This window comes from Pogoniulus pusillus, chromosome 7, assembly GCF_015220805.1.
Source record: "Pogoniulus pusillus isolate bPogPus1 chromosome 7, bPogPus1.pri, whole genome shotgun sequence".
NCBI lineage: Eukaryota > Metazoa > Chordata > Aves > Piciformes > Lybiidae > Pogoniulus > Pogoniulus pusillus.
In genome coordinates this window covers 2,305,722-2,375,987 of record NC_087270.1, presented here as the reverse complement: position 1 = coordinate 2,375,987, position 70,266 = coordinate 2,305,722, and the positions used below count along the sequence as shown (strand labels likewise).

General features: G+C 49.1%; 2 protein-coding genes across 2 annotated transcripts; both read right to left on the bottom strand.

The window, feature by feature from the left end:
- Window positions 1-15,185: 15,185 nt before the first annotated feature.
- Window positions 15,186-28,991, bottom strand: GZF1 (GDNF inducible zinc finger protein 1). Its single transcript, XM_064145729.1, has 7 exons — window positions 28,887-28,991; window positions 23,644-25,037; window positions 22,047-22,141; window positions 20,602-20,769; window positions 18,937-19,094; window positions 15,951-17,247; window positions 15,186-15,911 (listed from the first exon to the last, which is right to left on the bottom strand). Exons 2-6 carry the CDS (start codon window positions 25,014-25,016, stop codon window positions 16,891-16,893), a joined length of 2,151 nt encoding a protein of 716 aa, XP_064001799.1. The 5' UTR covers window positions 25,017-25,037; window positions 28,887-28,991; the 3' UTR covers window positions 15,186-15,911; window positions 15,951-16,890.
- A 1,707-nt stretch (window positions 28,992-30,698) lies between these two features.
- Window positions 30,699-50,260, bottom strand: LOC135176609 (GDNF-inducible zinc finger protein 1-like). The gene is made up of 7 exons (XM_064145728.1): window positions 50,202-50,260; window positions 41,223-42,533; window positions 39,404-40,312; window positions 36,859-36,953; window positions 35,994-36,161; window positions 33,077-33,234; window positions 30,699-31,100 (listed from the first exon to the last, which is right to left on the bottom strand). Exons 2-7 carry the CDS (start codon window positions 42,530-42,532, stop codon window positions 30,918-30,920), a joined length of 2,823 nt encoding a protein of 940 aa, XP_064001798.1. The 5' UTR covers window position 42,533; window positions 50,202-50,260; the 3' UTR covers window positions 30,699-30,917.
- Between the last annotated feature and the right edge of the window lie 20,006 nt (window positions 50,261-70,266).

The window sequence follows — 70,266 nt, the reverse complement described above, 5'->3', positions numbered from 1 at the left end:
TATCCATCCATAAGCATCTGGAATACTGTCTGTAGTTCTGGGCCACTCAGTTCAAGAAGGGCCTCAGGGAACTGCTTGAAGGAGTCCAGCACAGGGTCACAAAGATGCTGCAGGCAGTCAAACATCTCCCTGTGAGGCCAGGCTGAGGGAGCTGGGGCTTGGAGCTTGGAGCAGTATCACAGTATCACAGTATCATCAGGGTTGGAAGAGACCTCACAGATCATCAAGTCCAACCCTTTACCACAGAGCTCAAGGCCAGACCATGGCACCAAGTGCCACGTCCAGTCCTGCCTTGAACAGCTCCAGGGACGGCGACTCCACCACCTCCCCGGGCAGCCCATTCCAGTGTCCAATGACTCTCTCAGGGAAGAACTTTCTCCTCACCTCCAGCCTAAATCTCCCCTGGTGCAGCCTGAGGCTGTGTCCTCTCGTTCTGGTGCTGGCCACCTGAGAGAAGAGAGCAACCTCCCCCTGGCCACAACCTCCCCTCAGGTAGTTGCAGACAGCAATAAGGTCTGCCCTGAGCCTCCTCTTCTCCAGGCTAACCAATCCCAGCTCCCTCAGCCTCTCCTCGTAGGGCTGTGCTCAAGGCCTCTCCCCAGCCTCGTTGCCCTTCTCTGGACACGCTCAAGCATCTCAATGTCCCTCCTAAACTGGGGGGCCCAGAACTGAACACAGCACTCAAGGTGAGGTCTAACCAGTGCAGAGTACAGGGGCAGAATGACCTCCCTGCTCCTGCTGGCCACACCATTCCTGATGCAGGCCAGGATGCCACTGGCTCTCTTGGCCACCTGGGCACACTGCTGGCTCATGTTCAGGTGGGTATCAATCAGTACCCCCAGATCCCTCTCTGTCTGGCTGCTTGAGGGCTGCCTTCATTGCTGTGCTAAAGATGTGCAGGGCAGTGTGGGGAGGACAGAGCCAGGCTCTGCTCAGGGATGTCCAGTGACAGGACAAGGGGCAGTGGGGGCAAGCTGGAGGAGAGGAGGAGCCACAGGAACAGAAGGGTGGCAGAGCCCTGGAACAGGCTGCCCAGAGAGGTTGCGGAGACTTCTCTGGAGCCTTTCAAAACCCACCCGGACACATTCCTGTGTGACCTGCCATAGGAGCTCCTGCTCTGGCAGCAGGGTTGGACTAGCTGAGCTTTGAAGGTCACTTCCATCCCCTCACATTCTGCGATGCAAAAACCTTGGCAGGAAGAGGACGCAGCAGCTTCTCTTTTGCTAAACACATCACATCTGCGAGTCCCCCTTCTGCAGTGCATGGTAATTCAATTCCAGATGCTAATCACTTCCACGCAGGCTAAATCTGACATTCCTACAACCACTCCATTATAATATTTGTATCAAAAATCAAGCAGCTCCAGGAATCACTAATAGAATTTCACCCCCAGGAAAAAAAACAAGAAAGGCACATTATTCATTTATCAGCTATATTTAAGTCCAACTTCATGCTCAGATCCATGAATCCATCAGCATATTTATGTTTCTTTTTCTCAGCTCAGACAGTGTCTAACTGCTGCTATTACATGAGGCTGACAGACGGTGCCATCTCCTAAGTTACTGAACATACTAATATGGGAGCTTTCCTGTTGGGGGGTAGTGAAATTACCCATCATTAAGAGTTGAATAATTTATAAACATAATGCACTCTGATTGTATATTTCTTATTTTAATTAGCTGGAGTCATCATTTAACTTATTTCATTACAGCTAGAAACATGCTCACAGTATTGATTACATCATTTCCCTCTGAGGAAATAACTGGGGTCTTCATCAACCAAAAAGAAACCCAGCCCTGTGCTATTCATGAGCCCAGCATCAAAAATCAGGGACTTAACCCATTATGACTTAACCTGTTAGGAGTTCTAAGAGTGACCAAACCCACTGTGATTTGATCCATTATGAGTTCTGATAGTGACTAAGTCCATTATGACTTAACCTGTTAGGAGTTCTAATAGTGACCAAACCCACTGTGATTTGATCCATTATGAGTTCTGATAGTGACTAAGTCCATTATGACTTAACCTGTTAGGAGTTCTAAGAGTGACCAAACCCACTGTGATTTGATCCATTATGAGTTCTGATAGTGACTAAGTCCATTATGACTTAACCTGTTAGGAGTTCTAATAGTGACCAAACCCACTGTGATTTGATCCATTATGAGTTCTGATAGTGACTAAGTCCATTATGACTTAACCTGTTAGGAGTTCTAAGAGTGACCAAACCCACTGTGATTTGATCCATTATGAGTTCTGATAGTGACTAAGTCCATTATGACTTAACCTGTTAGGAGTTCTAATAGTGACTAAACCCACTGTGATTTGATCCATTATGAGTTCTGATAGTGACTAAGTCCATTATGACTTAACCTGTTAGGAGTTCTAATAGTGGCTAAACCCACTGTGATTTGATCCATTATGAGTTCTGATAGTGACTAAGTCCATTATGACTTAACCTGTTAGGAGTTCTAATAGTGACTAAACCCACTGTGATTTGATCCATTATGAGTTCTGATAGTGACTAAGTCCATTATGACTTAACCTGTTAGGAGTTCTAATAGTGACTAAACCCACTGTGATTTGATCCATTATGAGTTCTGATAATGACTAAATCCATTATGACTTAAATCCATTATGACTGAACCTGTTAGGAGTTCTAATAGTGACCAAACCCACTGTGATTTGATCCATTATGAGTTCTGATAGTGACTAAATCCATCATGACTTAACCTGTTAGGAGTTCTAATAGTGACTAAACCCACTGTGATTTGATCCATTATGAGTTCTGATAGTGACTAAATCCATTATGACTTAAATCCATTATGACTTAACCTGTTAGGAGTTCTAAGAGTGACTAAACCCACTGTGATTTGATCCATTATGAGTTCTGATAGTGATTAAATCCATCATGACTTGACCAATTATGAGTTCTAAGAGTGACTAAACCCATAATGAGTTCTAATACTGACTAAACCCATTATGACTTAAACCATTATGAGTTCCAATAGTGACTAAACCCATTAGGAGTTCTAATACTGACTAAACCCATTATGATTTAACCCATCATGAGTCCTAATAGTGAACAAACCCATTAGGAGTTCTAATAGTGACTAAACCCATTATGACTTAAACCATTATGAGTTCCAATAGTGAATAAACCCATTAAGATTTAACCCATCATGAGTTCTGATAGTGACTAAACCCATTAGGAATTCTAACAGTGACTAAGAGCCATAGTGAGCACTAATAGTGCCTTAAGCCACTGTGAGTTCTGATAGTGAATAAACCCATTATGAATTAAGCCATTGTGAATTCTAAGAGTGAAAAAACTCATTAGGAGTTCTTAATAGTGGCTAAACTCCTTATGATTTAACCCATAGTGAGCACCAATAGTGACTTAAGCCATTATGAGTTCTAATAGTGAATAAACCCATTACAAATTAAGCCATTGTGAGTTCTGAGAGTGAACAAACCCATTATGACTTAACCCATTTTGAGTTCTAGTAGTGACTTAACCAATTATGACTTCTAATAGAATCATAGAATCAACCAGGTTGGGAGAGACCTCCAAGATCATCCAGTCCAACCTATCATCATGATTTAACCATTGTGAGTTCTAACAATGACTTGACCCATTCTGATTTAACCCATTATGAGTTCTAATAGTGACTAAAGCCATTATTCTGTAACCCATTTTAAGTTCTCATAGTGACCAAACCCATTATGATTCAACCCATTTTGAGTTCTAAGAGTGCCTTAATCTGTTATGAGTTCTAATAGTGACTTAACCCATTATGATTTAACCCATTATAAGCGCCAATAGTGACTAAAACCATTGTGAGTTCTAATAGTGACTAAACCCATTACAGTTTAACCCACAGTGAGCACTAATAATGACTTAAACTGTTCAGTTCTAATAGTGACTAAATCCACTGTCACTTAACCCATTTTGATTTCTAATAGTAAATAAACCCATCATAAATTAAGCCATTGTGAGTTCTAAGAGTGAACAAACCCATTATGACTTAACCCATTTTGGGTTCTAATAGGGACTAAACCCATCATGATTTAACCCATTTTGAGTTCTAATAGGGACTAAACCCATCATGATTTAACCCATTTTGGGTTCTAATAGGGACTAAACCCATCATGATTTAACCCATTTTGAGTTCTAATAGGGACTAAACCCACCATGATTTAACCCATTTTGAGTTCTAATAGGGACTAAACCCATCATGATTTAACTCATTTTGAGTTCTAATAGGGACTAAACCCATCATGATTTAACCCATTTTGAGTTCTAATAGGGACTAAACCCATCATGATTTAACCCATTTTGGGTTCTAATAGGGACTAAACCCATCATGATTTAACCCATTTTGGGTTCTAATAGGGACTAAACCCATCATGACTTAACCCATTTTGAGTTCTAATAGGGACTAAACCCATCATGACTTAACCCATTTTGAGTTCTAATAGGGACTAAACCCATCATGATTTAACCCATTTTGAGTTCCAATAGTGACAATCTGCCATGAATTCTAATAGTGACTTTAACCCATTATGATTTTACCCACAGACTTCATAGAATCACAGGATCAGTCAGGGTGGGAAGGGATCACAAGGATCAGACAGTTCCAACCCCCCTGCCATGCCCAGGGACACCCTACCCTAAAGCAGGCTGCACACAGCCTCAGCCAGCCTGGCCTTAAACACCTCCAGCCATGGGGCCTCAACCACCTCCCTGGGCAACCCATTCCAGCCTCTCACCACTCTCCTGCTCAACAACTTCCTCCTCACCTCCAGCCTCACTCTCCCCACCTCCAGCTTTGCTCCATTCCCTCCACTCCTGGCACTCCCTGACAGCCTCAAAAGTCCCTCCCCAGCTGGCCCTGGAGGCTCTCCCTCATCCATCTTTCCCATGGACTGCTTTCCCACTTACTATGAGCACCATACAATGAGGGGAGACCTCATTGCCCTCTACAGCTCCCTGAAAGGAGGTTGGAGTGAGGTGGGGCTTGGTCTCTTCTCCCTGGCACCAGGTGATAGGCTGAAAGGAAATGGCCTGGAATTGTGCCAGGGGAGACAGAGGTTGGAAATTCAGAAACATTTCCTTTCCTGCAAGAGTGCTCAGGGATTGGTACAGGCTGCTCAGGGAGGTGGTGGAGTCACCAGTCCTGGAGGTGTTTAAGAAACATGTGAACATGGCACTTCAGGACAAGGCTTAATGGCCATGGTGGTCGTAAGTTGATGGCTGGACTGGATGACCTTTGAGGTCTTTCCCAATTGAAACAATTCTGTGATTCTATACAAGAAGAAAAAAGCCAAATTTGATGTTTGCCATTCAGTCTGGATGGAAATTCCCAAAGGGATGCTGCTTTAGGATGTATCTTACCACCCAAGTGAATCCTATGGCATCTAGACTATTGTTGACCTCTGGCACTTGAGAGTAGGGAGAGGGGAAGAGAGAGGGAGGAAGAAAGAGGGGAAGAGAGGGGGGAAGAAAGAGGGGAAGAGAGAGGAAAAAGAGAGGGGAAGACAGGGAAAGAGAGAGGGGAAGAGAGAGGGGAAGAGAGAGGGGGGAAAAAAGAGGGGAAGAGGGGGGAAAAAAGAGGGGAAGAGAGAGGAAAAAGAGAGGGGAAGACAGGGAAAGAGAGGGGAAGAGAGAGGGGGAGAGAGAGGGGGGAAGAAAGAGAGGAAGAGAGAGGGGGGAAGAAAGAGGGGAAGAGAGAGGAAAAAGAGAGGGGAAGACAGGGAAAGAGAGAGGGGAAGACATAGAAAGAGAGAAGGGAAGAGAGAGGGAAAGAGAGGGGGGAAGAGAGAGGGGAAGAGAGGAGGGAAGAGAGAGGGGAAGAGAGGAGGGAAGAGGGGGGAAGAGAGGGGAAGAGAGAGGACGAAAGAGAGTGGAAGAGATGGAAAGAGAGAGAAGAGGGAAAGAGAGAGGGAAAGAGGGAAAGAGAGGGGGGAAGGGAGAGGGAAAGAGAAGGGGGAAGAGAGGGGAGAAGATCAGGGGAGAGAAGGGGGAGAGAGACTGGAAGAGAGAGGAAAAGAGAGGGAGGAAGGGAGAGGATATGAGAGAGGGGAAGAGAGAGAGAAAGAGAAGGGTAAAGTGAGGGGGAAGAGGGGGGGAATAGAGTGGGAGAAGAGAAGGAGGAAGAGAGAAGGAAGAAAGGGGGGAGGGAGAGTGGATGAGAGAGGGGGAGAGAGAGATAAAGAGAAGGGGAAAGAGGGGAAAGAGAGGGGAAAGAGAGGGGGAAGAGAAGGGGGGAAAAAAGAAGGAAGAGATAGAGGAAGAGAGGGGAGGAAGAGAGAGAAACAAAAATGCATGCATTAGTGGAAGGAAGTTTTATAAGACCAAACCAACTAGAAAAATACCTTTTCCTGCATCAAACCTACATGGAGCCTTTCATGCTCATTAGTTGATTTAAATGAGCAATCAGAAGTTAGGCACTGTCAGTTAATTAGCTGTTAAAACTAATAATTTGAGGAACTGTGGGTGAAGGAGAAAAATTAAAGTGGAGTTGGGGGAAAAAATGAATAAAAAAAGGAAGAGAGAGAGGTTAAAAGGCCAAAGTGACATTTTGCCCAAGGGAATTTAAGTAGATCTGAAAACAGAGTAAAAACTTCTTGATGCTTTCCTTTACTTCATACCATGACCAAAACTCAACACGAAAACAGCAATAGTGAAGGCCTTTGGATAATGCACAACTGCAGCCTTCAAGGAGGTCTGCAAGAGAGCCACAGAGGGACTTTTGACAAGGGCTGCCTAGGGATGTGGTTGAGGTCCCAGCCATGGAGACACTCAAGATCAGACTCAGCCTGGCTCTGAGCAGTCTGATGTAATTCATAGAATCATAGAATCACAGAATCAGTCAGAGTTGGAAGGGACTACAAGGATCAGCCAGTTCCAACTCCCCTGCCATGAGCATGGACACCCTACCCTGGATCAGGCTGGCCATAGCCTCATCCAGCCTGGCCTCAAACACCTCCAGGGATGAGGTATCCACCACCTCCCTGGGCAACCCATTCCAGCCTCTCACCACTCTCATGCTTAACAACTTCCTCCTCACCTCCAGCCACACTCTCCCCACCTCCAGCTTTGCTCCATTCCCCCCACTCCTGCCACTCCCTGACAGCCTAAACAGCCCCTCCCCAGCTTTTTTGTAACCCCCTTCACATCCTGGAAAGCCACAAGAAGGTCACCTGGGAGCCTCCTCTGCTCCAGCCTGCACAGCCCCAACTCTTTCACTCTGTGCTCACAGCAGAGCTGCTGCAGCCCTCTCAGCATCCTCCTGACCCTGCTCTGGACACACTCCAGCATCCAGCATCTCCACATCCCTCTTGTCCCAGGGACTCCAGCACTGGATGCAGAACTGCATGAGAGGGAGAAGATTGAACCTTGAGGAGGGCAGATTAAGACTGAAGATTAGGAAGAAATTCTTTCCAGTGAGGGTGGTGAGACACTGGTTGCCCAGGGAGGTCATGGATGCCTTCTCCCTGGAGGTATTCAAGGCCAGGCTGGATGTGGCCTTCAGCAACCTGAGTTGGTGGAAGGTGTCCAGGGCAGGGTTGTTGGAACTAGATGACCTTTAAGGTTCTTTCCAACACAAATCATTCCATAAGTCTGTGAATCCACCCAACACTTCAGCTAGGCTTTCCTAAAGTGATCACTTCAGCCTAGTCACCAATGCCCAGCAGCTACACCTCACTGGAACTGTTATTCACAGTGAGTTTTAAAACATGGAAACAGTCACTGACCATGAATCAGAACCAGCAGTGCTTCAAATGGGGAGCAAGACATGACAATGTGTACCTTATTGTGACCTTTTGGTACCTTAGGGGCACCTTAAGAAGTTGTATCCAGCCCAAAACAGCTCTAGGAGGAGCATTCACATATTTCATGGGAAAATCTAAATGGAAAAGGGTCTTAGAAGTGTTATTGCAGATCTGACACCACAGTCTTCAAAAGACAGATCTCTTCCCTGGGACTCAAGTCCTGACATGGGCCATGAGGATGAGGAGAGGACTGGAGGTGCTCTGTTGTGAGGAGAGACTGAGGGAGTTGAGGCTGTTCAGTCTGGAGAGGAGAAGGCTCTCAGGTGACCTTCTGGTGGCCTTCCAGGATCTGAAGGAAACCTACACAAAAAGCTGGGGAGGGACTTTTTAGGCTGTTAGGTAGTGACAGGACTGGAGGGAATGAAACCAAGCTAGAAATGGGGAGATTCAGGCTGGATGTTAGGAAGTTGCTCAGCATGAGGGTGGAGAGAGCCTGAAATGGATTGCCCAGGGAGGTGGTGGAAGCCTCATCCCTGGAGGTGTTTAAGGCCAGGCTGGCTGAGGCTGTGTGCAGCCTGCTCTAGGGTAGGGTGTCCCTGGGCATGGCAGGGGGGTTGGAACTGGCTGCTCCTTGTGGTCCCTTCCAACCCTGCCTGATTCTATGATTCTATAATTCTATGATTCTCCTTCAGAAGTTCAGTTAGATCCACAGAGAGAGACTTTCCAGCAGAACCAAAAGCTGCCTCTTGCATTGCAGGGTTTTTTTGAGAGGAGAAACCATAGAGAGGAACATATTTTAATCACCTCTTTAGCTCGTAGAGTGGCAAAATATAACTGCCTGTGGGAGTGAGGACACTGTGGCAAGGAAAACTCTCTCCAGGAACAGGTATTCCTTATTTTTTTTTTAACTTAGGGGAGAAAAAGAAGGGAAAAAAAAAAAAAAGAAAAGAAAAAGCCTGGGGCACAGTGTGTCAAGTTTCAGCCAAGAGCAAATATTTATGTCTGCATGCCACTTTAAAACAACATCTTGAAGTAATATGGGTTGGGTTTGGAAGAGGTTTGGAGCCATCTAGCGGAGGGATCAATAAAAGCAGGCAGAGCCTGGAGCTCAGGGCCATGAGACAGGCAAAAAACAGCTGGCCAAAAAAAGTACAAGAGAGAACTCATTCTTCATTTGTAGCACTTCTGGGTTGTGTCCCTCGGATTCGTGGGTTCCTAGAATGGTTTGGAAGGTGCCTTAGGTTGGAATATGATCTTAGTTCATCAGGTGCCTTAGGTTGGAATATGAGCCAGCAGTGTGCCCAGGTGGCCAAGAGAGCCAGTGGCATCCTGGCCTGCATCAGCAATGGTGTGGCCAGCAGGAGCAGGGAGGTCATTCTGCCCCTGTACTCTGCACTGCTCAGACCACACCTTGAGTGCTGTGTCCAGTTCTGGGCCCCCCAGTTTAGGAGGGACATTGAGATGCTTGAGCGTGTCCAGAGAAGGGCGACGAGGCTGGGGAGAGGCCTTGAGCACAGCCCTACGAGGAGAGGCTGAGGGAGCTGGGATTGGTTAGCCTGGAGAAGAGGAGGCTCAGGGGAGACCTTATTGCTGTCTACAACTACCTGAGGGGAGGTTGTGGCCAGGAGGAGGTTGCTCTCTTCTCTCAGGTGGGCAGCACCAGAACGAGAGGACACAGCCTCAGGCTGTGCCAGGGGAGATTTAGGCTGGAGGTGAGGAGAAAGTTCTTCCCTGAGAGAGTCATTGGACACTGGAATGGGCTGCCCGGGGAGGTGGTGGAGTCGCCGTCCCTGGAGCTGTTCAAGGCAGGACTGGACGTGGCACTTGGTGCCATGGTCTGGCCTTGAGCTCGGTGGTAAAGGGTTGGACTTGATGATCTGTGAGGTCTCTTCCAACCTTGGTGATACTGTGGTACTGTGGTAGTTCCAACAGGCAAAGATCATCTAATTCCAACATCCCTGCTGTGGACACACATTCCACTAGCCCAGGTTGCTCAAAGCCTCATGCAGCCTGGCTTTGAACACAGTCAGGGAGATGTCAGGGCCAGAGGAGCATCCCTCTTCTAGGAGATGGCTTGGCAAAGTTAAAGCATTTAGCTGGCTGAATCCAAGGGGATTTTGCCAATGGGAGCCCTGTGCCATCAAGGACATCTCAGCAGAGCACTGATGATGTCTGAGCCTGGTTGCCACGCAGATTTGCCCCTTTGCTTCCTAGTTTCACAGTATCAGAGTATCATCAGGGTTGGAAGAGACCTCACAGATCATCAAGTCCAACCCTTTACCACAGAGTTTCATGATGGAAGGAGCTGCTACCACCTGTCTTGTTACCCTGCTTCACTCCTGGTTCACCTCATAGATCAGCTGGTCCTTGCTGTGCCCTCACAGCTGATGGGGTCAGGACAGGTTGCAGGTGAGCAGCATAACTTCTCCGTGGCTGTGAGCTTGCAGCTTGTTTATGTCACAGAAAGGAACTGTAAAGGAAAAATAGTATTTATGGGCTGTAAGTCCTCAGCCAACCTAGACTTGAACACCTCCAGGGCAACCTGTTCCAGTGTCTCACCACCTTCATAGTAATTTCTTTCTAATCTCCAGCCTAAATCTGCCTTCTTCAAGCTTCACTCCATTCCCTCTCATCCTATCACTACAAGCACTCATGAAAAGTCCCTCCCCAGCTTTCTGGTAGGCTCTCTTCAGGTACTGGCAGGCTGCTTTAAGGTCTCCCTGGAGCCTTCTCTTCTCCAGGCTGAAGAGCCCCAAATCTCTCAGCCTGTCCCCATAAGAATCATAGATTCATAGAATCAAGCAGGTTGGAAGAGACCTCCAAGCTCATCCAGCCCAACCTAGCACCCAGCCCCATCCAATCAACCAGACCATGGCACTAAGTGCCTCATCCAGGCTTTTCTTGAACACCTCCAGGCACAGTGCCTCCACCATCTCCCTGGGCAGCCCATTCCAATGCCAATCACTCTCTCTGACAACAACTTCCTAACAACATCCAGCCTAGACCTCCTGTGGCACAGCTTGAGGCTGTGTCCCCTTGTTCTGTTGCTGGGTGCCTGGCAGAAGAGCCCAACCCCACCTGGCTACAGCCTCCCTGCAGGCAGATGCAGACAGCAATGAGCTCTGCCCTGAGCCTCCTCTTCTGCAGGACAAACACCCCCAGCTCCCTCAGCCTCTCCTCACAGGGCTCTGCTCCAGGCCCCTCCCCAGCCTTGCTGCCCTGCTCTCAACACCTTCCAGCACCTCAACATCTCACTTCAGTTGAGGAGCCCAGAACTGGATACAGCACTCAAGGTGTGGCCTGAGCAGTGCTGAGCACAGGGGCAGAATAACCTCCCTTGTCCTGCTGGCCACACTGCTCCTGAGCCAGCCCAGGATGCCATTGGCTCTCTTGGCCACCTGGGCACTGCTGGCTCAGCTTCAGCCTACTCTCTATCAGTACCTCCAGGTCCCTTTCTTCCTGGCTGCTCTCAGCCACTCTGTCCCTAGCCTCTAGTGCTGCTTGGGCTTGTTGTGGCCAAAGTGCAGAACCCTGCACTTGGCCTTGTTCAATCTCATCCCCTTGGCCTCTGCCCACCCATCTGGCCTGTCTAGATCCCTCTGCAGGGCTCTCCTACCTTCCAACAGATCCACAGCTGCTCCTAGCTTGGTGTCATCTGCAAACTTACTGATGCAGGACTTAATCCCCTGCTCCAGATCATCAATAAAGATATTGAACAGGACTGTGCCCAGCACTGACCCCTGGGGAACACCACTAGTGACAGCTGCCAACTGGATGTGGCACCATTCCTAAACCCATGCTGGCTGGGCCTGATCCCTTGGCCATCCTGTAGGTGCTTTGTGATGGCACTCAAGATGATCTGTTCCATCACCTTGCCTGGCACTGAGGTCAGGCTCACAGGTCTGTAGTTTTCTGGCTCCTCCTTTCGGTCTTTCTTGTGGATGGGTATCACATTGGCAGCTTCCAGTCTTCGGGGACCTCTCCAGTGAGCCAGGACTGCTGATAAATGATGGAGAGTGGCTTGGCCAATCACCTCTTCACTATTCTTCTGTTTCAGTAGTGCCTCCAGGAGGATCTGGGATCAGTGCTGGGCCCCTTCCTCTTTAGCATCTTCATAGATGATCTGGATGAGGGCATGGAGTCAGTCATCAGCAAGTTTGCAGGTGACACCAAGCTGGGGGCAGATGTGGCTGGGTTGGAGGGCAGAAGGGCTCTGCAGCAGGACCTTGACCACCTGGACAGATGGGCAGAGTCCAAGGGGATGGCTTCAACAGCTCCAAGTGCAGGGTGCTGCACTTTGGCCACAGCAACCCCATGCAGAGATACAGGCTGGGGTCGGAGTGGCTGAGAGCAGCCAGACAGAGAGGGATCTGGGGGTGCTGATTGATACCCACCTGAACATGAGCCAGCAGTGTGCCCAGGTGGCCAAGAGAGCCAGTGGCATCCTGGCCTGCATCAGCAATGGTGTGGCCAGCAGGAGCAGGGAGGTCATTCTGCCCCTGTACTCTGCACTGGTTAGACCTCACCTTGAGTACTGTGTTCAGTTCTGGGCCCCCCAGTTTAGGAGGGACATTGAGATGCCTGAGTGTGTCCAGAGAAGGGCAACGAGGCTGGGGAGAGGCCTTGAGCACAGCCCTACGAGGAGAGGCTGAGGGAGCTGGGATTGGTTAGCCTGGAGAAGAGGAGGCTCAGGGGAGACCTTATTGCTGTCTACAACTACCTGAGGGGTGGTTGTGGCCAGGAGGAGGTTGCTCTCTTCTCTCAGGTGGCCAGCGCCTCAAAGCCTGTGGCAGGAGAGCTCAACTAGATGATCTTTAAGGTCCCTTCCAACAGATTCACTGAGGCTTGAAAAGACTTCTGAGATCAAGTCCAGCATGAATGCATGGAAAAAAAAAACTAAGCATGAGGCACGGTAGCAGCACATCAGCTGGAATGCAATTCTGGTTTTCTAGTGCGAGATTAAGGGACCCAGAACTTACTTTCCACTTCCAGGAGCTTTTGCGTGTCCAGATACAGCCAAAACTCAGCATGAGAAACTTATTTCCTCCATGAAGGTCAACTATAAAGTGATCCCTACGTCACAAGTTACTCTATTGGCTTTTTTGTCTAGATGAGAAGGAAAGTGATGCTGGAGAAGAACAAAGTTGGATTTGTGGCTCTTCAGATATGCCTCAAATCTTTTCTTCATCATCTGGCAACTTCTGCTCCTGTGAGTCAATGCTGAGCATCTGAAAACAAAGGTTTCATTTACACAGAAAATAAAATCCCAGGGGATTTCTTCTCTGGTAAATGCTTTTACTGCTTCTTTGTGCTCTGCACCATACTCCTTCTGTACTTTCAAGGGTCAGGTTTCACAACATTCATCCACTTGAACTATTTAACCCTCATAAATGATTGTTGACCAGAAACTTGTAGGAGAGGTGCCCATCACAGCAGCTTTGAATGACAGTAGTCAGAACCAGAATCACAGAAAGGCTTAGGTTGGAAAGGACCTTAGGGATCATCGAGTTTCAACACCCCTGCCATGGGCAGCAATGCCTCTCAACTAGACTTAGTTGCTCAAGGCCTCAGACGACCTGGTTGTGAAAACCCCCAGGGAGGAGGTATCCACAGTCTCACCACCCTCATACTGAAGAACTTGCTAAGATCCAGTCTAACCCTGCTCTCCTGCAGCTTCAAACCACTCCCTCTTGTCCTGCCTCTAGACACCCTCAGGAAAAGCCTCTCTGCAGCCTTCTGTAGGACCCTTTTAGGTACTGAAAGGCAGCCCTAAGGTGCCCCCAGAGCCTTCTCTTGTCCAGGCTTAACACCCTCAGCCTGTCCTCATGGCAGAGATGTTTCAACCTTTGTGCCTCAGAGGCTGGAACATCAAAATAGCAAACTCTTTCTGAAATCTAGGGTCTATGCAGACACTGTACCAAATCCTCAGCAGATCTAAATCAATGTGGCTTCTGAAGTCAGCACTGAAGCTGACTGATGCCAGGTGAACATCTGCACCTCTGCAGTTAAGCTGTGCTCTGCACAGCATCTAGACTCGTTTTCTTGTTCTGGACTCCAAGGCATGATAATTGAACTCTTGGCTACATTTCTCCCTTCTTAGTCAAAACTCTCACCTAGGCACTGGACTTTAAATCAGTGCAGGTCTCTGCATCACAAATCACAATAATCACAGAACTTGGTTGGGAAAGAGCTCAAATTCTGTGGTTCTATGACTGCTTCTCCCCCACCAGGAATACCCACCCCAAGCAATGGATGCACAGCCAGCATGCACCACAATACTTCAATCCCCAGTAGCTCTCACCTCACGGTTGGTTTCATGGAAACACTCATGTCACAAAGCATTTCCATCTCAGTTCTGTGGGCAAAACCCCTGTCTCTGTGTTCATACTCTATAGAAAGGCAGGTTGGGTGATGTGAACATGTTGCCTCCACAGTCAGAAACAAAATTCTTCCATGAAAAGAGATTGACCCTCAGGAAAATCTCTCTTGGGACAAAACCTGAAGGGGTCCTACAAGCAAGCTGGGAAGGGGTTTTTTGCAAGGGTTTGTAGTGATAAGATGGGAGAGAATGGACTGAAGTTTGAGGAGGGGAGATTTAGACTGGAGATGAGTAAGAAATTCTTTCCAGTGAGGGTGGTGAGACACAGGTTGCCCAGGGAGGTGTGGATGCTCCCTCCCTGGAGATGTTCAAAGCCAGGCTGCATGAGGCCTTGAGCAAGCTGGGCTAGAGGGAGGTGTCCCTGTCCATGGCAGAATGTTGGAACTGGATTCTCTTTAAGGTCCTAGCCTGGAGAAGAGGAGGCTCAGGGGTGACCTCATTGCTGTCTACAACTACCTGAAGGGACATTGTAGCCAGGTGGGGGGTGGTCTCTTCTCCCAGGCAACCAGCAATAGAACAAGGGGACACAGTCTCAAGTTGTGCCAGGGTAGGTCTAGGCTGGATGTTAGGAGGAAGTTGTTGTCAGAGAGAGTGATTGGCATTGGAATGGGCTGCCCAGGGAGGTGGTGGAGGCACTGTCCCTTGAGGTCTTCAAGAAAAGACTGGATGAGGCACTCGGTGCCATGGTCTGGTTGACTGGCTAGGGCTGGGTGCTAGGTTGGACTGGATGATCTTGGAGGTCTCTTCCAACCTGGCTGATTCTAAGTGAGCAGTGTTTGATTTCAAGACTAAGGAGAAGCAGTCCAGGAAGAACAAGTGACAAAGCCTAGAGAAAAGTGTTTGCGTCGCAGGTTGATTTTCTGCTCCAGGATTTGATTCAGCCACCAGCATCACAAGTCCTGGAGCTTCCCAGTATTAGTGCTTAATCATTTTCATAATCAGGAAGTATATCTTCTACTTAATATTGCTCACACTCTCCACTGCTTTGTTCTCAGAGCACTTCCAGTGTCACAGCAGAAAGAGAAACCAATTCAAGTGTCAAACTCTTTTAGTATGGCAAACAAGAAAGCTCTCCAAAAGATCACTTTGTCCTCTTGGAAAGCAAGACATACAGAATAAAGCAGAATACTTTAAGCCTCATACTGTTGCTGACAGGATGTAAAACATATTGACAATCATATAAAAAAATCCCTTTGTGTGTCAAAGGTGAAGCTTCAGAACTGAGTAAGAAACACCTTGAAAAAATATCTCCTTCAGCACCGAGCTTCTTTGTCCATTCTGAACCTGACTCTTAGAGTAGAATAAATTCTTTTAATGTCATTTTATCTCACTTTTCATCCAAAGCTTTAAGAAAGAAGCCCAACCAGCTGCTATTTTATAATGCACCTTTGAACTAGCATTTCCTGAGCTTAAGAAAAGCAAAGCACTCCAGTTTATTTATGACTAAAGATGCTTACAGCTCATAAATAGTTGTGGTTTTTTTTTCTTTACAGTTCTTTTCATAAAAAAGCTGAAAGCTCAGAGCCAGGGAGAAGTTATGCTGCTCACCTGCAACCTGTCCTGGGCATAGCAAGGACCAGCTGATCTATGAGGTGAAGTAGGAGCCAAGCAGGGTAACAAGACAGGTGGGAGCAGCTCTTTCCATCACGGAGCCAGGATTCAGATTTGCTCCTCTGCGTGGCAACCAGGCTCAGACATCATCCAGTGCTCTCCTGAGATGTCCTTGATGACACAGGGCTCCCACTTTCAAAATCCCCTTGGATTCAGCCAGCTAAATGCTTTAACTTTGCTAAGCCATCTCCTAGAAGAGGGATGCACCTCTGGCCCTGATATCTCCCTGACCGTGTTAAAGGCCAGGTTGGATGAGGCTTTGAGCAGCCTGGGCTAGTGCAAGGTGTCCCTGCCCATGGCAGGGGGGCTGGAACTAGGTGACCTTTAAGGTCCCTTCCAACCCAAACCATTCTATGAATCTAGGAATCTACCCAACACTTCAGTCAGTAGGGACACCTCCAACTACATCAGGCTGCCCACTGAGCTTAAATTTTTCCAGGGACGGGACTCAACTACAGCCCTGGGAAGCCTCTTCCAGTATTTCTCTACTCTCATTGTGCAGAACTTCCTCCTGATGTCCAACCCAAATCTCCCCTGCTCCAGTTTCAAACCACTACCCCTCACCCTATCACCACAAGCTCTTCTCAAACAGTCCCTCCTCAGTCCCCTTCAGATATTGAAATACAGCTCTAAGGTCTCCCCACAGCCTTCTCTTCTCCAGGCTGAGCAGCCCAAATTCTTTCTGCCTGTCTTCATGGGAGAGGTGCTCCAGCTCTCCAGTCAGTGTTGTGGCCCTCCAGTGCTGGACTCTCTTGTGTGGGGGTCCCAAAGCTGAACACAGTACTCCCCAAGTGAGGTCTCAGCAGAGCAGAACGGCAGAATGACCTCTCTCCACTGCTGGCCACACTTCTTTTGATGCAGCCCAGGCTTTCTGGGCTGCAAGTGCCCATTGCTGGCTCATACCCAGCTTCTCACCCACCAGCACCCCCAAGTTCTTTTCATCAGGGCTGTTCTCAATCCCATCATCTCCCAGCTTGTCCTGATATGGAGGGAATGCTGGAAATTCCTTGTTGGAATCCAGCTCTAGAAATCACATCTAGTCCTGCTTCCTTTTTATAGTTTCTCCTAGCTCCCACAGCAGGATACTGGCAAAGGGCTGTACAAAGAGTCTGTAAAGAAACAAATCATTCCATATTGACCAGTGCATGAAGCTGTGGCTGAGCAGAGTCAGTCTGTGTGTGAAGCACTGTCAGGTCACTCAGAGTGGTAGCCATGAGGGCTTCCTGTGGTCGTGGTGTCCCATTGGACTTGCAGTCTGTTCCTGCTGCAGAGCTGCTGTCATGCAGGGGGGTCACACTGCCTGGGACAGCAGCCAAGCTCTGATAGTGGCCATTCTCTGGGAAGGACAGCAGCTTCTCTGGGATTTTAGGTGACATGTCATACTCCTCATCAGGAAGCTCTGTTTTGTGACCTTCATCGTTCTTAGATGCTCCTTCCACGATGACAAGGAAGGACTTCCAGGGGGTGTTTTTATCATGTATCTGAAATGAAACAGACAAAAAACAGAAGGCTGAAATCATGACTGTTTGGAAAGCTTGGATTCAGCTCATGCTTGATGCTGGTAGACCTTCATTTACATGCCACATAATCGCCCTCTGCACTGCCCTGGTGAGATCTCACCTCCAGCTTTGGAGTCCTCAGCACAAGAAGTACATGGACCTGTTAGAGCTGGTATAGAAGAGGCCACAAAAATGATTCGAGATCTGAAAGCCCTCTGCTGTGACAGTGTGAGAGAGTTGAGGTTGTTCAGCTGGAGAAGAGAAGTCTTTGGGGAGACCTTATTGAAGTCTTTCAACACTTAAAGGGGTCAACAAGAAAGATGGGGATAGACCTTTTTAGGAGAACCTGTGATAGGACAAGGGCTGATGGTCTGAAACTAAAAGAGATTTAGATTATAGATAAAAAAAAGAGATTTTTTTACACTGAGAGTGGCCTAGGTCATCCAAAGAGGTGGCAGATACCCTACCCCAGGAAGTATTCCAGAGCAGGTTGGACAGGGCTCTGAGCAACCTGCTCTAGTTGCAGATGCCCCTGCTCACTCCAGTGGGATGGCACCAGATGACCTTTAAAAGTGCCCTTCCACCTAAATCAATCCATGATTCTGTAAGTATCCCAAAACAAGGACAGTACAGAAACAGAAGCACTTACATTGGAAAAGACCTTCAAGAGGCTTAGGTTGGACATGAGGAACAATTCCTTCCCCAAAAGCATTGTCAAGCCCTGGACCAGGCTGTCTGGGGCAGTGGCAGAGCCCCTGTCCCTGAGGGGATTGAAAAGCTGTGTAGATGTGGTGCTAAGAGTCACAGTTTAATGGTGAACTCAACAGCTAAGAGTTGGACTCAATGATCACAGGATCACAGAATCATTTAGGCTAGAAAACACCTTCAAGATCATCAAGTCCAACTATCAATCCTGCACTGCCAAGCCACCATTAAACCGTTTCCCTTGGCACCACCATCACAGAGTGTCAGGGGCTGGAAGAGACCTCAGAAGATCAGCCAGTCCAACCCCCCTGCCATCTACAACTCTTTTGAATCCCTTCAGTGACTCCACCACCATCCTGGGCAGCCTGTTCCAGGGCTTGACAACCCTTTTGAGGAAGAAATTGTTCCTCATGCCCAACCTAAACCTCCTCTGGCACACCTTGAGGCCATTTCCTCTTGTCACTTGAGAGAACAGACAGACACTCACCTTGCTTCAATCTCTTTTTAAGGAGTTGTAGAGAGCAAGAAGGTCTTCCCTCAGCCTCATTTTTTCCAGGCTGAACACCCCCAGTTCCCTCAGCTGCCCCTGAGAAGCTTTCCTGACCCCTCCCCAGCTTTGCTGCTTTGTGGACACGACTCACCAATCGCAGCAGTTAACTCTACTGATGACATCTAGGTGCATGGAACAAGCTACATCACCACACTCACCAGACATCATAAACATTCTTTCCATTACTGGACTGATCTACAAACTGTGACATCTCTTCACAAGCACTTGACAAGGCTTTTGGAGAAGGTACACCCAAGCCTACACCCATACCAGTACCACCAGGCCTTATCAGAGAAGACAGTGCACCAAACTCCACATAAATCAAACTGAAGTCCTCTCTCCGGGCCTGAGAAAGTTAAGACATAGGTAGGCGGCCACGGGGGAGGGCTGCAGCACTAGAAAGTGACAGATCTCACCGAGGTGTGGCGCCGCAGGGTGGATTTGTCAGTGAAGGTCCTGCCGCAGGCGTTGCACATGAAGGGCTTCTCACCGGTGTGGATGCGGTGGTGGCGCTGCAGCGCGTTCAGCTGGGTGAACTGCTTCCCACACTGGTCACAGCAGTAGGGCCGCTCGCCTGCAAGCACAGCAGCACACGGGGCATGGACCACTGAAGAGATTCTGCCCTTCTGCTCTGCTCTCCTGAGATACCACCCCCAGTACTGTGTCTTGTTCTAGTGGCCTCAGCATAAAGACATGGAGATGCTAGAGCGGGTCCAGAGGAGGTGACAAAGATGATTAGAGGGCTAGAAAACCTCCCCTATGGGAACAGGCAGAGAGAGTTGGGGCTGTTCAGCCTCGAGAAGAGAAAGCTCTGGGAAGACCTTATAGTGGCCTTCAAGTACCTTATATGGAACCTAAAAGAAAGCTGGGGAGGAACTTCTGACAAGGGTTTGAAGTGATAGGTTGAAAGGGAATGGATTGCAGCTTGAAGAGGGCAGATTTAGACTGTGGACATTAGGAAAACATTATTTCCAGTGAGGGTAGTGAGACACTGGGACAGGTTGCCCAGAGAGGTTACAGATGCCTCCCTCTCTGGAGGTGTTCAAGGCCAGGCTGGATGAGGCCTTGAGCAACCTAGGCTAGTGGAAGGTATCCCTGCCCATGGCAGAGGGAGTGGAACTAGATGCTCTTTAAGGTCCCATCCAGTCCAAACCACACTATAAATCTTTGTTGGGGTGTTACAGAAGCTGCTCATTGGGGAACTTCAAGTAAGCTGAAATTCTAACAGACAATTTTGATGCACCTGAAGTAAGCAGGCATTACATAAATCTGGCCAGTCACTGAAGCCTCCACATTTTTAAACCTATTTCCCACTAGCAACTAAATTCCTATCCCAAAATAGAAGTTTTCCCCATTAGAAGATGAGCATGATCCACAAGGTTCTCTCCAAACACATCACAAACTGTCTTACTGCAATCACTGTGTTTGAGCACTCCTCCAAACAACCACTCAGACAAGATGGAATCAGCCGAGTTGGAAAAGACCTTTAAGATCATACAGTTACAGAATGGTAGGGATTGGAAGGGACCTCTTAAGATCAGCAGGTCCAATCCCCTCTGCCAAAGAAGTATCACCTAGGGTGGGTCACGCAGCTTGTGCCCTTACAGTCTCCAGAGAAGGAGACTGCACAACCTCTCTGGGCAGTCTGTTGTTCCAGGGGTCCATCACCCTCAACAGGACAGTTTTAACTCCTGTTGAGGTGAAACTTCCTGTCTTCCAGTTTGTATCCACTGCCCTTTGTCCTGTGACAGGACAACATGAAAAGAGTCTGGCCCTTTTTCTTGACACACACTCTTCAGATATTTATAAATATTAATAAGATCTCCTCTCCAGGCTAAACAGCCCCAGGTCTCTCAGCCTTTCTTCATCAGACAGATGTTCCAGCTCTTTCATCATCCTCACAGCCCTACCAGCACAGCACAGGTCACCACATAACCATATCCCTCAGCGCCACATCTACACAGAACCACAGAATCAATCCCAAAAGGAGACACCCATGGAGAAATCCCTTGTCTGAATAAATGCAGCTGTGAGATCCACAGCTTTCAGATTGTGACCTCAAACACAAAAGCACCTCCCACCTGTGTGGACTTTTATGTGCTGGTAAAGGGAGTTCCTCTGTGCAAACGTTCTGAAGCAAACTTCACACTTGAAGGGTTTGGATCCGGTGTGGATTCTGTTGTGGTGTTTCAGATACTCCTTAGAGGCAAAGCTCTTCCCGCAGGTTTCACACATAAAAGGTCTTTCCCCTGCAGCAAGGTTGAGAAGGAGAATTAAACATCACACACAAAGAATCATGGCAAGCACTGGTTTTGAAAGGACCTTTAAAGCTCATTTAGTCCAATCCCCCTGCAGTAAGCACGGACACCCCTGATCAGGTTGCTCAGAGAGCCATCAAGCCTGACTTTGAATGTCTCCAGGAATGAGGCCTCCACCACCCTCCCAGTAAAGAGCTTCTTCCTAGTGTCTACCTAAATCTATCCTTCTCTAGTTTCAAACCATTGCCTCTTGTCCTGTCATAACCAGCCCTTGTAAAAAGGTTCTCCCCAGCTTTCTTGTAGGCCCCCTTTAGGTCCTGGAAGGATGTTTTAAGGTCTTCCCAGAGCCTTCTCTTCTCCAGGCTGAGCAGCCCCAACTGTCTCAGCGAAGGTGCTCCATTCCTCTGATCGTTTTTGTGGCCCTCTGCACATCCTGACCACTGCTGTGTACAGCTCTGATGAAAGGTCTCCAAGGTAAGCAGGCAATTTTACTTAAGACACCAGTCACAAAGCGTTCTTGGAATTACATTTCATTGTCATTTAACATTTTTCTGCCATCCACATTAGGGCCAAGTCAGTGGGAGAAGGCAGCAGGTCAGTGAAGAGATGCAGAAATGTAACACAACTCAAATGTGGTAAAGGGTCACTTCCAAACACCAGTCTGTAGCCTGGACAGAAAGAATCGTTTTGGATGGAAAAGACCTCTAAATATCATCCAACCATTACCAAATCCTGCCAAATTTGCAGGATGAGGTAATTTGTACATGTCCTGCACCATGTACAAGGGTGGCAACACCACCACCTCCCTGAGCAGCCTGTCACAGTGTTCTAAAAATCCCTTCTGTGGAAAAGTTTCTTCTACTATCCAATCTCAACCTTGCTATTGAGGACCATGCCAAGCAGCCTGTTCCCAGTCCACTGGGAACTCCTCCTGTCTTTCACAGATTCACAGAATGGTTTGGTCTGGAAGGGACCTTAAAGATCATTTAGTTCCAAACCCTCTGCCATGGGACTAGGACACCTTTCCCTAGACCAGACTGCTCAAGGCCTTGACCCAGCCATTCATGAATTCCTTTTCCTCATTCTCTGCCTATCCACCTTTAGGACCCTCACTCAGTAAAACTGTCTAGGAAGGAGAACATCTGATTTTATATTACCAAAAATATCCACCCAACACACAAAACGAATTTTCTGGTTGAAGAGAAGATCTCCTGGTTGCACAGCAGGGTCTCCTCCTAAAGGCAGCACGTGCCAAGAGCCGGCCTTACCTGTGTGACAACGTTTGTGATATATCAGCATGTGATTCTGAGTGAATCTGGCACCACACTCATCACAGACAAAAGGCTTTTCACCAGTATGGATTCTGAAAAGAGAAAGCAGCATTAGAGCATCCAGGAATCCCCTTCTGGCTTGTGCAGCACAACGCAGGCTCTCTTTACTCTGGCTGCTATCTGAAGAGTGACCTGTGCAAGAATTCAGCGCCTTCTAAAACAGAAAGGGCCGTTTACAGAACTACTGTGGCCTAAACCAGTACCCCAGTTTAAATTCTAACTGAAATTTTCAGCCCACACAGAGCTTCAGGAACTCTCCTGAAGATTGCTGCAGGAGCACAGTCAACACAGGCCAGTTTTTGTGGCAATTCATCACGAGAAGGAGCAGAGATGTCAAAACACATACAGAAAGCCGAGCAAGTCTCGCCACAGACTGGCACAACACACCAGCTAGGCCAGCACTGAGCTTCCAGCATTCACAAAGGGGAGAAAGTCATGCCAGAAAAAGAACAGGAGAATGGTAAAAGCAGGGTCAATAGATACAATTTTTGCCTGGATAAAGATTCTCTTGCCCATGAAGCTTCAAAGTGGTGCATTTGCACCTCCACCCTTGAGTCTCTGCGCAAGCAATTCCATCAGCTCTGTGTGGGTGCCTTTGGAGCTTCACTCACCCCTGTCAGCCCATTTATAGCCAGACACTAGCTGTTTGCTAGACTCAGCACCCAAATCTGGGGTTCTTCAAGTTAATAAATGGACAAATCTTAGTCGGTTTACACTTATTGCAAAACATTTCTAAATCAATTACCAAGCAGCATCCAATGAGCTGAAATAATTACAGCCCCAATCCTCCAAAGAATCAAGCGTGGGAGGGTTGATTTCCTCACGGGGGACACACCAGGGCTGCTCTCATGAGAAAAGCTCTCTCTGCCCTTCAGCTGCAGCACCCACACACCTCTACTTTGCCTTAAAGAAAATGACAGCAACTCCCTGAAGCTGAAAAGCAGGGTGGAAAAAAATAGAAAACCAAGTTGAGAAAAAAAAGAGGGAAGGAAAAAAAAACACAAAGAAGGAAATGTGGACACTTTCTGGTCAGGTATATAGAATCATGGAATGGTTTAGGTTGGAAGGGACCTCAAAGCTCAGCCAGTTCCAACCCCCTGCCATGGGCAGGGACACCTCACACTACAACAGGTCAGTCAAGGCCTCATCCAACCCGGCCTTGAACACCTCCAGGGAGGTTGTGGAGCACAGAATGGGATCAAAGATCCCACTCTGTGCTTCTGTGCTCTACAATCTCCCTGGGCAATCTGTGCCAGTGTCTCACCACCCTCACTGCAAACAACTTCTTCCTAACATCCACTTTCAATCTCCCCTGACACTTTAAACCCATTCCTCCTTGTCCTGTCATGACAAGACCTTGTCAATAATCCCTCCCCAGCCTTCCTGTAGCCCCCTTCAGATAGCGGAAGACTACTACAAGGTCTCCTCGAAGCCTTCTCTGACACCCCCACTTCACTTGAAGGCTCAAAGTGCATTCCAGGGGACTCTGCTTCTCCCCCCAGAATCTAACAAGGCCAATTAAGTCTGTTCATACCTCATGTGTGTTTTAAGTGCAGAAGGCTGAGAAAATTTAGCCTCACACTCTGTGCACCCATAAGGCTTGTCGCCTGTATGCGTCCTTTCATGGAGCCTCAAGGCAGTTTTGGAGCTCAACCCCTTTCCACACTGTAGGCACTGATGACGCTCCCCACCACCCTCATGAACCTGGAGAATGTGCCTCTTGACGTCCTTCTTCCTCTTGAACTTCTTACCGCAGAGCTCACAAGGGAAGTGGCGCTCGCTGCTGTGGACGTGGCGCTGGTGGCTTTTGAGGTTGCAGCGGTTGGCGAAGGTCTGGCTGCAGGTTTCGCACCGGTAAACGATTTCGGCGGCGATGCCGTGGCTGTGCTTGATGTGCTTGAGGAAGCTTTTCTCGTAGAGGAACTCCTTCTCGCAGGTGCTGCACTTGAAGTTGCTGCCTCGCCTCTTTTTATCCTCTTCGGACTTCGGCAGGTTTGCTCCCGATTCAAAGCTGCATTCTTTGCTCTCGGGTTTGATGCTGTTCTCTGCCGGCGGCTGCTCCTCCTCCTCCTCCTCCTCCTCCTCCTCCTCCTCCCTCTCCACATCGCACACCTCCTGCTCTTGAGGACACCTGTTTTCTTCCACAGCAACCCCTCCATCCTTCTGCTGCTCCCTCAGCCGCCTCGTGTATTTCTTCTTCGGGATCTCCACAAACACTTTCCTCCCAGCCAGCCTCCCACTCGCCCTCCTGATCTTGGCGTAAGGAGGCTTCACCATCTCCTTCTTCTTGTCCATTTTCTCTTTTGATTTGGCAGCTGGGAATTCAGGAGACGCTCTGCTGCTGGGCCTGTCTGCTGGGCCATCTGGAGGAGCCAAAGGACAGCCTGCCTGGTCAGCTTCCGCCACAGCAGCTGCTTTGGACTCCATCGGAGTGCTCGACTGGGTAGAGCTCTCTTCCTCAGAGCTCTGTGATTCAGAGAAGTTCTGCAGCTCCAACAGCACCGATTCCAGCATCTGCTTCTTCAACTGAAAGCAGGTTTCTGAGAGGTCTAAGCACTTCAGCTTCTCAGCTATTTCAAGCATACGCTGCACTCTGTCTTCTTCCACCTCTACCTTAGCAGTGTAGACAAACTCCAGAAATGAAGCAAAATCAGCGACCTGGACTTCATTGAGGAACACGTTGGTCCTGGGGCCATCCATTCCCTTCTCATTGAGGAACACCTCCTTGAAAAACTTGCTGGTGGCTGCCAAGACAGCCTTGTGGGCCACAAACTCTGCCCTGACACCTTGGTACTCCACACTGACCGTCACGTCGCAGAGGTGGCCCAGGAGACGCAGCTGATGCATTTCGTTCAGCAGGTTGATGGGAGAGGACTTGGATTCCAGCAGCACAGCATTACTTTCCATCTTTCTTCTCTCTGTGAAAAGCTGTAAACCACACAGCACGTTAGCTATTTGCCCCCAAACTAATGAAACTGGCAGACACCAACACGAGAGACATGTAGACCTGCTGCAGCAGGTCCAAAGGAAGGCCACAAAGATCACTGGAGGGCTGGAGCACTTCTGTTATGAAGACAGGCTGGACAAATTGGGGCTATTCAGCCTGGAGAAGTGAAGGTTCTAGGAAGACCTTAGAGATGCATTTCAATATCTGAAGGGGACCGACAGGAAGGCTGGAGCAGGACTGTCTAGAAGGACATCAGGAGAAAGTTCCTCACAATGAGAGTGGGAAAATATTGGAACAGGTTGCCTTTGTACCAGGGATGTGGCTGAGGTCTCATCCCTGGAGACATTCAATAACAGAATTAATGTGTCCCTGGGGAGCCTGATGTAGCTGGAGGTGACTGCAGGGGGGTTGGCCAAGATGACCTTCGAGGGTCCCTTCCAACCCAATGCAATCTGTGAATCTGCAAAACTCAAAGATTTCAGCGTACAGACTCTTGAGAGAGCTTCACTTTAGATTTAAGCACTAGAGCTGCCTGAGGACAAAGCAGCATTGTGAAAGTCTGTTTAGAAGCAACAGGCTTCCGAAAGCATCTTATCTAAAGCCACAGCACCAGTCAAAGAGATTGCTCTGAAGGTAATTTAAATGGTGCCTGCAATATTACCTGGAACACTAACTAGAGACCATTACAGGGACAAGGCAAACAGAGGAAGATCAAAAGAAATGCCGTCATTAAAGCATGTGGAATGGAGAAATAATTCTTCCTCTTAACCAAGCAGTAAGAGACAGAGAAGATTAAGAACAACTTCACTGCCAGACCAAATAAACACTTCCTTAGAGGCTTTTGAGATAAGGCTTTTAAACAAGACTGGGATAAAACTCCCAACGCTTAAGCAACCAATGCCTAAGAGCCTGCACAATCACACTCTAACTGCTTAAATGAAAACCTAAGAAAGCATAAAACTTCCTCTTGTCAAAAAAAAAAAACATCACTCATCCTAACAGCCTCTAAATTCTGAGTGCCCACAGACAGTCCTCCACTACCATTTAGGTTTTATTCTTATTGCCCAGAAATGTACTCAGCTGATGCAAAGCTCTCAAAAAAAGAGGAGTTCTTTGGGCTAAATATTTGATCCCACAACACGATAGTGCGGTGAACCACCAACAAACAATAGTCCGGTGAACCCTGATCAGGAATCAGTGCTGGGCCCCATCCTGTTTAACATCTTCATAGATGACCTGGATGAGGGCATGGAGTCAGTCATCAGCAAGTTTGCAGGTGACACCAAGCTGGGGGCAGATGTGGCTGGGTTGGAGGGCAGAAGGGCTCTGCAGTGGGACCTTGACCACCTGGACAGATGGGCAGAGTCCAAGGGGATGGGGTTCAATAGCTCCAAGTGCAGGGTGCTGCACTTTGGCCTCAACAATCCCATGCAGAGATACAGGCCGGGGTTGGAGTGGCTGGAGAGCAGCCAGAGAGAGAGGGATCTGGGGGTGCTGATTGGTACCTGCCTGAACATGAGCCAGCAGTGTGCCCAGGTGGCCAAGAGAGCCAGTGGCATCCTGGCCTGCATCAGGAATGGTGTGGCCAGCAGGAGCAGGGAGGTCATTCTGCCCCTGTACTCTGCACTGCTCAGACCACACCTTGAGTGCTGTGTTCAGTTCTGGGCCCCCCAGTTTAGGAGGGACATTGAGATGCTTGAGCGTGTCCAGAGAAGGGCAACGAGGCTGGGGAGAGGCCTTGAGCACAGCCCTACAAGGAGAGGCTGAGGGAGCTGGGGTTGTTTGGCCTGGAGAGGAGGCTCAGGGGGTGACTTTGTTGCTATCTGCAGCTACCTGAAGGGTGGTTGTGGCCAAGAGGAGGTTGCTCTCTTCTCTCAGCACCAGAGCAAGAGGACACAGCCTCAGGCTGCGCCAGGGGAGATTTAGGCTGGAGGTGAGGAGAAAGTTCTTCCCTGAGAGAGTCATTGGACACTGGAATGGGCTGCCCGGGGAGGTGGTGGAGTCGCCGTCCCTGGAGCTGTTCAAGGCAGGACTGGACGTGGCACTTGGTGCCATGGTCTGGCCTTGAGCTCTGTGCTAAAGGGTTGGACTTGATGATCTGTGAGGTCTCTTCCAATCCTAATAATACTGTGATACTGTGAACATGCTCTGAGCAGCACTCCCCTGCAACCTACTCAGTTTCACCAAGTTCCCAACTCCGTATTGGTATTGATTCATAGAATGGTTTGGATTGGAAGAAAGGGACCTTAAAGATCATCCAGTTCAAATCTCTCCTGCCATGGGCAAGGACACCTCCCACAAGCCCAGACTGCTCAAGGCCTCATCCAGCCTGGCCTTGAACACCTCCAGGGAGGGGGCATCCACAACCTCCCTGGGCAAGCTGTGCCAGTGTCTCACAATTTTTTCCTCATCTCCAGTCTAAATCTGCCCTCCTCATGCTTCAATCAATTCCCTTTTGTCCTATCACTACAAGCACTTTCCCAGCTTCCTTGTAGGCTCCCTTCAGGTACTACAAGAAGGCTACTCTAAGGTCTCCCTGGACCCTTCTTTTCTCTAGGCTGAATAGGCCCAGCTCTCTAAGCCTGTCCTCACAAGGGAGGTGTTCCAGCTCTCTGATCATCTTCATGGCCTCCTCTGGACCTGCTCCATCAGTTCAATGTCCTTCTTGCGCTATGGGCACCACAACTGGATGCAGTAAGATAGCATCTACCGAATCAAAAGCCCCTGTGGAAACACACTGCCTGCCTGCCACTGTTTTGGAATGGGTTCAGAAGAAAAGCAGGTATCCAACATAAATTATAAGATCTGCTGTGCTGTGAAGACTTTTTTGTGGCCACTGCTGTGACAAGATACCAACCAGCTGAGCATGGGAGCTGGCAGGACATCTTCAACGCAAGTATGATGCATTCATCTTAAAAGGCAAGGCCTGAAAAGCTGTTTGCTAGGACTGGTCTGTAAAACTGAGATAAAGAAAAGCAGCCCTTGCATAAGGTCATCCGTATGCTGTGTGTGCTCCCTTCCAGAGACAAAACTACCTGAGAAGAGATAAAGGACCAGCTAGATATAACAGATGGTTGTTCCACAAGCTGCTCTGCTCTTCTGCGCCAAGTCCATGCAGATTACTGCTAAGATCCAACCTGCTCCTTTCAGGGTGCTCCAGCTGCTGCAGCTAAAATGCCACCACAACAGGCAGAGCCTGCAGTACGAAGCAGAAGTCAACCCTATAAAGGTCAGCACGCTGCAGCAAACACCCAGCTCGACTTTCAGACAGCGAGCGAGAGAACCCCACACAGACCCAGCAGCCCCCGTAAGAGCACTGGGAGACACACAGGGACCCCAGGCCAGGCCGGAAGGTGCCTTGCATGGAACGACAGGGTATCCCCACTGCTCACATGAGGCCTGCTGCCCTCCTCCGTCAGCTTCTTCCTCGGAGCCACGGCGGCCTGAACAGATGGGCCTGGGAACAGCCTGCAGCACAGGCGCACACACAGCCCAAAAGACAGGCGGCAGTCCTTAACAGGAAGAGGGAAGAGTCCGCCCGCACCCGGAGCAGGCGATGAGGGAGAGCCTACCCATCTCCCTTCCACTAAGGGAGCTGTTACTGAAAGCACGTCCCGCCGACCCCACACGGCAGAGACAGGGCGGAAAACAGCTCCGTGCCGAGGGCAGAGATCCCAGGCCCACAGCGGCCACCTGGCTGCGAGGGAAAAGGCAGCGGCCGGTGGCTGCGGGAGGCAGCAAGGCCGCAGTGGGGCCGAGGCCAGCTCCGCCCATAGCTCCGCCGCGGCGCCGCGCGTCCGGCGGGAAGCCCCTCCCGAGCCCGCACTCACCGGGCAGCCCCCAGCCGGGGCCTGGCTGCTCCTCACCCTCCTGGCTGCGGGCGGCGGCCGCAAGCGCTGCCAGGGCCAGCGCCGCCCTCCGCAGCGCCTCACAACCGGCGGGGCCGCAGAGTGCGCAGGCGCCGCAGCGGCGCACAGGAAGTGACATGGCTTGGACGCGCCCGCTGTTGCCCGGCACCGCGGCCGAGCGCCACCTCCGCGCAGCAGCGCAGCCCCGGGTTGGGGAGGAGAGGCCGCCGAGGGCACCCAGTTCAACCATCGACCCCAGATCACCCTGCCCACAAGTGATAGCACCGCCTGGAGCCCCTCTTACCGGAGCTTCGGAGGTGCTGGAAGGTGTCCAGAGAAGGGCCACGAGGAGGAGCAGGGGGCTGCAGCTGCTCTGCTGTGCGGGCATTGAGGCTGTCCAGTCCGGAGAGGAGAAGGCTCCCAGCTGACTTTATTGTGGCCCTTCAGTATCTTAAGGGGGCTACAAGAAAGCTGGGGAGGGGCTTTTTAGGCTTTCAGGTCGGGATAGGACTGGGAGGAATGGAACCAAGCTAGAGATGGGTAGACTCAGACTGAATGTTAGGAAGAAGTTGCTCAGCATGAGGGTGGTGAGAGCCTGGAAGGGGTTGCCCAGGGAGGTGGTGGAAGCCTCATGGCTGGAGGTGTTTAAGGCCAGGCTGGCTGAGGCTGTGGCCAGCCTGATCTAGTGCAAGGTGTCCCTGGGCATGGCAGGGGCATAGGAACTGTCTGATCCTTGTGGTCCCTTCCAACCCTGACTGATTCTATGATTCTCCTTGGGGCATTTTTTGTCTTCAGCCCCCTAAGCAAACACAGAAGTACTGCCAGGACTGAAACACAAACTACAGGCGCACTAAGACAACTGAAGAACTTTACAGAACCAAGACCTAAAACCTGTGTACGTAATGAGGTTTGCATCCATTTCCTGCAGTGATTAATTCAACACAAATTCCTAGTGAATTTTCACTCAGAGATGAAAGGTAACTTGGACCAGGAGAAGTACACCACTACTTTTTTTCAACGCAGACGTGTAACCCTAAAAAAGAAATAACCAACTGGCAAGCCAAGATTAGAACAAAGCAGGTGATCAGTAGCTCTACTCCAAACATCCACCACCAGTGACAATATGTATGGTCATAGCAGACTACTACTACTACTAAGCTCTATGAATTATTGATAGAGTTAAGAACACAGAAGAATGCTGCTTACTCATGTGAGGCCAAGCCCTGAGCTTATTTTTAACAAGTTTTGAGTTTCATACATACTGTGTCCAGTTCTGGTCCCCTCAGTTCAAGAGAGATGTTGAGAAACTGGAACCTGTCCAGAGAAGGGTGACAAAGCTGGTGAGGGTCCTGGAGCACAGCCCTGTGAGGAGAAGCTGAGGGAGCTGGGGGTGTGCAGCCTGCAGAAGAGGAGGCTCAGGGCAGACCTCATTGCTCTCTACAACTACCTGAAGGGAGGCTGTAGCCAGGTGGGGTTGGGCTCTTCTGCCAGGCACCCAGCAATTGAACAAGAGGACACAGCCTCAAGTTGTGCCAGGGCAGGTTCAGGAGGTTCAGGCTCGGTGTTAGGAGAAAAGTTGTCAGAGAGAGTGATTGGCATTGGAATGGGCTGCCCAGGAAGGTGGTGGAGTTGCCATCCCCGGAGGTGTTGAAGCAAAGCCTGTATGGGGCACTTAGTGCCATGGTCTGGTTGATTGGCTAGGGCTGAGTGCTAGGTTGGACTGGAACAGCTTGGAGGCCTTTTCCAACCTGCCTGATTCTGTGATTCTATGCAAAATAAGAATATGATGGCAAATTATGGTATGAGAGCATCTTTATTAAGAAAAAAAAAATCCAAGTAAAAATGGACAGCAAAAGCGCCTCCGTAGTGTCTGTACACAGAAATATGGGTTTTTTTCAGATAATTTACTCTAATTTGAGCAGAAGAAGCAGATTTCAGGAGGTAAGTGACGTCAGAAGTATAAAAGGCCGCGGTCAGTGTCTTCTGAGTTGCTAACACTGGGTGGCGCAGGTTCTACTTTTTAAGAACACCACTGTCTGCTTTACAAAGTTTACCTTGGCCAACCGACCAAATTTCGGGTGCAGAGTCTTCATCCATGCAGGCTTCTGAGAAGGTCTCGATTTTGGACCAGTTATGGTCTTTTTTGGTCGTAAGATCTATTAAGAAACTTCTCCAGTGAGCATTCCTGTCATGAATCTGAAGGAAAGAAAAATAATAACTTTAATCAGTGAAAGTTTCTTCCAGTGCAAAAATCAAACAGCATCAGGGTTAACTCTGATATTGCACTTGAACACAAAAGTTGAAATCTGTAAGCTCAAGTCCTGTGGACACAACCCTGAGATACCTGCTCTAGGTGAATCTCTTTTAGGAGGGGGGTGGACTAGATGAGCCCCAGAGGTCACTTATAACCCCTACCATTCTGTGATTATGATTGGTGAGACACTGGAACAGGTTGCCCAGGGAGGTTGTGAATGGCCCCTGTCTGGAAGTTAGATCAGGCCTTGAGTGACCTGGTCTAGTAGAAGGTGTCCATGCCCATGGCAGGGGAGTTGGAGATGGATGATTTTAAGGTCCCTTTCAACTCAGACTAGTCTATGAATCTATGAACACGAAATGTTCTAAACCACTGTATTATGGGCTCTGTGTAGGAGGTCTAAAAGATGGCAGAAGCAATACAGTATGTGACACCATTCCTTCTGTAGGAAGAGGATGAAACCAGAATTAGGTATTTTAAACAACCATTAAGATTAAATTTTGCTTTTGAGGGCAGTCCAACAAATGAGGAGGTGAGTGGTCTGACAGGCAGCAGTGGGAGCTGCTGGAAGAAAATTCTGCATGCTTCAGGAATAACAAATTCTGCACAAATCAAGTATAAAAACCAGTAAAAGGCAGACCCCATTCCATGGGACAGCAGTGTGCTCCTGTAGCCAAGAAGGCCAGTGGTATCCTGGGGTGCACTGATGTGGCCAGCAAGTCAAGTAAGATTCTCCTCTCCCTCTACTCTGACTTAATTTTGTGTCTACCTCTGGGTTTTCCAGTTCCAAAGCAACAGAGTTCTACTAGAGAGTATCCAATTAAGTCTACAAGGATGTTGAAGGGACTGGAACATCTGCTTGATGAAGAAAGGTTGAGAGACCTGGGGCTGTGTAGCCTGGAAAAGAGAAGGCTGAGAGATCTTATTAACATTTACAACTTCCGAAGGGTGGGTGTCAAGAAGGGGCCAGGCTCTTTTCAGTGGTGTCCCGTGATAAAAGAAGCGACAATGGATACAAACTAAAACCCAGGAAGTTCCACCTCAACATGAGGAAAAATTTCTCTTGTGAATGGGTGGTGCAGCCCTGGAGCAGGTTGCCCAGAGAGGTTGTGCAGTCTCCTTCTCTACAGATTTTCATAGAATCAACACTGTTTAGGTTGGAAGGAACCTCAAAGCTCAGCCAGTTCCAAACCCCTGCCATAGGCAGGGACACCTCCCACTAGAACAGGTTGCTCAAAGCCTTATCCAACCTGGCTATAAACACCTTCAGGGAGGTTGCAGATCACAGAATGCAACTGAAAATCACATTCTATGATTCAAAAATTCCCCGGGCAACCTGAGCTTGTGGTCTCTTCCAGCTCTAAGTGATTCTATGGGACACCTCCCACTAGAACAGGTCACTCAAGGCCTCATCCAACCTGGCCTTGAACACCTCCAGGGAGGGAGCAACCACAACCTCCCTGAGCAACCTGTGCCAGTGTCTCACCACCCTCACTGCAAGCAATTTCTTCCTAACATCCAGTTTCAATCTCCTCTCTGACACTTTAAACCCATTCCTCCTTGCCCTGTCATGTCCCCAGCCCTCCTGTAGGCCCATTCAGATACTGGAAGGCCACTCCAAGGTCTCCTCGAAGCTTTCTCTTCTCCAAGCTGCAGAGATCTGTCTGGCTGTGTTCCTCTGTGGCCTGCCCTAGGTGATCCTGCTTTGACAGACACTTGATGATCTTCAGAGGTCCCTTCCAAGCGCTACCATTCTATAGTTCTGTCATCAATCCTCCAGCCCTAACATTCATTCTTCTGCACTTCATTGTAACAAAGATCAGTAGCTAAGCACCACTGTGAGCCATCAAGCCAAAGAATCTCCTGTGGGGAGTTCCAGTGTCAGCACCGTGGGCTGCCTGGCAAAGATGCAGCATACCAACACGTGTCTGCGCAGGGTGGACATGTCGGTGAAGGTCCTTTCGCAGGCTTTGCACTTGTAGGGCTTCTCCCCGGTGTGAATGCGCTGGTGGCGCCGGAGGGCACCCTGCTGGGTGAAGGTTTTCCCACACTGCTCACAGAAATATGGACGGGTCTCTATTAAAAAAAGGCAAAGCAGGAGACAAAAGGCAGGTTCTTCTGGCCCCCATTTCAAGGTCTTCTCCAACTGAAACAATTCCGTGATTGAGTCAATCACAGAGTCACGGAATCAACCAGGTTGGAAAAGATTTCTAGGATCATAAGATTCCAACCCATTACCTAACCCCTCTAATTAACTAACTCATGGCACTAAGTGCCTCACTCAGTCTCCTTTTAAACACGACCACCTCCCCCAGCAGCCCAAGCATTATCCACCTCTACCAAGTCATTGTGCTAGTTTGAAGCAAGCTAAAATGTTTTGGTAAAAGAACTAGATAACAGGCAGTGAAATGAAAACAATTGATGTCAACTTCTCTCACAGTCTCACTGAGAACTCTGGGAAGAAGAAGTAAACTTTCTCCATTTTGTCTTTTCCTTCTGCCTTTGCCTTCAGACCTGGTCACATCTCATTAACCTTGCTCCTACTAACCTTGCTCCCTAACCTCTTGGCCGCACCTCTCTTCTTCCTGAGAACTGGGGTAAGGTTGAGAGGGCCGGGGGAGGTGTTGGGATGGTTTGAGAGCCCCTCCTGGGGACTCAGGTTTCTGGGAGGGGAGTTGTGCTTTTGTATTGTTTATCCTTTGTATATTTCTGTATATAATTGTATATAACTGTATATATTGTAAATAGCTGCTTGTAAATTCTGCTAGCTGTAAATAAATTGCTTCATCTATATTCCCAGGGTCCGTCTGAGTTAGCTGGGGCAAATACAAAAGTGTGGGAGGGGCGGGGTAACCCCCAAACCATCACAGTCCTAAACCTCATCACTTAGCATCACATCTCTGCTTCTCTGAAACATCTTGCCTGTGAGTCTGCAACATGCCCTCATGTCCAAGAAGGCCAATGGCATTTGGTCAAGCACTGGAATGAGCTGCCCAGGGAGGTGATTGAGTCACCCACCCTGGATGTGTTTAAGGGTTGTTTGGATAAGGTGCTTAGGTATCCACTGGTATCTACTAAGGTGAATCTTGCAGAGTAAGGTTATATGTTGGACTTGGTGTGATAGTTTGGGTGTTACCTACCCCCCCACACTTTGGAAATCACCCAAACTAGACTCAGACGGCTCTGGGAATGGAAGGGAAGCTTTTATATTTACAGCTAGCACAATATACAAGCAGATAGTTACAGTATATACAGTTATAGACAGAAATAGACAAGGCAAAAGGTAATACAGAAACACAACAGCCCTCCCAGAAACTTGAGTCCCCAGGAGGGGCTCCCAACCACCCTTCCACCTTCTCCCACCCCTCTCTACCTTACCCCAAATGTTGCCTTGTGCCCAAAAAAGAATGTAGGGCCTGCTGGGAGTGGGGGGGGAGGGTTAGGAAGCAGGTGGATTAATCAGGTTAGGTTAGAGAGAGAAAATGCAGCTCAAAGCCCAGGCAGTCACCGAATGTCTTATCTATATACACATTCTTGTTCTTATACCTCTCAGCAAGCCTATGAGAGAAGTAGACATCACCACTGTTTCGCTTTCACAGCCTGTAATCTAGTTCTTCTCATCAAAACATTCTAGCTAGCTTCAAACTAGCACACTTGGTGATCCTAAAGGGCTTTTTGGAAAAGACCTGTATGTCTCTATGATTCTGTGATCTCCAGGGATGGGGATGCAACCACCTCCCTGGGAAGCCTGTTCCACTCTTTCCGAACCAATTCAGTGAAGAATCTTTTTCTAATTTCTAATGTAAACCTCCCCTGGTGCAATTTGAGTCAATTTCCTCTCATCCTATCATTTGGTACATGGGAAAACAGATTGACCCCCCTCAGCTACAGCCTCCTTTCAGCAGACAAAGATCACAGAATCACAGAATGTCAGGGGCTGGAAGGGACCTCAAGAGCTCATCCAACTCCCATGACAGAGGAGGATCACCTATACCAGATCACATTGGAACACATCCAGGCAGGTTTTGAATATCTCCAGAGAGAGAGACTTGACAGAGACTTTCAAGACCCCATCTGTCACCCTCACAGGGAAAAAAATCCTCCTCATGTTTAAATAAAACTTCCTGTGCTTTCACACATTACCCCTTGTCCTGTCGTTGGGCATCACTACTAAGGAAGGGGTGCATGTAGGAGATGCAGTCATGAAGCCCTGAAATATGTGACAAAATATGTTGTTGCTGCAAGGAAAGAGCTTCCTGATCCCATAAGTGGCATTACCAGCAACTCCACCAACTCTCTGTGCCTTCAACAGCATGAAACAGGCCCCAGGCTTCAGGGCAAGAATCATCTGATATGACACAAGATGATATAACCTGGGAGGAAGTTGAAGGAATATGGGATCAGCCTCTTCTCTGAGTAATAAGCAGTAGGACAAGATACGTGGCCTCAGGTTGCACCAAGGGAAGTTGGACATCAGGAACAGTTTCTTCCCCAAAAAGGTTGTCTAGCATTAACAAACTGCCCAGGGCAGTGGTGGATTCACCATCACTGGAGTGATTTACAAGATGTGTAGATGTGGTGCCAAGGGCCACCGTTTAGTGAAGACTTGGCATTAACAGTTTGACTTGGTGATCTTGATGGCCTTTTCCAACCTAAACAGCTCCATGATATCATGCACTGTTGAACAAACCAGGACCAGTACAATCCATGCTTCTCATCTCCTTATTTAAGGAGATTATAAAAGCAGTGGCTCCATCACCCAAACTGGGAACCACTTGAGCACCAAGCTTTCAGTTTCATTTCTTTTCCCAGCCCCTCTAGGTTTGCTGTGTTACCTGCATGGACGTTACTGTGCTGGGCCAACGAAGCTCTCAGTCCAAATGTCTTCCCACAGACCTCACACTTGTAGGGCTTGGCACCCATGTGGCACCGTTTGTGGCATTTTAAGTACTCATTGGTGGCAAAGTGTTTTCCGCATACATCGCACTTAAAAAGGCGCTCTCCTGAGTGAAGAGAAATGACATTCCAAATGAAGATGAACTGTTGGCGTGGGTCCAGAAGAGGCCACAAAGAAGTTGGGGAACCTCCACTATGGGAACATGCTGTGAGAGTTGGGGCTGTTTAGCCTGGAGAAGAGAAGGCTGCAGGGAGAATTTATAGTGGCTGTCCAGTACCTGAACAAGGCCTACAAGAAAGCTGGACAGGGACTTTTTACAAGGCCTTGGTGTGACAAGAGAGAGAATTGATTCAAGCTTGAGGAGGGCAGATTTAGACTGGAGATTAGAAAGAAAATCTTTATAGGAAGGGTGGTGAGACACCGGGAGCAGGTTCCCCAGGGAGGTCATGGATGCCTCTCTCTGGAGGAGTTCAAGGCCATGTTATGAGACCTTGAGTAACCTGGGCTAGTGGAAGGTGTCCCTGTGCATGACATGAGGGTTGGAAATGGATGATCTTTAAGGTGCCTTCCAACCCAAACCATTCTATGAATCTATACATTCTTTAAGCAGAGTTGTGTATCTCCAAGTTGGCTTTCAAACACCTTTCCATCTCTAGCAGCTCCCTCCTAGTACTTCAAGTCTGTTCTGTGAGCTACAAAAATAAACAGGCTCCTCCTTCGAATCCCACCTCACCATTTTTAGTAGTATGAAGGCAGAAGATGAAATAAACCAGATGGAAAGAGCAGAAATATTCAGTGCCTACCCGTGTGAGTCCTTTTGTGGCCAGTGAGTTTGCCTTTATTAGCAAAGCAAGCCCCACAGTCTTCACAAATATAGGGCTTTTCCCCTGTATGGGACCTAGAGTGAAGCAAAACAGAAGCATTAATAAATCAGGTCTCATAATGCATTAAAATGATGCATTGGACATTATATTTTACAGGCAGCACACTTAACTTTTCTAATTAAACTAAAAAAAAGCATGCTCTGCTCACTCAGGAATCACGAGTGTTTGAGTAGAGCGCTCCACTACAGCACTAAAACTCCCATCTATCTTTTCCTCACTCTACACAATCCACCTTTATTTCATGAGTTACAGCTCCTAGCATGAGAAGGGAGAAAGCAGAGATGATGACAAGCTGCTGCTGTGCTACAGGCTGCAAGTGCATCTAAATTGTCTCTCGGGACACTGTGGGCCACATTCTTGGCTTCCTACCATCACTCACAGACTCATGTCCTCTGCTCTGCAAGTTTTAACTGGCAGGATATTTTTAAGGCAAAAGGCGCTGAGTAAAAGTCAGGCGTAGAGTGTTTCTGGACATCTGACCTTAAACTAGCTCAAATCAGAGAAAATCTGAGCCTACCATTGGGTTTTAACATCATGCTGACTTCTCTGAATCCAGCCTAAAGGGTATGAGGTGGAAAAAGAAATAATTTTTGAGTTGTCAGGCAAAATGCTGCAAAGATGAGCCAGACAGTTACTCAACCCAAACCATATGAGTCACCGTTTTGTTGCAGTCACACTGCAGCTCTGCTGCAATTTAGTCAACAGATTTCAGATGTTCTTCTGGTCCCAAATCAGAAGACCTCAGAAGGTTTTAAGGCCCTGTAAAAACACTTAAGAGGCTAAAGAAATTGGTCTCCATTGTATGGATCCACAATCGCTAACAATGAGACTCCTCTTGCCTCTGACAGTTAACCTCCTCTTACAAGCTATCTGCTGTGCTCCCTGCTTGGAAGAAGATGGGAAATTCCATGGAATGATTCACTCTCTCCTGGGAGAGGACACATTTAACACAGGCACCATCAGAGTGTGATTCATCCAGTGACTATAGAGGGAGCCCAAATGACAAGCCCAGCTTTTGTGGCAGGTACAAGAAACGAAATCCCACACTTCAAGTGATAAAGAGTGAGCAGGGCTCAGCATCTGGATCTCTGAGGGCCTTGACTAATTCTTCAGCCCATGATACCATTCATCACTGCAGATCATCTTACTTTGAAGGCTGTCTCAAAGGGCAGCTTATGAGTTGGATTACAGCATGTTTCAAAATCCTTACTTTAAGTAATGCGATGAGCAGCTTTACGTAAAAGAATTAATCACAGATGCTACAGAACAAATGACATCCCAGTGTTCCTGCTGTCACGACATGCAAGGAGAATGACTCAGAAGTGCTGTGGCCGTTTGAGCTAGATTTCTAGCTCAAATATGAGAAAATATTTGGAACAGAGAAACCTAGAAGTGGAAGAGTACTGGAGTCTCTGAGTAGAGAGGTGGACATGCCAGGGATATGCCATAAAATGACAACAATGGATAAGTTAATATGATTTCATTGGAGCATCAAAAGCTTTATGTCTGGAAGCACAGCTTGGATCTTCCCCTTTGCTGCTTCTGCTGCACCCACTGCTATCTTTCCCTGCTGCCACTTGACCACATCTCCGTCTTCTTTAAGGCGATTTGTTTATTCTCCTTATCCTGTTATATTTAAACTATAATTGTGCCCAGGTGGGCAGCAGAGCCAATGGCATCCTGGGCTGGATCAGGAACACTGTGGCCAGCACGACAAGGGAGGTTCTTCTGCCCCTATACTCAGCACTGCTCAGGCCACACCTTGAGTGCTGTGTCCAGTTGTGAGCTCCGCAATTCAAGAGAGATGTTGAGATACTGGAACATGTCCAGAGAAGGGCAACAAAGCCGGTGAGGGGCCTGGAGCAGAGCCCTGTGAGGAGAGGCTGAGGGAGCTGGGGTGTGCAGCCTGCAGAAGAGGAGGCTCAGAGCAGAGCTCATTGTTGTCTACAGCTACCTGAAGGGAGGCTATAGCCAGGTGGGGTTGGGGTCTTGTGCCAGGCAAGAAGCAACAGAAGAAGGGGACACAACCTCAGGTTGTGCCAGGGCAGGTCTAGGCTGGATGTTAGGAGGAAGTTGTTGGCAGAGAGAGTGATTGGCATTGGAATGGGCTGCCCAGAGAGGTGGTGGAGTGGCCATGGCTGGAGGTGTTCAGGAAAAGCCTAGATGGGGCACTTAGTGCCATGGTCTGGTTGACTGGCTAGAGCTGGGTGCTAGGTTGGACTGGATGAGCTTGGAGGCCTCTTCCAACCTGGCTGATTCTATGATTCTAAATACAATTTCATTTTTCCTGTCTTTAGAAAGTCAGGACTTGCAGTGAAATTCTGACCTGTAGTGAATTTAATCTACCGGGAGAGGGATCCACTCTAACCCATTACAACTGGGAAGCTGGAGGAGAAAAAAGAAACACCAAAGGACAGTGGGCATGCAGGAAGCAGGAACGGGAGAATCAGTATTGCAGGCTGACCTGGTGTGGATCTTCAGCTGAGAGGGCTGAGCAAACCTGGCGTGACAAACGCAACACTCGTAAGGTTTCTCTCCTGTGTGTGTCCGCATGTGGAACACCAGCGCCGTGCGGGAGCTGAGGATCTTCCCGCAGACGGAGCAGAGGGGCCGCTTGGCCCTGCCCTCATGCTTCCGCACGCAGTGGGTGCGCACATCACGCTTCCTTTTGAAAGTGGCGTTGCAAAGGCTGCAGGCAAACTGCCTCTCTTCGGTGTGGACGCAGGCCCGGTGCTCCTTCCAGCTGTTGTAACTGGCAAAGGACTTGCTGCAGACGTCACACTGATAGACTTTGCCAGGAAGGCACTGATGGACGTCACGGCAGTGGTCCACATACTTCTTCCGTGAGATGAACTGCTCGCGACACTTCTCACACCTTATGACATAGGCAGATTTCTTATTCACACCCCTCTTATGCACCTTCTTTATTTGAAACTCTTCATCCGATCCACCTTTTTGGCGATCCTTCTCATTAGAGCATTCGTTATCTTCCTTGTCAGTGCAGACCTCTTCGTTATCTCTGCTCTCAAATTCTGAACAGGCTGCTTCATCATCTGCCTCCTCCTCACCCTTCACACTCATTTCACTTTTGTCTTCTTCACCCCTTTCTTCACTTCTTCTTTCAGCTTCCTTCCGTTTCTGCTTCTCTTGCTCATTGCTACAGTCTGCTGTACATGAACACCCAGGTCCTTCCTCACATCTCGTGGCCTCTTTGTTCCTCACACGTTTTTGTCTTTCAGGCTCTGCTGTCACACTCCACGTCTCTCTTTCAGGGTCCTTGTCAAAGCTTGTCACGTTTGGTCTATGCACAGGTGAAACCACCATCCAATAGACAGGCAGAAGCTCCCTCTCTTGCCTAGACTCATGGATTTTTCTGTTAAAACAAATAAAAGACAGCACAGCTTCAATAGGTTTCTTCTAATTCAAACACGTTTGCCTTGTAGGGAGAGTCATTTCCTTTTAATTATTCATGAACTACAGGAAAATTCCATGTAGAGTTGGAAAGACAATTGAAAGGTCTCAATTTATCAAAGATGGGGTCTTTTCATTGTATTTGTCACCTAACTAGTAACATGGGATGGACTAGACATTTTCTTCCAGAGCCATGCTGGAAAGATAAGAGATTCTGGACTTAAATCAAGAGAAGCATAAATTCAGTGGTGTCCAGTGACAGGACAAGGGGCAACAGATACAGGCTGGAACACAGGAAATTTCACCTCAACAGGAGGGAAAACTTCTTCACAGTGAGGCTGACAGAGCTCTGGAGTAGGTTGCCCAGAGAAGCTGTGGAGTCTCCTTCTCTGGAGACTTTTAAGACTCATCTGGATGTACTCCTGTGTTACCTGCCCTAGGTGACCCTGCTTTGGCAGGGGGGCTGAACTAGGTGATCTTCAGAGGTCACTTCCAACCCTCTCCATTCTATGACTCTGTTGGACCTTCACTAGTATATCCCTGTCTCTCCTGAACTAGGGTGCCCAGAACTGGACACAATAATCCAGCTGTGGTCTCACCAGGGCAGAGTAAAGGGGGAGAAGAACCTCCATTGACCTGCTGGCCAGACTCTTCTTAATGCACCCTGGGATACCGCTGGCTTTCTTGGCCACAAGGGCACGCTGCTGTCCTGTGGATAACTTCTTGTCCACCAGGACTCCAAGGGCCTTCTCCAGCCTCCTAATCCGTACTGGTTACTGCTTCCGATCAGATCCAAGAAATTCTAGAACTAAAAAAATAAGGACTTTGGAAAGGCTTCTACCCCAGTGCATGGGATGCTGGGAATGCTGTACCTCATGTGCGTGTTGTAAGCAGACCTCTGAGCAAAGCTGGCAGGGCAGTGCTGGCATTGGTAGGGTTTCTCCCCGGTGTGGGTCCGGATGTGGACTGTCAGACCACACTTGGAACTGATGAGCTTGTCACAGTAGGGGCAGGCCTGAGGATTCCCTTTCTTCTCGTGCACCCTGCAGATGTGTTCATCAATGTCCTTCTGGCTCTTACACCTCTTGTTGCAGAAAAGGCAGAAGAAGTTCTGCTCATTACTGTGAGTGGCAAGGAGGTGTTGGTGGAGGTTCTGGTGTGTGGAGAAGAGCTGTTGACAGGTGTTGCAGCAGTACTGGACAGCCAAATTGACTTGGTGCTCAAACTCCATGTGGGCCTGGTACTGCTTGATAAGCTGGAAGGATTCACTGCACTTCTCACAGGCAATCTGTGGCAGAACTTCAGCCACATGCCGTGGGGACTTCCTGCGTTCTGTTTTTCTGGGAAATTTGGACATTAAGCTCTTTTCATCTTCCCACTGCTGATGCAGAGTGTTCTTAGTTACTACACAGGCTTCCTCTGACTCCATATGACTTAGGAAAGAATGACTGGTCTCATCTTCCAGACCAATTAGATCCACACTGAGCCTAGTTCTGCTGCTGTCCATCTTGCTGCACTTCAGCAGCTTTGCTGTCCTGGATTTTGGGCCTGGGAAAGCAGTGTCCTCTTGCTCCAGGCTTGCTGGCTGGCCTTCAATGAGCTCATAGCCAGACAGTAATTTGTCATGCTTCTGCCTATCCCAAAGTTTCCTCTGCACAGGTACCGCCACAGCTTTGGAAGAGTTACTCTGCTTGCGGTTCTTCTCTTGCTGAATGTGAGCCCACGGTGCCCTACTGGTTTCACACAGCTGCCCTTTCAGATGGAGGCTCAAATCCAAACCCTTCCTGCCCTCTGCTTTCACTTCTTCACAGATGTCAAGTAAATCCTTGCATTCAAGTCTTTCAGCTATTTCTTTCATCCGCTGCAGCTTTTCCGCTTCAATCTCCACTTCTGCAGTGTAAACGAATTCCAGGAAGGAGGTGAACTCCTCCTTGTAAATGTCTTGCAGAGTCACCGTGCAATTCTTGGTGTCCAGCATCTCATTGTGCAGGAAAAGTCCCTTGAAATAGTTGCTGGAAGCTGCCAGGACAGCTTTGTGAACCAGAAATTCTTCCTGGATTCCCAGATGTTGTGTGTGAATGGTCACATCACAGAGGTGACCAAATTGGTACAGAGAATGCAGTGCCCTCAGGAGGTTGGGAGCAGCTCCCTTGGATTTCATCCGAATTTTCTTCTTCTCCATCCTGCCAGAAAAACAGACAAATGTTTGAGCACCTGCTCTGCCTTTTTCAGAGTGGTAGAATACTGGAACAGGCTGTCCAGGGGTGCAGATGAGGCTCCATCCCTGGAGATATTCAGGATCAGACTTAATGTGGCCCTGGCCAGCCTGACCTAGTTGGAGGTGTCCCTGCTCAATGCAAGGGTGTTGGACAAAATAACCTCTGAAGATCCCTTCCAAACCAATGCAATCTGTGAATCTGAAAAGCCTCAATTCTTTCAGCCTGCCTGTGCTTTCAGTGTCTCTGTGACAAAGCAGGGGAGAAATATTTGGATCTGGTTCTATTTTGTTGCTTCTTTTTTTTTCCTCTCCACGTAAGTGATCAGACTTAAGGGTTAAAAATGATAATTAGAAAGCTTCTACTGTGTTTGGCGATTTACTACCCAGGACCCCCAGCTCCAGAGATGGCATCAGCTGTAACTGCAGTAAATAGTGCCCAGGAATGTTGTGGCTTTCCTGTCTCAATCCACACATGACATTGATTGCACCACTGATACCCTTGTTCATAAAGCACAAACGATGCTGTCAGCCCTCCTGAGCCCTTTGGATGCTCTGATCTGATCCTCTAAGCTGATCTTCTGATCTAGCACGGTTTTAAATGTCTGTTACTCAGCACATGCTTACAAGAGCTTTGTAACCAAGGGAAGAACATCAGGCCAAAACAAACAGACAAAGCATTTTGTTATCGCTGAAAGGCTCCGTTTGAGCTTGGCTTTGCTGTGCTTCCCTCTGACAGCAATAATGGCTGCCAGAAAACGACACCAAAACAAGCGTTCACTTCTCAACTGAATTGTGTTTGACATTATATTAAATATATTCCTGGCAGATATAAACTGGCTGATGAAAGAAACAAATGCACCTTCAATATAAAGCACCAGGAAGTCGAATACAACGCACAGTCTGGAGTGAATAGGTTCATAGAGTCAGCCTGAGAGATAGCTTTGAGAATTCTCTTTTTGTTACAAGCTACTGCAATCATCTTCTAATCTGCAAGACACAAGTCACTGAATGCTTGTGACACCCCAAACAGCAGTTTTAAGGGGTTTTAATTGATTTTCTAGTGACCCCACAGAGTGTGGCTGGAATGTGTGTATAGGCAGGAAACAACAGAAATTCTACTAGATACAAAATAACTGTCAAGGAATTATGCAGAAGTATTTGGACTTCATTGGGATGTTGATACTGAGTAGTCAATGAACAAGTTCCCCCGCAATCAATGGGGCTGTTTGTGCCTTTACAATAAGGGTGGTGAGACACTGGAACAGGTAGCGCAGGGAGGTCACGGATGCTCCCTCCCTTTAGGTGTTCAAGGTCAGTGTGGATGAGGACTTGAGCAACCTAATCTAGTGAAAGGTGTCCCTGTCAGGGGGGTGAGGATTCAATTCAAGAGAGATGTTGAGATAGTGGAACCTGTCCAGAGAAGGGCGACAAAGCTGGTGAGGGGCCTGGAGACAGCCCTGTGAGGAGAGGCTGAGGGAGCTGAGGGTGTGCAGCCTGCAGAAGAGGAGGGCAGAGCTCACTGCTGTCTGCAACTACCTGAAGGGAGGTTGTAGCCACGTGGGGTTGGGCTCCTGTGCCAGGCAACCAGCAACAGAACAAGAGGACACAGCCTCAAGTTGTGTCGGGGGGGGTCTAGGCTGGATGCTAGAAGGAAGTTGTTGCCAGATAGAGTGATTGGCATTGGACTGGGCTGCCCAGGGAGGTGGTGGAGTCATCGTCCCTGGAGGTGTTCAAGAAAAAGATGGATGAGGCACTTAGTGCCATGGTCTGGTTGATTGGCTAGGGCTGGGTGATAGGTTGGACTGGATGAGCTTGGAGTTCTCCTCCAACCTGGTTGATTCTATGATTGAATGATCTCTAAAGGTCCCTTCCAATCCAAACAATTCTATGAATCTCAGCCTCCTTACCTGGCCAGTGCAGACCTACCTCCTGCCAGCAAGGTTGAGGTTGTTTACTCAGAGAAGACAAAAGTACTGCTACAGGAAAAACATGGAAAGTGACTAGAAGACGAAACAGGTGGTGAAACACCCCACAGAAGGTGGAAATTGAGAAGGGGTATGTGAAAAGAACGGTACAAGGAGACCTTACAGCAGCCTTCCAGGACTATAGGAGGGCAGATTTAGGCTGGAGATTAGGAAGGAATTCTTCACAGTGAGGGTTGTAAAACACTGGAAAAGTTTGCCCAGGGAGGTTATGGATGCCCTCTCCCTGGAAGTGTTCAAAGCTGTGTTGGACGAGGCCTTCAGCAACTTGATCTTATGAAAGGCGACCCTGCCAATGCCAGGGGGGTTGGAACTAGATAAACTTTAAGGTCCCTTCCAACCAAAACCATTCTATGAAAATAGTGTTGCCTCAGATCAGAAAAGGGCTGCTCATATCCAGACTCCTACAGTAATTATCAGTCTCTACCTTATAAATTGTAGCCGACGGGCATTTTTGAAAGCTTTCAACGCAATCTCTGCCAACTATTTGCTACCAATGATCAGCAGCTATGCCAAGACATAATCCTAACAGCAAGAAGCAGCACACACCTGGAGGTTAATACCTATATTCAGTCCTAAAATTTTCAAAAGCTTCCACTTAATCTGTCCCCTGTCTTCGTGTTTTCCAGCAGGATACCCCTGTTTGGGGCTGACCTCCAGGCTGCAAAGCTCGCTGATCAGTAGCACTTAAAGAAATCAATGAGCAGAGCACGGGCTAATTTCATCCGAATCCTCCCTGAGATTCCCATCTGTGATAAACTCCTGTTACACACTCCCATGTGAGCTCTAACACTGGTATCTGATACCATGTCAAACAGAGAGGCACATTCCAACATCACCTCGTTAGTTCATCTGGTTCTAGATTAAATCAACCCCAAAATGCTTTGCTGAATTCTCTTTCCAATGAAAACATTACAAATTCATTACTCTGAGCATATTTTTTTCCTGAAAAATATATGGAACTGTGCTTTTTACTACCTTTGGGGAGGAAACTGATCTTTGATTTTCTAAAGTGCTGATGATTATATCCTGTTTTTCTGCTCTACACAGAATCACAGAGCAATAGCAGTTGGAAGAGATCACTGGAGTCCAATCCCCACTGCCAGAGCAGGTTCACCTACAGCAGTTTGCACAGGACAGCATCCAGATGTGTTCTGAATGACTCCAGAGACAAGAGACTCCACAACCTTTCTAGGCAACCTGGTCCAGGGCTCCATCATCCTCAAAGAAGTTCCTCCTTACATTGAGATGGGACTTTCTACATTCAAATTTGTGCCTGTTACCTCATCCTGTCACTGGGTACCACTGGCTGGCCTCATCCTTCTGCCACCCATCCTTTAGTATTTATAAGCATTAAGAAAAAATCCCCCTCAGTCTTTACTTCTCTAGGTTAAAAAGCCCCAAGTATGTAATATTTTTTTTCCCTAAAAAAAATTCAAGTAATAGAAGCTTTCCAAGTATTCTGCTTCATTTTCAGGGTAAGGAAGCAGCTTCTTATTCCAAATGGACCAAGAAAACCTGTTTTCCCCTTACACTTCATTAACACTTAATTGCAAAAGAAGACCCTTAAGGAATTCCCATCCACATCAACAGGAATAGGGATGACAAACATTGCAGTAAATCATCTGTTCTCTCAGTCAACATACATCTTGTATTTTAATTGCAGGTTAATGCTGGCTTGAAATAACCACTGAATAATCAAACAGCTGTTCAAGGCCAGCCTTGAGAAAGCTAGTCTAGAGGAAGGTGTCTCTGACAATGCCAGGTTGGAACTTTAAGGTGCCTTCCAAACAGTTTATGAACACGAAGAACTTTGGTCTCTACAGTCATAGACTGGTTGAGGTAGGAAGGGACCTCAAAGCTTAGCCAATTCCAACCCCCTGCCATAGGCAGGGACACCTCTCAGTAGAACAGGTAGCTCAAGGCCTAATCCAACCTGGCCTTGAACACCTCCAGGGAGGCAGCAGCCACAACCTCCCTGGGCAACCTGTGCCAGTGTCTCACCACCCTCACTGCAAACAACTTCTTCCTAATATCCACTTTCAATCTCACCTCTGACACTTCAAACCCATTACCCTTTGTCCTGTCATTACAAGACCTTGTCAATAGTCCCTCCACAGCCTTCCTGTAGGCCTCTTTCAGACACTGCAAGGCCACTCCAAGGTCTCCTGGAAGCCTTCTCTTCTCCAGGCTGCAAAGCCCCAACTCTCTCAGCCTGTCCTCACAGCACAGCTGCTGCAGCCCTCTCAGCATCTTCTTGGTCTCCTCTGCACTGGCTCCAACACTTCCATGTCCTTGAGTTGAGGGCTCCAGAAGTGCACCCAGGAGTGCAGGTGGGGTGTGAGGAGAGCAGAGCCAAGGGGCAGAATCCCCTCCCTTGCCCTGCTGCCCACACTGCTCTTGCTGCAGCCCAGTACAGGGCTGCTGTCTGGGCTGCACTCACACTGCAGGCTCATGTTGAGATTTTCATTAGCCCAGACCCCCAGGTCCTTTTCCTCAGGGCTGCTCTCAGCCATTCCCCACCCAGCCTGGAACTGTGCTTGGGATTGCACCCACCCAGATGCAGGACCTTACACTACCCTAGCTTTTGCTCCCAGCTGAATCCATAAACTGAGCATTCCTAAATTTAACAGCCCAAATATCTACCTCCTGTACCTGGAAGATTCTGAAAGCAGTAAGTTGCTGGTTTCACAGACAACAACCTCAATGAAAAAATTTCAATGAAAACATCATTTAAGGCATGTTGTTGGTTGAGCTCTTTCAGCTTTTTGCCCAGTAACAAGGAAACAGATATTTTAAAGAATTTTCACCTATGAAAGATTGACAAAAAACACAATTTAACAGAACCCCTGCAAAAGCCAAAATGTATTCCAGTTCACAGTTCAATAGTGGCTCCTGATAAGGCCCACTGGAATAAGCACAACTCTTTTAAGGCTAAAGAGCAGCTTCCAGCCTCCAAGAAAAGATGTAGAGTAAGTACTCTGTGCTACAGAACTGCTTTTTACAGTCAACAGCAGGATAACTAACACAGTAAATGAGGATGCTCACAAGAACAGTAAACATTTCTAAACTCTTATATTTTGGACTTCCACATCTACTTTGCAACTCCTCCAAGCCGCAGCCTTAACTGGTGTGATACTGTAAAGTCCTTTTGAGGGGCTGACAGAGAAGTCAATACACCCAAGCACCTGGGAAGGAAAACTCAAAAGGAGGTCAAAGCAGTTAAATTGCATAGTTCAAAACCTCTGCTACTCTGCATAAACAAGCCCCAAAATTCTGATACTCCACATAAACATAGAATCATAGAATCAACCAGGTTGGAAGAGACCTCCAAGCTCATCCAGTCCAACCTAGCACCCAGCCCTATCCAGCCAACTAGACCATGGCACTAAGTGCCTCATCCAGTCTTTTCTTGAAGACCCCCAGGGACGGTGCCTCCACCACCTCCCTGGGCAGCCCATTCCAATGCCAATCACTCTCTCTGTGAAGAACTTCTTCCTAATATCCAGCCTAGACCTACCCTGGCACAACTTGAGACTGTGTCCCCTTGTTCTATTGCTGGTTGCCTGGCAGAAGAGGCCACCCCCCACCTGGCTACAATGCCCCTTCAGGTAGTTGTAGACAGTAATAAGATCACCCCTGAGCCTGATCTTCACTCAGCTCTTTCAGTTAAGTCTTCAGAGGAACGAAGAGGAAATTCTGCATTAGGTTAATTTTCCCAGAAAGGATTCCTCTAAACTCTCAACAGCTGCATGTACTGTACACCAAATCCCGGTAGATAAAACTAGGCCCACTCCAGAGATCAGACTGAATATCCAGAACTGGAGAATTAAAAGGCAGAATACTTAAAAGCATACAAACCAACCCAAGGAAAGGGCACTAAGAGTCATTCCCAGAGATGTGTAAGACCAATCTTTACTATTCAAATAAGCCATACCTCTGCTATTTTTATTTTTGCCTTTTTTTTTTCCTTTTCCTCCTGTAAAATAATGTTTGCTTGTCTTAAAATTAATTGATAATAAAAATACTTTCATAGCAATGAGATAAAAGCTAAGAATGGTGAAGAAGAGCATCACAAAGACATAAACAACAGATGGAAACACTCAAGTGTATAAATCATCTGTAAAATTAAGCTCATTTACAGCAATCCTCACATGATGCAGGTAATATAAAGCTGTGAGGATGTGGAGTGAACAGCAACAACTGCACCTCTCTTGCCACAGTTTCTGACCTGCTTGAGCACTGCTGGACACATTACACCAAGCCACTTTAAAGTTGCTTGGGGGTTTTGTGTTTGTTCTTGGTTTGTTGTTTGTTTTTTCTTAATCATACAAAACTTTGCTTTCTACCCTGCTAAAAAAAAATAAGCACATTGTCCTTCAGATTGAATTAGAAGTGCTTTTTCAGGAGAGCTATCAAGGCTGACCACATGTTACAGATAGAAGAGCCTCAACGTTCACAACCATATCACCTTGCTGCACTGTTCCTTCAGCTGTTACAAAACACAGCTGAAATCATCTTCTGACTAACAGACTGCCAGGCATGTAAAGGCCTGCAGCATCCACAAAGCCCACCCTGCCACGAAGAGCATTAGAAACCAAAGCCATTTTTCTTTGTGGTCTCCTCATGGCATGACCAGTGGCCAAAGCTACCTCCAGCACTAGGGCTGAGACATGGGACAGGCCAGATGTCACTCACCATCCCCATGGCAGACACAGAATCATAGAATCAAACAGGCTGGAATAAACCTCCAAGCTCATCCAGCCCAACCTAGCACCCAGCCCTGCCCAACCAACCAGACCATGGTACTAACTGCCTCATCCAGCTTTTTCTTGAACACCACCTCCCTGGGCAGCCCATTCCAATGCCAATCACTCTCTCTGACAACAACTTCCTCCTAACATCCAGCCGAGACCTCCCCTGGCACAACTTGAGATTGTGTCCTCTTCTTCTGTTGCTGGTGGCCTGGCAGTAGAGCCCAACCCCACCTGGCTACAGCCTCCCTTCAGGTAGCTGTAGACAGCAATGAGCTCTGCCCTGAGCCTCCTCTTCTCCAGGCTGCACACCCCCAGCTCCCTCAGCCCCTCCTCACAGGGGTCTGCTCCAGGCTCCTCAACAGCTTTGTTCCCTTCTCTGGACATCTTCCAGTATCTCAACATCTCTTTTCAATTCAGGAGCCCAGAGCTGGACACAGCACTCCAGGGGTGGCCTGAGCAGTGCTGAGCACAGGGGCAGAAGAACCTCCCTTGTCCTGCTGCCCACACTGCTCCTGAGCCAGCCCAGGATGCCATTGGCTCTGCTGCCCCCCTGGGCACTGCTGCCTCAGCTTCAGCTCCTCTCTGCCAGCACCCCCAGCTCCCTTTCCTCCTGGCTGCTCTCAGCCGCTGTGTCCCTAGGCAGCAGTGCTCCAGCCTGTGACGTCCTGGGCCACCTCAAGGCCCACTCACAGACGACGCCTCGCCACCGTCACGCCTGCCAGTGAGGCGTCGAGGCCCAGTCTGGGCCCCGAGGGCGGTGGAGCACCCTCTCCTCCGGCACGGCACGGGTAGCAACAGCCACGCTTCCATGCCACCCTCCTCGGCGACCTTCCCAGCAGCTCGCACAGACTATTCCCCGCGACCCGGCCCCTCGGCGTCCCCGCCCAGCCTTACCCTGCCAGGCGGGCCGGAGCCGCCCCACTCCCGCCTCAGCCGCGCTCCTCCCGCCTGGGCGCCCGCCCTGGGCGAAACCACCTCTGCCCCTCCCCTCTTCTCTCCCCTGCCTCCTCTAGCAGAATGGTACGGCCTGGCAGGGCCCTGCTGCCCGGCAGCAACATGGCCGCCACAGCCTCACCGCTTCCAACTGCCTGGCTTTAGCGGCCATCTTGAGTGAGGGAGCCGCGGGCGCAGGCGGCTGCCGTGGGGGCAGGGCGTGGGCGCCCTCCTTGGAGCGGGGCTTGCCGGGCGCCTTCTGCTCTGAATCCCTCAACGTGCTCCAAAATCGCAGGCAGATGCGGCTTTTCCTCGTTCATTGACGTGCCTCCGGGTGCATTCTTCATTATTTCCTCTGAAGAAGCTGCAGCAGCTCCCCCGTTAGGTCAGGAGTACCACAGGGTGCCAGGCCTTGCGTGTGCCTTTTTGCGTGGGACCAGTTCTGAAGCCCCCATTAAAAGAAGGATGTGGAGATGCTGGACCGTGTCCAGAGCAGGGCCACGGGGATGCTGAGAGGGCTGCAGCAGCTCTGCTGTGAGCACAGAGTGAAAGAGCTGGGGCTGTGCAGGCTGGAGCAGAGGAGGCTCCCAGGTGACCTTCTTGTGGCCTTCCAGGATCTGAAGGGGGCTACAAAAAAGCTGGGGAGGGACTTTTGAGGCTGTGAGGGAGTGACAGGACTGGGGGGATTGGAACAAAGCTGGAGGTGAGGAGGAAGTTGTTGGTGATGAGAGTGGTGAGAGGCTGGAATGGGTTGCCCAGGGAGGTGGTTGAGGCCCCATGGCTGGAGGTGTTTCAGGCCAGGCTGGATGAGGCTGTGGGCAGCCTAATGTAGGGTAGGGTGTCAGTGCCCATGGCAGAGGGGTTTGAACTAGATGATCCTTGTGGTCCCAGCCCTGATTCTATGAAAGATACCTGCCTCAGGCAGAAAACAATGTCACATCTCAGTACAAGTTCTGGCTTTGGGGAGAAGGCAAGGCACTTCTGCTCCAGGTCTCACAGCACAGACTCTGCTCTGCCCTGTTGAGGCTTCATCTCGAATACTCTGTCCAGTTCTGGGCCCCCAACTCGAGAAGGACATAGAACTGCTTGAGAGAGTCCACTGCAGAGCCATAAAGATGCTGAAGGGTATGGAACATCTCTGTTAGGAGAGCCTGAGGGAGCTGGGACTTTTTAGCTTGGAGAAGAAGAGCCTGAGAGGTGACTTCATCAGTAGTTATCAGTATGTAAAGGTGAGTGCTAGGAACCTGGAGCCAGGTTCTGCTGGGTGATGCCCAGTGCCAGGACAAGGGGTGGAAGCTGAGCTCTAGGAAGTTCCATGGAAACATGAGGAGGAATTTTTTCCCTGTAAGGATGATAGAGCACTGGAACAGGCTGCCCAGGGAGGTTGTGAAGTCTCTCTCTCTCTGGAGATATTCAAAACCTGTCTGGATGTGTTCCTATGTGATCTGGTGTAGGAGATCCTGCTCTAGCAGGGGAGTTGGACTGGCTGAGCTTTGGAGGTCCCTTCCAGCCCCTGACATTCTGTGATTCTGTGAGATGAAGTTGCAAGGCTTCACGCCTGGAAACCAATTCCAGCTGCTTGCCAGGACTCATTTCATTCAGCTGTAAAATAAGCAGTTCCTGTGTGGACTTCATTTTTTTCAGTGATCCAGACACATCTTCATTTGGAAGAGCCAGATGAAAGAAATCCATGGCTTTTCACAACTCATGCTCAGTTGTTTTCTCAAAACTGAAAAATATAAGTTAAATTAGTTTTGCAAAGCAGTCTTTAACTGCATTAAGTTGCTCCTGTTGCCAGTGTGTCTGTTGGCTGGAGAGAAGTGAGGCAGAAAGGGACCTGGGGTTGCTGGTAGATAGTAGCTGGAGATGAGGCAGCAGTGTGCCCAGGTGGGCTGGAGTGCCAATGGCATCCTGGGCTGGCTCAGGAGCAGTGTGGGCAGCAGGACAAGGGAGGTTCTTCTGCCCCTGTGCTCAGCACTGCTCAAGCCACACCTTGAGTGCTGTGTCCAGGTCTGGGCTCCTCAACTGAAGAGAGATGTTGAGGTGCTGGAACGTGTCCAGAGCAGGGCAGCAAGGCTAGGGAGGGTCCTGGAGCACAGCCCTGTGAGGAGAAGCTGAGGGAGCTGGGGGGGTGCAGCCTGCAGCAGAGGAGGCTCAGGGCAGAGCTCATTGCTGTCTGCAGCTACCTGAAGGGAGGCTGTAGCCAGGTGGGGTTGGGCTCTTCTCCCAGGCAACCAGCAACAGAACAAGAGGACACAGTCTCAAGTTGTGCCAGGGGGGGTTCAGGCTGGATGTTAGGAGGAAGTTGTTAGCAGAGAGAGTGATTGGCATTGGAATGGGCTGCCCATGGAGGTGATGGAGTCACGGTGCCTGGAGGTGTGGAAGCAAAGCCTGGCTGAGGCACTTAGTGCCATGGTCTGGTTGGCTAAGGCTGGGTGCTTGGTTGGACTGGATGAGCTTGGAGGTCTCTTCCAGCCTGTTTGATTCTATGTTCCTCAGGTGCATTAAATGTCTTTCCTTATCACAGAATCATAGAATGGTCTGGGTTGGAAGTGACCTCCAAAGGTCATGTTGTCCAACCCCCTCTGCAGTAAGCCCACTTCACTTCTGTCTGCTAGATCCAGGTCCTCACCATCTCGCAGTGTGGGCAACAGCAGATTATTTCCTATGTTAAGAAAAAGGTTGTAGGCACTAACTCAAGGATCCAAACTCTGGTGGGGTAAGCAAGAAGCACACATAGGGTATCACATCTCCCAGAACTGCTGCTGCTGCAGAATGAGCTGCTGGTTCTCACCACTGACCTCACATTGCTGTCATTCATCACACGAAGTGATGTTAAACAGCCGATGGATGGGACAAGTCACCGTGGCCTGCCAAGAACTTCACCACACATGTCTTGTTTCCAGGACAAATGGCAAATAAATTCCTCCTTGGAAGCATTTTTTTTGCTTAAGTGCAGGTTTTAATCTTCAACTTTTAACAGCTTGCAGAAATGTTGGATGGTGATTGCAATTCCTTGAGGTAATGTAAAAATAAATGCCTCTATTAAAGTAAAAAACCCTAAAGAGGTAGACATCACAGACTCACAGATTGCATTGGGTTGGAAGAGACCCTCAGGGTCATCTTGTCCAACCCTCCTGCAGTCAGCAGGGTCACCTCCATCTAGGTCAGGCTACCCAGGGCCACATCAACTCTGATCTTGAATGTCTGCAGCAATGGAGCCTCAACCACATCCCTGGGCAACCTTTTCCAGTATTTCACCACTGTCATTGCAAAGAACTTCCTCCTGATGTCCAACCTAAATCTACCCTGCTCCAGGTTCAAACCATTGTCCCTGAAGATAAATACTCCATCTAGTATAATCAAAACAGTAGATACTTTCAAATTCTTAAAGACCACCAGAAGGAAAGTGCTAAAGGCTTCCTGGGGTGGATTAGGAGGGCTATGGTTAGTAGGTTGAACAAGGTTTTGCTCCCCTTCTACTCTGCAGAGGCCACATCTTAGAATAGAATCATTGTATCAAATGGCTGGAGGAGACCTCCAAGCTCATCCAGCCCAACCTAGCACCCAGCCCAATCCAGTCAACCAGACCATGGCACTAAGTGCCTCATCCAGGCTTTGCTTCAACACCTCCAGGGACAGTGACTCCACCACCTCCCTGGGCAGCCCATTCCAATGCCAATCACTCTCTCTGCCAACAACCTTCCCTGGCACAACTTGAGACTGTGATATGAATCCTGAACATTGTGTCCAGTTCTGGGCCACTCAGATCAAGAAGGACTTCAGGGAACTGCTTGAAAGAGTCCAGCTCAGAGCCCCCAAGCTGCCACAGGCACATCTTCCTGTGAGGCCAGGCTGAGGGAGCTGGGGCTTGGAGGCTGGAGCAGAGGAGCCTGAGGGCTGCCTTCATTGCTGTGCTAAAGATTTGCCTGGCAGTGTTGGGAGGACAGAGCCAGGCTCTGCTCACAGATGTCCAGGGACAGGACAAGGGGCAGTGGGGGCAAGCTGGAGCAGAGGAGGAGCCACAGGAACAGAAAGCAAAACACTTTCACTGCGAGGGTGGCAGAGGCCTGAAGCAGGCTGCCCAGAAAGGTTGTGGAGACTTTGAAAGCCCACCTGAATGCACTCCTGTGCCATAGGTGATCCTGCTCTGGCAGTGGGGCTGGGCTGTATGATCTTTGGAGGTCCCTTCCAGCCCCTGACAATCTGTGACTGTGTGAAAATATCTGCTACAAAGTCAGCTTGCCAAGAGGCAAATCTATCCTGACAGAGAGCTCCTGCCCAGACGTTCACTCTTCCACCCTCAATTTGCTTTTCAACCCTGATTATTTTGTTTGTACTCAGGGAATGTTTCTATTGTCAAGACACAGCTCTAGGAGGGGAAAGAACCAGCAGCAATCTGAGTGATCCATGCTAAAATGTCAGGATAATATTCCTGTATCTTAGCAGAAGGGAATGGTGTTTGCTTTTACTTTATCAGAAACCTGGGCTGCTCGGCGCTTCTCACCCAGAGGAGTTGGGAGAGAAGATGAAGTGCAGGCTGCTGGCCAATTTAGTCTTTGCTTTCGGAAGGACTGAGTGAATTGCTGCCAAGGTTGGCAGCACTGGGTTGTATCAGCCTGTCAATCTTCGTGGGAGGTGCCCAGGAGGGATTCTCCCAATGCTCCTTTGGCATGCCTCAGGCTGTGTGACTCTAGAACAGGTTTCACACTGTCCTCTGCCACCAGCCTCATTTCTCAGGCTGAAGGAGATGAACTTGAATGTCTGAAGCAAAGTACTCAGAGATGCTTTGGGGGTGAATATTCCCTTGTGGCTTCCAAAGGCAGAAGAAAGAGAAGACTGAGTGGGCAACTTACCAATGCTTCCAGATACTTCAAGGGTGGGTGTCGGGAGGATGGCATCAGGCTCAGTGACAGGCCAAGGGCTACTGGGCACAAACTGGAACACAAGAAGTTCCATCTAAACATGAAGAGGCACTTCTTCTTTAATTTAAGGGTGACAGAGCACTGGACCAGGCTGCCCAGAAAAGTGATGGAGTCTCTATCTCAGGAGACATTCCAAACCCACCTGGAGGTGTTCCTGTGTGACCTTCTGTGCTAGTTTGAAGCTAGCTAGAATGTTTTGGTGAGAAGGATTAGATCACAGGCTGCAAAAGAGAAACAGTGCTGATGTCTACTTCACTCATAGGCTTGCTGAGATGTATAAGAACAAGAATCCAAACATAGATAAGGCACTTCTTCTGCTTGGGGGTGCTGGGCTGCATTTCTCTGCCTAGCCTCTCTTCCAGCTCTCTGATTAATCCACTTTGCTTCCTAACCTGGCCGAACCTCCATTCTTCTTTGGGACTGGGGTAGGGTAGAGAGGGGTGGGAGAAGGTGTAAGGGCAGTTGGGAGCCCCTCCTGGGGACTCAGGTTTCTGGGAGGGCTGTTGTGTTTCTGTATTCCCTTTTACCTTGCCTATTTCTGTCTATAACTGTATATACTGTAAATATAAGCTTCAAACTTCCAGAGCTGGCTGAGTCTAGTCTGGGTGATTTCCAAAGTGGGGGGGTGGGGAACACCCAACCATCACACCTTCTCTAGCTGAACCTGCCTTGGCAGCGGAAGGTTGGACTAAATGATCTCCAGAGGTCCCTTCCAGGCCTATGTCCCTCATTCCTGATGAGTATCCTGATTGCTAGGTGAGGAATAGGACAGAAATTTGTCTTATTTGCTCTCTCTGAATCATTAGTCCTTTTCTGCGTGGTTTCAACAGGAAGGATGAAACACCTGGGAGTCAGCAATGGGTGTCTGAGTCTTCTTGAGCTGAGAAAGACCCTGAACCCAGGTGCCCCATCCGTGGAGCAAGTGCTGCAGACACCAGGCTGTGGCAATACACCAGAACACAACAACCTGGTTTGCCCTTTGGGCCAAAACACAGCAAAGAATCACAGCCTGGGAACTCAGATTTTTATCTGAGTATTTCATTTGGCCAGGAGTGAAGAAACACATTGGGCTCTGGTCATGGTGACTAAGACCAGGAAGAAGAAGTTGGGAAGCAGCTCTGCCAGCCAGGTTACTCCACTCTGTGTACAGGCTCTGCTTCTGCAGCACTAAACTGTCAGAAAGTTGCAGGCACTTGCCTGAGGTCAGTCAGGACATCTACAGCAAAGCAAGGAATCATAGAATTGTTTCACCTGGGAAAGATCTCTAAGATCACTGAGTCTAACCATAAAAGACCTCTGAGATCATTGAGCCCAACTATTGACCTGACACCACCATGGCCACTGAACCACGTCCCAAGGTGCTGTGCCCACACATGTTTTGAACACCTCCAGGGATGGCAACTCCATCACCTCCCTGGGCAGCCTCTTCCCATGCCTGACCACTCTTGCAGGAAAAAAAAATCCTGATTTCCAACCTAAATGTCCCTGGCACAATTTCAGGCCATTTCCTCTTGTTCTATCACCTGATACAAGGGAAAAGAGACCTCACCATGACCTCATGGATATGTAGTCCCCAGATCCCTGCTGTCTGGAGGAACATCACCCGGTTGACATTCAGGTGTTTGCCACTCTGGCTCTTTCCAGTCATGGTGCAGATGAATAAAGCTGGGGTACATTTTAGAGGCCCCAGATGCAGAGCATAAGCCTGCAGCACTGTGCTGTGTCCTCAGAAGTGTGGCCAGCAGGTCAAGGCAGGGGATTCTGCCCCTCTGCTCTGGTGAGACTCCACCTGCAGTGCTATGTCCAGGCTCCTCAGGACAGCAGAGACATGGAGACCTCTTGGAGCAGGTCTTGGGGAGGCCACAAAAATGATCCAAGGGCTGGAACCCTCCTGCTGTGAGGAGCCACTGAGAGACTTGGGGATGTTCAGCCTGGAGAGAAGAGTAGACTCCAGCGAGACCTTGTTGTGGCCTTTCAATATTAAAGGGGCCTGTAAGATGGGGATGGACTTTCAGCAGGGCCTGTTGGTGACAGGACAAGAGGTGGTGTTTTAAACTAACAAGAAGATTTGGACTAGAGAGAAGGAAGAAATCTTTCACACTGAGGGTGGCCCAGGTTGCCCAGAAGGGAGGAAGATGCCCCCTTCCTGGAAACATTTGCAGGTCTGTTAGAACAGAGCCCTCAGCAACCTGATCTAATTGAAGATGTCTCTGCTTGCTGCAGGTGGGGTGGGACTCGGTGACCTTTAAAGGTCCCTTCCAACCCAAAATTAGGATTCTGTGACTGAAAACCTTCCATGGCAATGCAAGACAGAACCGAGCCTCTCCCCTGGATGTCCATCTTTTCCTTGCAGCTCCACCAGAGGATGCTGCAAGACTTTGGAAAGAGCAGCCCAAGACTGCAGCCCTGCTCACCTTTTCCAGCATCCAGAGATCTGCAGCCTCATGTAAGACAGAATGACCTGAACACGTTTCCAGTGAGAGAAATGAACCCTGCAGCTTTGCTCAGCTCCCACTGCGATTTCCTCACCAGCTTGTTGGTACTTCCAGGACCACTGCAGCATGCTGGTGGCATTGCCAGACCCGTGCATGGTAGCAGCAGACCTCTGGAGGGGATGCCTGTGTGACAGCCTCACAGCAGGAGCTCAGTCTGTGCCAGGGAGAAAGGAAAAAAGCAGGAACAGAGTGAAGTGCTGCAGGAGGGCAGATTGAGACTGGAGACTGGGAAGAAATTCTTTACAGTGAGGGTGATGAGACACTGGCACAGGTTGCCCAGGGATGCCCCCTCCCTGGAAGTGTTCAAAACCAGGTTGGATGAGGCCTTGAGCAATCTGGGCTAGTGAGAGGTGCCCCTGCCCATGGCAGGGGGGGTTGGAACTAATGATCTTTAAGGTCCTTTCCAACGCAAACCATTTTATGAGTCTATGAATGAAGATATTCTGAGAAGGATTAAAAAAGGCCAATTTGAGGTTTCCTTGGGGTACAAATTTATCCCCAGTGCTGCCCAGCTGACCATTAGTTTGAGAGCCATCTGTCCACAGAGCCTGTAGAGCCTTTAAGGAGCTTCAAAATGCACTTTTTTTCCCCCTGAGTTTGCAACTAATGAAACTGAAGCTCTGCTGAACAGGAGCCAAGTCACCACTCAGCAAACCTTAGTGTTGTCCCCAAAAGAGAGACAGAGCTTTCAGCATAGGCTAAAAAATGCAAATTCCAGACAAAATCCTAATGGAAGACAAACAGCAGGCTCCTGGTCTGTGTGTCAGTGCTGTGTACTGGTTAGCCTCTAATGCTGCTCTGCATAATACTCTTTGGCACATGATTTTGCTACAAATCAAACAGATCTACTCCCCTCTCTGCTGCTCACATGTTAAGTCTGAAGTAGCTGTGGCTCACAGAGACACAGAACTGTCAGGCTTGGAAGGGCCCTCAAGGACCATCTAGCTTCAACCCCCTTGCTATGGGCAGGGACACCTCACCCTAGATCAGGCTGCTCAGAGCCACATCCAGCCTGGCCTTAAAAACTTCCAGGGATGAGGCTTCTGCCACCTCCCTGCACAACCTGTTCCAGTGTCTCATGGTGAGGAACTTCTTGGCTAACATCTGCTCTGAATCTACCTATTTCTAGCTTTGTTCCATTCCCCCCAGTTCTGTCACTACCCAACACCCTAAAAAGTCCCTCCCCAGCTTTCTTGTAGCCCACTTCAGATCTTGGAAAGCCTCCTTGAAGCCTTCTCCTCTCCAGACTGAACAGTCCCAACTTTCTCAGTCTGTCTCCACAGCAGAGCAGCTCCATCCTCATGGCCCTTCTCTGGACACCTTCCAGCACATCCAAATCTTTCTTGTAAAAGGGGTTCCAGAACTGGATACAATACTCCAGGTGGGGTCTCATGAGAGCAGTGTAGAGAGGAAGAATAGTTACAGATATCATGATCAAAAACTCCAAGAGGTTGAAAACCATACAAATTGGTAAAGGTTATTGTGCACTTTTTGTCTTGATAAAGGAGATAGGACAGAGCAGCAAAATGTGAGGCTGCTCTTCTCCAGCCTAAACCACCCCAAGTATCTCAGCCTTTCCTCCTCACAGAGGTGCTTCAGTCATCTGGGTGCATGCTGACCATCTTTGTAGCCTGCCCTGAGCTCTCTCTGGTAGTTCCTTCTCTCTCTTGAACTGGGGAGCCCAGCACTGGGCCCAGTTCTCCAGATGTGGTCTCACTAGGGCAGAACAGAACAGGAGGAGAATCTCTGTCAACCTGATGGCCACTCTCTTCTTCATGCACCCCAGAAGACCATTGGACTTCTCGGCTACAGGAGCACACTTCTGGCTCATGGTGAACTTCTTATTCCCTTCTGCTACTGAACCAATACTTTTCATGTGAACTTGATGTGGGGACACATCTAAAGCCTCTAAAAGCCATTGGAAGGGGGCCCACTGTGGTCCTGGGCAAGATCCTTATTGGAGGTGGCCTCTCAGAAGCAAACTGCCAGGTCCCCACCACTTGATTAACATCTCTAGTTTAGCTTTCACCTTTAAATTCCTGATGCAGAGCAGCACTTCTCCCACCTCGTTTTTCTTCACAGCTCATGCTTGCATTTAGGCATTTGCAGCAGGATCTATTCCCACAGCTTCTGTGGGGAGATGACTTTTGAGTTTGATGCTCTGCAACCCTGACACTGTGCTGCTGGCAAGTGGCCTGTGAGGTCGATAAAACCCAACTGTAAGTGGATGGTTTCCCTTTGTTACCAAATAAATCCCCCACAGCAGCTCGTTTGTGACATGCCCTTGTTTATCTCACATATTTAAGCTCTTAGCACATTGTAAACTTTGATTTTCTCACTCTGTCTTCCAGAAAATCAGAATATTTTAACCCATGAAGAGCTGTAAGCATCAAACCCAACAATGTCCCTGTGGGAACAGGCTGAGGAAGTTTGGGCTGTTCAGCCTGGAGAAGAGAAGACTCCAGGAAGACCTTAGAGCAGCCTTCCAGTAGCTGAAGTGGGCTACAGGAAAGCTGGTAAAGGGACTTTTGACAAGGGCTTGTAGTGATAGGATGAGAGGGAATGGATTGAAGCTTGAGGAGGGCAGAGTTAGACTGGAGATTAGAAAGAAATTCTTTACAGTGAGAGTGGGAAGACACTGGCACAGGTTGCCCAGAGAGGTTGTGGATGCCCCCTCCCTGGAGGTGTTCAAGGCCAGGTTGGATGAGGTCTTGAGCAGCTTGGGCTAGTGGAAGGTGTCCCTGCCCATGGCAAGGGAGATGGAACTGAGGATCTTCAAGGTCCCTTCCAAACCAAACCATTCTATGAATCTAGGAATTGTCTTTGGAATCATCATTTTCTATCACATCCCAGGGTATGTCAAAGGTCTGATGCTGCTCTGGAGGGTTCAGGAATGTTTTCCTTCTCTGTGCAGACCTTTTTTGCCCCCCATAACTCTTCACCTTTCCACTCACACCTATTTCCAAATTGCTTGTGGAGTCTTTGTCAAGGGTTGTCAAGGTTCACAGATTGCACTGGGTTGGAAGGAACTCTCAGAGGTCACCACCCCCACAGTTTACAGGAACACCTCCAACTGGATCAGGCTGCTTAGAGCCACATCAAATCTGATCTTGAATGCCTCCAGAGATGGGGCCTCAACCACATCCTTGGGCAGCCTGCTCCAGTATTTCACCACTCTCATTGTAAGGACCTTCCTCCACATGTCCAACCTAAATCTACCCTGCATCAGATCCTGTCTCTCCAACCAGAACCCCAAGAGCAGGTGGATGATGTTTGGTTTCTGTCTAAGAGGGACTGCTGATATCTCCTCTTGGACACAAGCTGCCTCCTGTTTAGCTACAGGCAATTAAATATACCCCAAAAAATGTGCAAAGGGGACAAAAAAAAACCCTTTCTTTTTTTTCCCCTCTCTCTTACATTGGCCCAAATGGACTGCAGCAGATCACAGAGAATAAATTCATATTAGCACCTCGCTCCCAGCCAAAAGAAATAAAGTGAAAAGACTCAAAGTTATTCTTAGTGGGCAAGAAAATAGAAATTTCTTGCCAGATTTCCAGTCCCAGCCTTTGCTAATGTTATCATCCTTTATTTTGACCAAGACTCAATTAAAATCGCCGCTGATTTGCTGGGGGTGATGCCAGAGAAACTCCACCTGATCCCAGCTGCTGACTGAGAGCTTGAAAAGAAGTCCCAACAACACTGGGCTGGGGCTTGCCTAGTTGTATTTAACCTCTATCCCAGAAAGACCCCAAACTTGCCAGAAGTGGGTGAAAAAAACTCCTGTGAAGCCCAGGCAAGCAGCAAAGTGTCCCTGGTGCCTGCAAGCTACGACTGCCTTTGAAATTCTCACTGTGCACCAACACAGGGCAAGAGGGAATGTACTGAAGCTTGAGGAGGGCAGGTTTAGACTGGAAATTAGGAAGAAATTCTTTACAGTGAAGGTGTAACAGGTTGCCCAGGGAGGTCATGGATGCACTTGGAGGTGTTCAGGGCCAGGTTGGATGAGGTCTTGAGCAACTTGGGCTAGTGGGAGGTGTCCCTGCCCATGGCAGGGGGTTGGAACTGGCTGATCTTCAAGGTCCTTTCCAATCCAAATCATTCTATGAAGATGGATCCCTAAAAGCTGGGCTGCTGCCTGCAACCAGTCAAGAAAAGCCTGGATGAGGTACTTAGTGCCATGGTCTAATTGATTGGTTAGGGCTGAGTGCTAGGTTGGACTGGATGATCTTGGAAGTCTCTTCCAACCTGGTTGATTCTATGATTCTATGATTCACTAGCAGGGCAAGCCAAGATCATGCAACAGCTCTTCCTCATCCAAGCTTGTTTGACCATAAGAAAAACAAAGGAGTTGTTCATCTTTCCTTGCCTCTGTCCATAATCCAGTGTTGGGATAATAGTGCTACTGTTAATTAAGCTCTTGCTCCCACACTCAGCTCTGCCATGCTTCACCTACAGCAGAGCAGAACACATCCAAAAGAACAGATTCCCCCCTAGGAAGGCTCTGCCCCCTGCATATCACAGACTCTCAGCATGGTAGGGGTTGGAAAGGACCTCTGGAGATAGTCCAGTCCAACCCTCCTGCTAAAGCAGGGTCACCCAGAGCAGGCTGCCCAGGATCACATCCAGGTGCATTTAGAATCTCTCCAGAGACTCAGACCCCACAACCTCTCTGGCCAGCCTGGTCCAGTGCTACAGAACGCTCACAGGAAAGAAGTTCTTCCTGATGTTCAAATGGAACCTCCTGGGTGCCAGTTTGTGCCCTTTACCCCTTTCCTATCACTGGGCACCACCGAAAAGAGTCTGGGCCCATCCTCTTGACACCTGCCTTTAGCTAATGATCAGCACTGATCAGATCCCCTCTCAGGCTGCTCTGCTCCAGGCTTAACAGCTCCAGGTCTCTCAGCTTTTCCTCCTCACAGAGATGCTCCAGTCCCCTTGGCACCTTTGTAATCTCCCCTGGACTCTCTCCAGTGGTTCCTTGTCTCTCTTGAACTAGGGAGCCCAGCCCTGGACCCAGCAGTCCAGGAGGAGGACCTGTGAGGCCATCTTGGAGAAGCCACCTGAGGCAGCTGCATTAACCTCTAGATTTGCTTTAATATACACACAACTCCTCTCTTCACACATGAGTGTATTTCCCCCCTCCACTTCTTATTACCCACTGTGCTGGGCCCTCATCAGGAGCTGGGAATCTGGTCACTCTCTCTGGAGTTGTAGGACCAAGCTGGGGGCATATGTGGCTGGGTTGGAGGGCAGAAGGGCTCTGCAGCAGGACCTTGACCGCCTGCACAGATGGGCAGAGTCCAAGGGGATGGGGTTCAATAGCTCCAAGTGCAGGGTGCTGCACTTTGGCCACAACAACCCCATGCAGAGATACAGGCTGGGGTGGGAGTGGCTGGAGAGCAGCCAGACAGAGAGGGATCTGGGGGTGCTGATTGATACCCACCTGAACATGAGCCAGCAGTGTGCCCAGGTGGCCAAGAGAGCCAGTGGCATCCTGGCCTGCATCAGGAATGGTGTGGTCAGCAGGAGCAGGGAGGTCATTCTGCCCCTGTACTCTGCACTGCTTAGACCACACCTTGAGTGCTGTGTTCAGTTCTGGGCCCCCCAGTTTAGGAGGGACATTGAGATGCTTGAGCGTGTCCAGAGAAGGGCAACGAGGCTGGGGAGAGGCCTTGAGCACAGCCCTACGAGGAGAGGCTGAGGGAGCTGGGATTGGTTAGCCTGGAGAAGAGGAGGCTCAGGGGTGACCTTATTGCTGTCTGCAACTACCTGAGGGGAGGTTGTGGCCAGGAGGAGGTTGCTCTCTTCTCTCAGGTGGCCAGCACCAGAACAAGAGGACACAGCCTCAGGCTGTGCCAGGGGAGATTTAGGCTGGAGGTGAGGAGAAAGTTCTTCCCTGAGAGAGTCATTGGACACTGGAATGGGCTGCCCGGGGAGGTGGTGGAGTCGCCGTCCCTGGAGCTGTTCAAGGCAGGACTGGACGTGGCACTTGGTGCCATGGTCTGGCCTTGAGCTCTGTGGTAAAGGGTTGGACTTGATGATCTGTGAGGTCTCTTCCAGCCTTGATAATACTGGGATACTGTGATACTGTGATACTGTGAGACTGTGACCAATAACCTGGACCTGAGCGTCCTCAGGGAGCTGTGATCTGGCTCTGACCTTTTGCCGTGGGCACATTCATGCCTCCTGCTGCTCTTGCTCCTTCCCTGCTGTGATGAGAAAACACCAGATCGGGTGTGGAGCCTTCTGCTGCCATGAGTGAACATGCAACATGCAGCTGCCTGGAGAAACAAAACACCTGGCAAAGTATTTTTGGGAATTCCAGGATTAGTCATCGTCTGTGTGCTGGTGAAGGTCGCATCGCAGCTGCACAGCTTGAGATTTGGAGACCTTCCTGGAGGCTGCATCTGTAGTCAACAGGTCTTGTGTGTTAGTGGAGCCTTGGTTCTTCAGCATGGGTTCTGGTCTGAAGATGTCCCTTGCCTGCATCAGTTAGTGGGAACTTTGGGAATGAGGCAGCCTTCCTTAGAATCACAGAATGGTTTCAGTCTGTTCAAGGCCTTATCCAACCTGGCCTTGAAACTCTCCAGAGAGGTTGTGGAGCACAGAATGTGATCAAAAATCACTACATAGGCTGTGAGGTGCTCCCTGAGATGCTCCTTCCCCTCCCCAAACTGTATCATCACATGAGTTGTGAGGTGCTCCCTGAGATGCTCCTTCAAAGGAGCATCAAAGATCACATTCTGTGCTTCTGTGCTTCACAACCTCCCTGGGCAACCTGTGCCAGTGTCTCACCACCCTCACTGCAAACAGCTTCTTCCTAACAGCCACTTTCAGTTTCCCCTCTGCCACTTTCATCCCATTCCTTGTCCTTCTGTCATTATAAGACTTTGCCAATAGTCCTTCCTCAGCCCTCTTTTAGCCTCCTTCAGATCCTGCAAGGCCACTCCAAGCTCTCCTGGAAGCCTTCTCTTCTCCAGGCTGCACAGCCCCAACTCTCTCAGCCTCTCCTCACAGCACAGCTGCTGCAGCCCTCTCAGCATCTTGGTGGCCTCCTCTGCACTGGCTCCAACACTTCCATGTCCTGCTTGTGTTGGGGGCTCCAGAAGTGCACCCAGGAGTGCAGGTGCTTAGAGTGGATGGACCAAGGCTGTTGGCCAGAGCATGTTTGCATGAGTCAGCATTGTCTGTAAATTGCCCAAATGTTGAATCCCTGTGAGGAGGTAAGGAAGGTACAGCAAGCTGAAATGCTGCAAGTCCACCTTGCAGTCTGAAAACAAAGCAGGTGCTGGAGACTTGCCAAGGCACAGCAGGTAAGAACATAGCTAAGTGCATCTGATATCCAACCAGAGCCTGGGCTGCAGCAAGAGCAGTGTGGGCAGCAGGGCAAGGAAGTGATCCTGCCCCTCTGCTCCACACTGCTGAGACCCCACCTGGAGTACTGTGTCCAGTTCTGGAGCCCCCGGGACAAAAGGGCTATAGATGTGCTGGAAGTTGTCCACAGAAGGGCCACGAGGATGAGCAGAGGGCTGGAGCTGCTCTGCTGTGAGGAGAGATTGAGGAAGTTGAGGCTGTTCAGTCTGGAGAGGAGAAGGCTCCTTTCAGTGACCTTTCCATTTCTTAAGGGGACTACAAGAAAGCTGGGGAGGGACTTCTGAGGCTGTCAGGTGGTGATAGGACTGAGGGGAATGGAACCAAGCTAGAAATGGGGAGATTCAAAGTGGATGTTAGGATGAAGTTCTTAGAGCATGAGAATGGGTTGCTCAGGGAGGTGGTGGAAGCCTCATGCCTGGAGGTGTTTAAGGCCAGGCTGGATGAGGCTCTCAACAGCCTGATCTAGTGTGGGCTGTCTTTGCCCATGGCAGGGGAGTTGGAAGTGGCTGATCCTTGTTGCCCCTGCCAATCCTGACTGATTCTATGATTCTGTGAAATGTGATCTGAGGCTCTCCCTGGGTTCTGAGCAGCTCCTTCCAAAGCAGGTGGCACCTTTGTGTGGTGAGTGGCCAACATAGCAGGTGGGAAGCAGCTATGACGGTAGTGGTGGACTTGCCATAACTAGCAGGTCTTGCAATGGCATGTTCTGCCTTTGGCCAGAAATCTGGGTTAGTGTCAGCACAAGTAGCCACACGTGGAGCTCTGGGATTTCATCCAGAGCATCTCATACTCAGAGAGATAAACAAGCAACCACGCTGCAGATGAAGCAAAAGAGACAGCACAGAGGAGACACATCAGGAGGAGATGCTACAACAAAGAACAGGAGCATGTGCAGTGAAACATGTTTCAGCTGATACCCTGGAATAAAGCTATCCACATCTTCCCTCAGTTCCCAGAGCCCTGCTGCCATCCACTGAGCTCCAGCTACTTTGCCTTGGAGGAAAATATCTGTTTAACTGGGAGAGTGGTTAAATGCTGGAGCAAGCTGCCCAGAGAGGCTCTGCAGCCTCTGACCTTGGACATGCGTAAAAGCCACCTGGACATAGCCCTAGAAGGCAGCTCTGAGGGGCCCTGCTTGAGCAGTGGTTGGAGTTGGCTGAGGGTCTGAACCCTCTATTCATCCACCAGTTACCACCTCTGTATTTGTTCCCTCAGGAAGCCTGCACCAGGGGGGTGGGGGGCTTTATCCAGACACACCCCACTGAGATGCAGACTGAAAGCTCCAGTTTTGGAGGCTTTGGGTCTGGCATCTCCCAACTGCAAGCAGAGATCAGAAGCATTTGCTGTCAGACTTGGGGAATGCTCTTTCTGCAGCTGAATGGGTTCTCAGAATGCTCCTGCAGATAAATGGGTTGTCAGGCTGCTCTCTCTGCAGCTAAATGGGTTCTCACGTGGCTTCTTGCTTCAGAAGGACAGATTTTGTGGCAGACTACAGCAGCACTGCAAAGAGAGCAAGGGGAACTCCTGGCAACAAATTGCTCTTTCATGCAGTGGCTGCTCATGGAACACATCATCCCAATCCAATCAAGCCAGGCTGGGAGTGAAGCCTGCCCTTTAAATGTGTCATTCACCTCTCAACAGCAAAACCTTTCCAGCCTCTCATTTTCTTGTCAACAGTTTATCAAACTGTCTGTTGAGCTTAACTGCAGAGGGTTTGTAACAGGCAGGGTTTCCTCTGATAGCATCAGGAGCAATCCCTGCAGCTATGGGCACGATTATCAAGTGTGGGAGACTTGAAAACTTCTTTAGACTACTTAGTATTGGCTTTCAAACAACACATTTGTTCTGTTGAGCTGCCTGAGGGTAGCAAATACTGCAGAGGGACCTGGCCAGCTTGGGTTGATGGTCTGAGGACAAGGGGATAAAGGTCAACAACACCATCCAAGTGTTCCTGCACTCGAATTACAACAACCCCATGCAACGCTACTGGCATGGGCAAGAGTGGCTGAGAAACTGCCCAGCAAGGGAAGACCTGGGGGTGTTGGTTGACAGCCAGCTGAAAATGAGCCCCTCTGTGCCCAGGTGGCCAAGAAGGACACCAGCATCCTGGCCTGGATCAGCAATAGTGCAGCCAGCAGGACCAGGAATGTGACTGTCCTCCTGTACTCAGCACAGCTTTGGGCCCCTCGCTCCCAGAAGGACATTGGAGCATGTCCAAAGGACAAGGAGAAATCTGTTCTCTTCACTAGCTTTGTACTCTTCTGGAGTGGTGTTACTGGTGCTGGAGTGGGCCCAGGGAAGGGCAAGGAAGCTGGTCTAGAGAGCAGGTCTGGTGAGGAGCAGCTGAGAGAACTGGGAACTTAGAGCCAGGTAGGGTTGGTCTCTTCTTTCTAGTAACAAGTGAGAGTTGGTCTCTTCTTTCTAGTAACAAGTGAGAGGACAAGAGAAAATGGCCTCAAGTTACCCCAGGGGAGGTTGAGATAGGACATCAGAAGACACTGTTTCACTGAAAGGGTGGTGAAACACTGGAACAGGCTCCCTAGGGAGGAGGTTGAATCACCCCCATCCCTGGAGATGTTTAAAAGAAGCAGGGTGCTAAGGGATGATGTTTAGCACCAGACTTGGTAGGGTTAGGTAGACTTGATGATCTTAAAAGGTCTTTTCCAACCAAAACAATGCTGTGATGTTATGATTTCATCCAGCTGAGATATTTCAGCTGCAAAAAGCTGGCTCGAGTTTCCTGGCTGCAGAATCATCCCATTGCAGTTTTCTGCAGGCTTATTCCATCTTTGTGTGCTCCTTTTAGCTGTCTGCTCAGAAAAGGACCATGCTGGACGGACCACCAGGCCTGGTCTTTTGCTCCAGCTGTGGTGAAGCTGCTCTGATGCCTCACTTCTGCAGGAGCTCTCAATGTAGATGAGACTGTTCACTCTTGTAGATATTAATTGGAATCACAGGATCATAGAATCAGTCAGGGTTGGAAGGGACCACAAGGATCATCCAGTTCCAACCCCCCTGCCATGCCCAGGGACACCTCACACTAGATCAGGCTGGCCACAGCCTCATCCAGCCTGGCCTGAATCACCTCCAGGCATGAGGCTTCCACCACCTCCCTGAGCAACCCCTTCCAGGCTCTCACCACCCTCATGCTGAAGAACTTCCTAACATCCAATCTGAATCTCCCCATTTCTAGCTTGGTTCCATTCCTCCCAGTCCTATCACTACCTGACAGCCTCCAAAGTCCCTCCCCAGCTTTCTTGTAGGCCCTCTAAAGATACTGAAAGGCATGTTAGCCATGAGCCAGCACTGTGACCTCATGGCCAAGAGACCAATGTCCTCCTGAAGTGCATGAAAGACAGTGTGGTCAGCAGATTGAAGGAGGTTCTCCTCCCCTTCTACTCTGTCCTAGTGAGGCTATATTTGGAGTACTGAGTCTGCTTCTGGGCTTCCCAGTTCAAGAGAGACAAGGAGCTCCTGGGGAGAATCCAGTGGAGGCTACCAAGATGCTGAGGGGACTGCAATATCTCTCAGGAGGAAGGGCTGAGAGCCCTGGGGCTGTTTAGGCTGGAGCAGAGCAGCCTGAGAGGGGATTTGATCAGTGCTGATCAACAGCTAAAAGGTGAGGGTCAAGAGGATGAGCCCAGATGCTTTTCAGTGGTGCCCAGAACAAAGGCAAACAGGTACAAACTGGAGCCCAGCAGGTTCCATCTGAACATAAGGAAGAACTTCTTTGCTGTGAGGTGCTGGAGCACTGAAGAGGTTGGCCAGAGAGGGTGTGGAGTTTCCATCTCTGGAAAGCTTCTGAATGCATGGGGCTTGGACTGGATGATCTCCTGAGGTCCCTTCTCATCTCCACCACGCTGGGATTCTAGCACCAGAGATTAGCATCTTTCCTGAATGGCCAGAAAAGCTTAAAACCAGAACAATTAGAGGAGTGAGACTTGGCCATGCCAAAAGACTCACCTGGGTGGGAGGTGGAGGATTTAGAAGCAGAACAGATCTGGAGCATGCTTAAATTAGTACAGGCGTACCCTGGGAGCCTTAGGGCTCTGATGGCACATGTGGGAAGCTGGCCACAGGCACTGCCCAGGAAGGTTGTGGATGGCCCCTCCCTGGAGCTGTTTGAGGCCAGGCTGGGTGAGGCCTTGAGCAACCTGGGCTAGTGGAAGGGGTCCCTGCCTATGGCAGGGGGTTGGAACTATATAATCTTTAAAGTCTCTTCCAACCCAAACCATTCTGTGAATCTATGAATTTCCATCAGCCTCAGGTACTAATTTGTAGCTCAGGGTTATGTCAGCTATGGGGCTAAAAGAATAGGTTGGGGAGGGCACCCTCTGAGCACCAAAATCTGCTTTTGTTTTACTTCTTTTCCTGTTGTTTTTCTAGCCTGGATCCTTGGCTGGAGCCCTGCTTATCTCCCAGGTCAGCAAGCCTTGCCAAGGCTTTGCTCTGTCTTATTCCTGCATGCCACGGGGTCAGGCTGCCTGAGCAGATGAATAATTAAAGGAGGAGGAGTGATCTAAGGGGATTAAGAAGGGGTCAGTGAAATGCAGTAGAGTCTGTGGAGGAGTTAATGGAGTGAAGAGGCGAAGGAGAGCGTGAACCAAAAGCTGATGTCACATCTGGTTTTGTCAAGAAACAGCTTGCTGTGGAAATGGTGGAAGTCAAAATTAATCCACATCCAAGGAGAGGCCCTTTATTAACTCCAGCTGAGGGAGAAAGGCTGCAGAGTGTTTCACCAAGATCAGAACAATTCACCACCTTTGTGCTTATTTCAAGTGGCCAAATGCTAAATATCAGGGACTGTGGAGTCATAGGATTGTTGTGGTTGGAAAAGACCTTTCAGGTCATCGACTCCAAGCAGCATCCAACTCTGCCAAGGCTGGTGCTGAACCACGTCCCTCAGCACCACATCTGATGACACCAAGTTGGGTGGCAGTGTTGATTTGAATGAGGGCAGAGAAGCTCTGCAGAGGGACTTGGATAGGCTTAGATCAAAGGGCCAACATGAATGAGAGGAGTTTCAACAAGGCCAAATGCCAGGTCCTGCACTTGGGCCACAACAACCCCAAGCAATGCTACAGGCTTGGGGCAGTGTGGCTGGAGAGCTGCTGGCAGAAAGGGATCTGGGGGTTGTAACAGACAGGAGCTGAATGTGAGCCAGCAGTGTGCCCAGACAGCTGAATGTGAGCCAGCAGTGTGCCCAGACAGCTAAGTATGAGCCAGCAGTGT

Excerpts from the sequence above, each read along its gene's own strand:
- LOC135176609 (XM_064145728.1), bottom strand. The coding sequence starts at position 42,532 with ATGGAGAAGAAGAAAATTCGGATGAAATCCAAGGGAGCTGCTCCCAAC. Across the intron at positions 36,162-36,858 it reads CCACAAAAGGACTCACACGG|GAGAGCGCCTTTTTAAGTGC; the intron begins GTAGGCACTGAA and ends CTCTTCACTCAG. Across the intron at positions 31,101-33,076 it reads CCCTGCGCAGACACGTGTTG|ATTCATGACAGGAATGCTCA; the intron begins GTATGCTGCATC and ends TCTTTCCTTCAG.
- GZF1 (XM_064145729.1), bottom strand. The coding sequence starts at position 25,016 with ATGGAAAGTAATGCTGTGCTGCTGGAATCCAAGTCCTCTCCCATCAAC. Across the intron at positions 22,142-23,643 it reads GCACTTAAAACACACATGAG|AATCCATACTGGTGAAAAGC; the intron begins GTATGAACAGAC and ends TTCTCTTTTCAG. Across the intron at positions 20,770-22,046 it reads TCACAAACGTTGTCACACAG|GGGAAAGACCTTTTATGTGT; the intron begins GTAAGGCCGGCT and ends ACCTTGCTGCAG.